Raw genomic sequence first — 72,089 nt, forward strand, 5'->3', positions numbered from 1 at the left:
TAAAGAGGCCATTTGACCCATCCCTTCTGCACCAACTCTCCAGCAGAGCATTCCACTGACCCTATCCCTGTAACACTGTGCATTTACCATGGCTAATCCACCCAAACTACATGTGATTGGACACTAAGGTGATTTGGCATGGCCAATCCTCCTAACCTGCACAGCTTTGGAGTGTGGGAAGGAACCGGAGCACCTGGATAAAATCCATGCAGATATGGGGAGAACGCACACAGCGTCCCAAGACCAGTATCCTGATTGTACTTTGAACTAAATGTCTTGCTCAGTCATTTCAGATGACAGGTCAGAGCCAACCATGTTCCTATTAGGCCTGAAGCCGTCTGTCCGCTAGACCAGGTGCAGACAGCAGATTTACTTCCCTAAAATGGTTTAGTTACTTTCATGATCAGCATTATTGCAACATTAATTTCTCTTAGGAGACTGATTGATGTCCCGATACTTATTATTCAGTTTGTTGTCATTTTCCCCTTTCTCACTCCAGAATATTTTAGTTGCCAGCTCCTCAAGCCTGACCCAGAACGTTCTTTCTCTTTGCTCTGCGTTGATTCTCTCAATAATCCCTCCTGTCTGTGCTGAATCTTGTCAATGATGAAGATGAACAACATCGACAGAACCTGGAGCTCTTACTGTGGAGAATGTCCCCAGTCCACATTACTGGAGACAGTGCGCGTGCGCTGGTGTTTGGAATCAGTGCAGCCCAGCCCAGCCCAGCCCAGTGATTGGCACATGCGCAGTGCGGGTGATGGAGATGCTGTCGGATTGTTTCGCTCTGGGGCCAGTAAGTTTATTGTGTGTTGGAGAGGAAGCGATGGAGGCGGTGGGGGGTAGTGGGAGGGTGGTGGGTGGGGGTGGGGGGGTGGGGGTGGTGTTTGGTGGAGCTGCTTCATAAACACCTAATGCAGCCTGTGCATGAACTTAAGCTGGGGTCACAATCAGAGATCCAGGTTAACGGCCGCTATCTTTGTAGGACTCTGATGATGTCACCCAGTCTCCATCTGATGATTTCATGCAGACTGTCCAATCATAGTGCAACCTTAGTGAAGAAAACAGTTTTGTTTGAGAAGGCAGCAAGTCCATTACTGAGAGATCAGCAAATGGATTTAATGGGAAAGACAGCGAGGCTGTACGTGGACATGAGGAGTACCTTTAAGTCAATGAAAATGCACAATAGTTACATCATCTGGTGGCTATTATGCAACACATCTCCAAGGATATTGGCGAAGTAATGAACAAAGTCAGGGGAATATTGGAGACAGAGTCACTGCCACATTACATTCTTTCTCCAGGTGACTGGGAATTTAACTTTTCAGATGTCCATATGATCAACAGCCTGCCTTGGTCTGCCCGTACCAAAACTATAGTTAAGAAAGCCCACCAGCACCTCTACTTTTCTTGAAGTGGAAATTTTCCTGCTTCTTGACTAGTAGAAAGACTAACAAAGTCCAATCCAACAAGATAACTTGTCTTCATTTCCGAAAGACTGTGTGCAGTATTGGCAGAAACTTGAGTTCAGAGAGCCGTCATTATGACTTGCTAATGCTTCCTCAAGTCCGCGCTTACATAAAGAGTCAGTTCAGTATTTATACATAATCATTATCAGTTTGTGTGACCAGAGCTTATTCAAAAATTCGATCAATAATAGCGTCATAAGCAATGTCATAAACAATGGTACAACTTGCTGATCTCTTTGTCTCATCAGCCATTCCTTTATCTTGTCCTTTGATAGAACAGAATAAGGCCAGTGAATCCTTCATCCCTGACCTTATCTTGTCTTACTCATACAGCCCTAGGTTATGCGGAGTCAGCCTTATCAGGTTTTGACTTTTTCCGGTCTTATTCATGTCTTAGGTTATGCAAAGTCAGTTTACCTTATTTTGTACCAAATACTTGACCAATTTTCCCATTACTACTTCATTTGTACAACTTCACACTTTCTCAGAAGACAAAGGAAATATGGCATGTCAGCTACGATTCTCACCAACTTTTACAGTTGCACCATATAAAACATTTTTCTGTTTTTTTGTTTTGGATTGCAGGTTCCGTAATATTTTCCTTGTATCTTAAGAAGGGAAGAAACCCTAGGAGATTTGAGGAAATACCTTACTATCTTTACTTCACTAAATCTCCACACAGTAGATTTTTGAAACAAGTTGAATGTCTGTTATACTGTGTGGTCGCTTAGGGTGTTTCAGATTAATGTTTTGTCACGAGTAATGGCTGAAGTTTAAGATAAAATATATTGTGAGCAGTAGTCGCACTGTTTTGTGAAAAAAAACAACAAAAACAGTCCAGAACTTTATTTTAAATTGAATACAGGTAGGAGGGAGCGTGCGTGGGACGGGGATTTACACATTTAGGAGAAAAAGCAGGGGGAAAAAGATTCCATTGTTTGTTCTGAATTTATATCCTATACTGACAGTGATGACATTTCTAAATTTGCTTTACAGAGCAGAAAGCGAGGATTTCCAGATGGGAATCTCAAACCAAACATCACATTGAGATCAGAGAGTCTCCCAGTTCATCACAATGTGAATATCATGAGTTTCAGAATCTGAATAAATGTTTGCTGAGTGTGTGAGAAAATATTTCAAAGATCAGTGTGACTGGAAAAACACTGACACGCACAAACCTGGGTGGGAGTGTTCTGAGTGTGGAAATAGTTTTACCAGTTACAGAGCCTGAAATAAAATTACTTCATTCACATGGGGAGAAACTGTACACGTGTTCTCTGTAGGGGCAAAGATTCAACTGATCATCAAATCTGGAGAGACACAAAGACAGGGACAACACGAAGAAACCAGACAAATATAAAGAACAACTAAAATTACAGCACAGGAATAGGCTCTGTGGACCTCCAAGACATCACCGACCATGCTGCCCATCCAAACTAAAAAAAATCCTACTGTTCCAGGGATCATTTCTCTCTATTCCCATCTTATTCATGTGTTTGTCCAGACACCCCCTTAAAAGTCACCATCGAATCCCCTTCCACTACCTCCCCGGCAGCAAGTTCCAGGCACCCACCACTCTCTGTGTATAAAACTTGCCTTGTACCCCTCTTTAAACTTTATCTGTCACATCTTAAACCTACGCCTCCGAGCAATTGTCTCTTCCATCCTTGGTAAAATCTTCTGATTATCCAATCTGTCCCTGCACGTCATAATCTTGAAGACTTCTATCAGGTCGTTCCCCAACCTCCGTCGTCCCAGTGAGAATAAAGCATGTTTCTTCAACGTCTCCTTGTAGCAAATGCCCTCCATACCAGGGAACACCCTGACAAATCTTTTGTACACCCTCTCCAAAGGCTCCATATCCTTTCAGTAGTGTGTTGACCAGAATTGAACACTATATTCCAAGTGTGACCTAACTAATGCTCCATAAATGTGCAACATGACTAACCAATTTTTAAACTCAATGCCACGGTCGATGAAGGCAAGCACGCTGCATGCCTTCTTGACTATCTCCTCTATTTGTCTTGCCACTTTCAGTGACCCGTAAGCCTCAACACCAGACGTCTCTGTTATCAATACTGTTAAGGTTTCTGCCATTTACTCTACATTTCTCACTTGTATGACCTACTAGAGACTAAGCGATTGATGTATGTTTTGAGGGACGGTATACTATTTGGAACTTCGTTGACAGCGTTCTCTCCAGTGAGATGTTGTTTCGTGCCACAGTTACCTATTCTTTGTGAAAGGTCATTTGATGTGACTATTGTGAGATGCTTGTCTCTGCTACATTAGCTACAGACGAACACAGTGGCTTTGGGAAGGTTCAGGAATCAACGCCATCGCTTATCTCTGGACCTATCTCTCAGCGAGCTCAGGTTTACTTTTCTGCTTGCTTCTTCTAAAACCCATCCAGAATGTCAGAGCCCAGAAATCACTGCAGCCAGCGACGATCCCCAGTTAAACGTATCGGCCATCTTCCTATTTCACTTGTAAAGTCATTGTATAGCAGATGTGTTCACGCTGACGGGGCTGTGACCCTCAGGCTAGTGTAGGACATGCAAGATTTTTGGGTATACGGCGGTTATTAATCTACTGAAACAAAAAAAACGAAAATGCTAAAAGAAAAATAAGTCCCACGAGATCTAATAACAACGGTGGAGAGAGGAAAAAGCCAATGTTTCGACTTTGGATGACCATTTGTCAGATATTTAGACGAAGAAAATACAAAATAAAACACTATCAGGTTGCTGTTGGGGCTGTAACTGGACAAAGGGAATGTAAAGGATGATGATAAAGACTGATAAAGGTGCAGAATACGTCCATGAACGGGTTCAAATATGTGAATGGCGGAAAAAAGATGCAGATTATGAGAGGATAACCTGAGGAATGCAGCAATTTGCACTCGGGGTAGAAGGGTGTGGATGCCGGGGGGCGGGGGTGGGGCGTGGACTTTGATTTGAGAACTAGATGGAGAGCGCGATTTCAGAAGTGGAAAATTCAAACAAGAATATGAATTAGTAATAAAAAAATCACATTAAAGGAAGAAATAACATAGAATGAATGGATATGGGGTGATGATGATGTAGAGAGTTCAAGCTCTGGAATTGTTAATCTAACTTAATCCAATAAAAGTAGCCGAAACACCATTTTAATGAGGATTGCATAGATATGGCATTAGCATGCGCTGGGATGTCAGAATTGATGGTCTTGTTCTGTCAATAGCTGCCCAGGATATGTCCGAGGCATGAACTGTTCAGCCGATTCTGCTGCTCAACAAATTTTCTCTACGTCTCACCGATGTAGGGGACTGCGTTGAGGAGATGTGTCCTGCTCGCATGAATAGTAAAGCAACACCAGCACGGATAAATATCCCTATTATCATATTCGGCAGAGAGGTGCTTCTATTGTTGTTGTAAGCACTGAATTCTCCGTTGTTTTCGCATGGTCATCATCTCTGAATCACATGCGTTCTGTGGCATTGTTTCCTGGCTGCAGCCGAGACAGAGGACTGAACGCAGCTGCTGCAGTCAGGTCGCTTTCCCATATTCCATGAGAGCATCAGCCCCCGGAAAATTGGTCCGGCCTAGTGAATAAATAGGTCCAGTCTGTGTTCAATATGCTCCTTTGTCATTTAGACAGATTCGCTTAAGTCCATGGAACTTCCTCATTAATAGTGCTCTCCATAGAGTAGAACTTATGTCCATGTTTCCATCATGTGTTGTACGAGTTTTTCACAGACTTATGTATTACACTGGCTTTCAGGTGAGAGATTGTTCATTCTTAATTACAGCTGAACAAATACATAAAAACTCATGGAGACAGGAATTCTGGTTGAAGACGTACTTTCTTGCCCAAGCCTGCTCCACATCTGTGGGAGAATGGTCTTGGAGCAGCCAAAATCTATTCTAAATTGCATTGTTATCAGCAGTACAATTATAAATTGTGAGATGTTGCTTGGCTCTGAGGTGCGGTAAAAGTTTAGGGTCTTAGTGCATGAATTACAAACGACTAGTGTGCAGGTACAGCTAGCAACTAGGAAAGCTACTAGAATTGCATAATTTATTGAAAGGAGATTGAATAAAAATGGAGAGAATATATATTGAATTGCATAGAGCAAGATCAACTCTGGAGTGTTGTGTGGAGGAGGTCGGAGGTTGTGAAGGAGTGTTTCACCATCCTGACCCCCGTCCCTTAACATTCACCACAAACCGAACACACCACCCCCATCTATAATTTGGAAGTAGACACGTCTTCGCAGGAAGATGAATATCAATGCAAACATTAAATTCACGTTCCTAGGACCAGGTTTTCCTCTGAGTACTTCTGACAGATATCGGAATGACACTACTTACATCGCTGTCCCCTGTCTGGCGAAGACATCAATGAAATTTACCCTAAAAATCTTGCTAAATTTGTTTCAATGTCTTATGAATGAAGGGATACAATGCTACCACCTGCTGCCTGCTCACAGCTACTGCAGTCGCTGGCCCTTGTGAGTTTCAGAGAAATGCTGCAACGCGATTACTTATCTGTTAGAGATTGACGTTTTCAACAGGAGATCAGCTAGTGAGTACCAATGTTTCGTCACAGCTCATTTTGATGTGAATAAGATCCGGAGGAGCTGCCGAATATCCTCCCTTAACCATATCAATGTATTCACTACCAGGCTCCAGCGCTTCCCATTCAATTATCAAAAACAAAATTCACAACTTCTTCTACTTCTTAGCTGCAACACTTCCCGAACAACGTGAAACATTTTACGCAGAGTGGCTTGCATTATTTAGTATTTACCTGCCGTGTGGTCATATCTAGAAATCAGATTCATTTCAGTATCCAACTCTTCGGCATGATTCTTTTTTAGAAGATGAGAAATTTGCAAAAATCAATTCATGTTTTGGATAACTGTGTGGAGTTTGCACATTCTCTCCGAGTCTGCGGGAGTTCCGTGCGTTTGTTCCCACAGTCCCACAGTACACAAGTAAGATGGACTGTCCACATGAAATTTCCCTTAACGTAGCGGGCTAACTAAGTGGGGTTACGGAGATAGGGTTTGGGTGGTATTGTTGGAGGCGCTGGGTGAATGGTCCGAATATATATTCGGACCATTCTGGTTCTGCATTGTAGTGATACTGTGATATGGCAGACATTGATAATTTTAAATACTGGCATATGTCAAATTTTGCTGCTTTCTAGTCACATCTCAGACATTTCCACATCAATCAAACATTTCCCACCAAAACATTCACCCTGATGCCCGCTCCACTGCTTATAGCAGAGTAACTGTGAATTTGGGGTATGCGGTTGGCTTCATAGCTCAGGGGGCCAATTATCGTGTCCGAGCGGTTAACGTGATGGAGTTCAAATCCATTGGGATTTCCCGCTTTTCATTCTTCCTGTTGCTTAACTGTGCGCCTACAAAGTGAATTAAATCAAATCCATCCAAACACTTGGTAGGTTTCACACTTCTTTTAATTCACAGAAACATTCACCGAATTTGTAAATGGAACAGAAATGAAACAAGTTTGGTGCCAGGCTTGATTTCAGTGTGTTGTCTCTCCTGAGGCCTTTGGTACTCTGGGTGTGTCAATGTAATTCATTTCCCGGTCAGAATGAACAAGTTTTTTACCGTCAGAAAATCGTTCACGTTAATTAAAACTTTAATCTTGAAATGGTACAGGGAAAATTCGAGTGAAAGATGGAAGGCGAGCTTGTAATGTTTGGAAGGTGAATGATGTCATTGATTGAGAGGAATGCATTGTAACGTCGCGGTTCCCTTTGGTCGTTTAATTGTGAAGTTAGGAATCAGAACACCAGATGGAGACATTCGGCTTCTTCTATGTTAAAAAACGGAGTGAGCGGTGCTTCTATCTCAGGGGACCAGCTGGCTCAGTGGCTCGGGCGTAAGACTCTTAATTTCAAGATCGTGGGTTCGAACCACGCATTGAGCGCATTGTCTTGTAAAATTTGCTGCTTTCCTGGGTGAACTACAGCTCTCCATGCGCTTGTCAGTGACAGCTCTCAAACTAAGTCTCACTCCATCCCGCTTTGTTAATCTCACAGTTGCGAGTTTGTGAGTAAAAACTGGTGTTCACTTCAATGGAAGTCGGCCCCGTTTAATGCTTAATTTCAGAGATAGGTTTTCTTGCCATTTGGCAAGTATTTGGATTCAGGTCTTGGAGATATCTGGATCAGTGGAAAGCATAAATCCACCTCATTAACACAGATTTTCCATTGTATCACCATCTTTATCATTAGTGTTTTGCAGCCTATCACTGTACCTCTCTTTCTGTACTTGTTCATGACCTGTTGCCCATGTGCCATTTCCAATTGAACGTGAAACTACAAATCTCACTCATTTGATTCTGACAGAGCCGTTCTCGGCTTGGAATAAAGCTTCTCGTATTGACCATATCGCATCCGGGCTGCGGCCCTGAAAGCACCGAATCTTAAAAGCTTATACAACGAGGATCTCGTGTTCCTGATTCTCCCAGATACTGGTTACAGGAATGTGCACCGGGCCATTTATCCACAGTCACACACTCCTTCCAGTCTTATGCACGTTGTTAAGTTTTGACATTGTCATTTTTTCATTCTGATTTTCATTTTGTTGGATGCAGAGCTTTGATGAACTGATTTTTTTTCATCATATTTACCACAATAAGGTTTATAAGAGTTCGATGCTAACATTGCTCTTTGAATGTGGGGAGCTATTGTGAAATGCAATGCAATAAACAGACATGTTTATTTTTTGTCCTTGTTTTTCCCTGTGCTAAACCATGCGCCATCTACATCGGTAATGAATGCGCTAAAACTAGAAGATTATGCGTTATTTCCTTTAATATTTTAATGGAAGTATTTGCAATGTTTAATAAGAAACTATCTGTGTGATGACATTACTGACTGAGTGAGTTCACCCTCTTAGACAGGAAGACTGTTCAGGGTGATAACATGTTACTCACGGCTGCTCTTTCGTTGTCAGTTTAGGTGACTTCCTGTTTGTTTTCAGCTGCATGCAAACTGCACATCTCACTTCTGAGTAGAAAATAAATCCAGGGGCCAAAATCTGGTGGAGACATCTGTCAAGCTGGTTTATATCTTGCCACAGTGTCAACGCAGGAGCACACAGATCACGCAACGGTGGTATTCTTAAAGGCGGAAAATATGGTTTGTTAAGAATTTACATTCCCACAAATAATTAGATGTGTTTGTCGATCAGTCACTGATCTCAGCCTGTTGTCTGAAACAGCGAAGTGAAAGCACGCTGCATTACATATTGCACAATTTTCTCTGTTACTTGTTTCTTTCACTTTAACGATTTTCTCTTCCATCACCGCATCCCTCCTATTTTCCACCGATCAGCTCCATGCCCTGTCTATTAGTCCTCTCTGTCCTTCATCCGTAAAAACATCTACATTTTTTTATTTTGCCTATCTATCTATCTATCCATCTATCTGTCTATTTATCTCAATTTCATGCTATGCTCCAATGGATTGTAGGGATAATTCACAGCGTACATTGAGGTGGCATGTTAGCATGGTAATTCGCACTGCTACCTCCCAGCGGCAGTGACTCGGGATAAATGCCAATATCCAGTGGCTGCCTTTGTGGTATTTGCATATTCTCCCTGTATCTGCATGGGTTTTCGGGTATTCCGGTGTCCTCTTAGAGTGCAGAGATGTACAGGTATCTGGCTTTGCCACGCAAATTGATTCTTTCTGCATTGTAGTGCAGAAGTGTCTTTCTGGACTGTAGTGATTCTATCATATTAGACGCAGGGGTAACCTTTCCTGAGTGGTCGAAATATGATTCCATATTTGAACAGAATGAAACATTCATGCAATAATAATATAATCAAAATTATTATTGCTGAATGCATTTGTGTCTGAAAATTTCTCCTTTCCAATTCTCAAGTTTTTTAATTTGAATTTGATTTTAAGATGATCGGACAGTGTTGAAGGAACTGATCTCGAACTTGCTGCACAAAAGCCTCAGACGCTTTCTCTAAATGACACAGTGTGTGTTTGTCACGTAAATACGATACTGGTTAACTGCCAAATACGTCCCGGGGCAGATTAGCGAAAGTATAAATTCCCATGTGGTTATTTTGAACCTACGAACATTAGACACCTAGTTTTGTAAGTAATGTGCATTTTAAATTAAATTAAAATAAGTGATTATCTTCGCTATCTTCCATGTTCAGAATACAATATATTACGATAGGGTATTTGAAATGAACAAAGATCATTCTATTTGTTCTAAGATGATTAATTAGCAATCCAAGAAGATTAAGAAGAACCTTCTATATCCAATATGTCACAAAATGAGAAGGACTTGTCGACATTGTTTTTAAGATGAATTAATTGAAAACTTCTGCTCTCAACTAGAGTAATTTGTCTGTGTTTCTGATTTGCAGCCTCATACTTTCCAATTAAAGCTATTCTACTTTGGGTTTTGCTATCACATCCAGTTGCAATGAATAAATAATTGATAAATTTCCGTTTCGCTTCGATTGCTGATTTTGGCATTTTCCCCGCTGATATTGTGTATCTTGAAATCAATATATACGGTATTCCAAGAATAGTTCGAGTTACATAGCGTGTTGCTGTAGAATTGTATGATGGGGACAGTTTTGCTGAATGCATTTTTGTTCCTGATTCATCACGTTCCCTTCATTGAAAGCTGATCTGAAATGCCAGTACAACGCCCTCTTACCCGCAGTTCTCAGGGTACTGGCGACGTGTGGCATCAAGGGGGACTGGTAAAAAGTTGCACAAACATGAATCAAGGGGAAAACTTTACTGAAAAACATACCTGCCTCAGAGAGAATGGTTGTGTTGATGAACGCCCATTAGTTGTCGTTGCACATTGCAGCAAGCGTTCCTTGCTGTTGTGCGTGAGGCTCAACTATATTCAACGGATCTATTAATGAGAACAGTTTCATCATAAGTCCGGAAGATGATTGCTGATGATTGCAAAATGTTAGAGGTCATTTTTAAATGAAACATTCCATGCCAATCTACAGAAAGAGGTGAACAATATTTCAGTATTGGTCGACGTGTGACAAATAAAAGTTGCCCGAAACAATTCACAAGTAATGGCGATTCCAAACATAGAACATTTCACCTCACTCCTTACTATTCAATGGTGTTACTAATTGCTGAACCACGAATTTGCGATTCACACTTGACAATATGATGGATCTGGATCAGTTATACACCCACTGTATAACCATTATATAACCAGGTATCTCACCATTGAGCTTCGGCAAGGGGTCACCTTACAAAGTCTGCTAGACCTGCTGAGATTCTCCAGAATTTTCTCTTTTGGTATAACCATTATGGCTTATAATGCTGTTAATTCAGAAACCAGTACGTCACGTTTTGACTCCGCAAAGAATGAAAAAATATGGTTATAGCATCCGAGATGAATATGGTGTATTACATTGTATAAATGAATGTGGCTCCAACAAAAATTAGAGAGGTTAATAACCTCCAGGACAAACCTGCGCACTTGATCGGCAATCATTTCACAACTTCTAATATTACTCCTTGCACCACTGACACACAATGGCAACATACCTAACTACATACATGATGCACTGTTACAAATCACAAGAGCTCATTCGACCGGAGTTTCCAGACTCCAGACGTGTTTCTCCCTGAAGGACAGAGTCAGCAGACCTAATGGAAATCCAAGGTCTGCAAGTTGAACTCCAGGCCACACATGTTCCAGATTTGGAACGCGATAGTCATCCTTTCACTGTGCATGGATTCAATATTAGAACTGTTTTCCTCACATCATTAAAATTGCATCGTTAGCAAATACGCAGCAGCTGATCTAAAGTGTTGTTTACGCCATTTCCTCAAGGGCAAACGGGTATGTGCAGCAGACGTCCGGGTAACATGAGAGAATTGGAGAAGAAACAATACCTTCAGTTAAAAGATTGTGCAAATTTTGCAGTATCGACCGCAGCTCAAAAAAAAAACGGAGGATCAGGCATAGGCCTCGATTTATCTCCAAATTGTGTAATAATTTGCATTGTAAAGATGATCACTGTTCACATTCCAAAAGTTAGTTGCATGATTGGGCATCACTTCACACTATTCTTGTTACTTCATTTATTGTAAGCAATCGGCAGCCCCCCCACCTCCCCCCCCCCAACCTTTAAATGTTACTTTATTTTCTAGTGATGTTTTAAAAGTTGCTCTCCTCTGAAATAATGAGGTTTTGTTTTAAGTTTCATTTCTGAGCAATAAATTTGCAATTGCATCATTCGTGCCAAGGAATGAACTTAAAGGAGAAGCTGCTGCTAATTAATTATCCCACGCTGATCTAAACGCCACTGTTAACGTAATACTCTTAACATAATGGAACATTATTGTCTGATGTGGAAGGCGGGACTTGTACTCGTCAATGCCTCGATGAGCGAATCAGCAGTTGGTTTCTATAATCTCGCCCTCTTCAGCCATGATATTTAAATGCCCGTAGTTGCGGCCTCAGTGGAAGAAACCAAATGCAGAGAGAATTTCTTGGCACCACTGCAAGAAAAATGAGGTCGGCGATTTGTCTCAGTTTGTTGCTGGACTTGTTTCTCCGTGAGTATATAGACATATTATTGTCCAAGACTCATAACGTTATTTCGTCAGTACATTTTAGCTGTTGTAGTGTGAAGTGTTATCCAACTATCACTGTTAGTCCATGTCTGGCATGTTACGGAGTCAGGGATCATTTCATTCGGATTAACACTGGGTTTTTATGAATGCTGTTTGCAGGTGTTAAAACGGCTGTTGTGCTGAGTCAGCCAGAAGCGGCGATCGGGGGACCAGGGTGCTCCCTCAGACTGACCTGCCAAACAAGCGGGTTTGATCTCGGAAGCCAATGGATGGCTTGGCTCCGGCAGCCTCCGGGAGGAGGGTTGGATTGGATGTTTTACTATCTCCACTCTGCGAGCAAGCATTCAGCACCAGGAGTTGAGAGCCGATTCACAGCGTCAAAGGACATGTCAAGTAACATCTTCGCTCTGGACATGAAGAACCCAGGACCAGAAGACAACGGGATCTATTACTGTGCAATGTTACAGCAGGGGAGGGGAGCGAACGTACTCTGTCTCGACAACTGGGGACAAGGGACCATGGTGACGGTGGCAGCAGGTAAGCACAAAATGATATTCAGATATTGTAATGTTTTCACTTTCATGTTATATTGATGTTCACTTTAATGTATGGAAGACTGCAATCGGTAAAATCTCCCTTAAGTTTGTTTCTCCCCCTCAATGGTTCATGCGACTCGTATGAAGATAATTTTAAAAATACAAAGAACAAAGATGTACACATAGGAGCAGACCCTTCGGCCCTGTAAAGCTGTGCCGATCAGGATGCCCTAACTATACTAACAAAAAGACCTTTTGCAGTTACTCGTTCCATATCCCTCTTCCCTCTATATTCATGTCTCCATCCAGATGCTTCTTTTTGTGAATGTGCCTGCTTCGAGGCATCCACTATTCTCTCCATTACAAACGTACCCTGCGCAAGTCCCTTAAACTTTCCCCCTCTCAGCTTGAACCTGTGCCCACTTGCATTGGATCCTTTCAACATGGCGGGGGGGGGGGAAAAAAGCCTCTGACCATCCACCCTGTCTACGCCTCTCGTTGTTTTGTTGAAATCTATCAGGTTCCCCCTCAGCCTCTGCCTTTCCAGCGAAGACAATCCCAGTCTATTCAACCTCTCCTCATAGTTAACATCCTTGTGACCAGACAACATCCTGGTGAAGTTTCTTTGCACTCTCTCCAAAGCTATTGTGATCAGAACTGCAATGCAATACTACACATCGGGCCTCAACAAGGTTTTAAGTATCGACAACATTATTTCCCGACATTTGCACACGATGCCCTGTCCAAGTAAGGCAAACATGCCATATGTCCTCTTAAACCAGATTATTTAAACACACCACTTCTCCACATTCATTAAATACTTCTATGGATTATGTTCATATTTAATAAGCTTTAGCATCTCTTTTTTTTGCACAGAAGGCACCTTGCTTTTTACTTGAGCAATTCACAGGCTTAAGCATGTGTTGTCGTTTCTGCAGCTTTTGAATCTCCAGGACATCTAATGGTCTGGGCCTTTGTGATGAAATTGTTTAACATTGATGGAATACGATTGCAGGAAGAACCATTTTCCGTGAAGCTATGTTAAAAACAACCTTAAAACGCAGTATCTTCTAATTGTCAGTTATTACTCTAAGGCTCGCAAATGCTCATGTGTAGTGCACTATTCTTCAAAGTCATGTATATTTATCACAGATCTACCGTTTGTTTCATTTCATGATTTAAATGAGTTGTCATAATGCAGTAGCATAATATGTTGATAAACTATCTGAGAGTCCCCATATTAACTGACTGAACATATTGCTTCTGCACACAACCAGTTGCTAGCACTCGCTATCCAAGCTTGTTCTAATAATTAATAAACTTAGAGAGCTGTAGAGTTGTTGTGTTTCGTGTTCAGGTATTCTGGCAGTGTTATTCTCCTGAAACTTTGCCGAATGGATGTGCTTAACCACAAAATGTACCAAAGGATAGTTTCAGATTTGGTGCTTAGCTGCTGTGGCATGTTCTGGTCATTTTACAAGGAACAAACAACAAAGAACAATACAGCGCAGGAAACAGGCCGTTCGGCCATCCAAGCCTGCGCCAAACAGGCTTCCAACTAGGCTATTCGTTTGTATCCCTCCATTCCCAGTATGTTCATGTGGCTATCCAGATAAGTCTTAAACGATCCCAGCGTGTCCGCCTCTACCACCTTGCTTGGCAGTGCATTCCAGGCCGCCACCATCCTCTGTGTAAAATACCTCCCTCTGATATCTGTATTGAACCTTGCCCCCCTCACCTTGAACCTGTGACCCCTTGTGTTCGTCACCTCCAACCTGGGAAAAAGCTTTCCACTGTTCACCCTATCTATGCTCTTTAAGTCAAAATCATCTTAGAAGCTGGTGACATCGAGAATGTTAACTTCTTTTGATTGCTGATTTCACCAATGTCTTCGGCACAGCAAGTTTGGTCTGTTTAAAAGTTTTGAGGATTGGTGAGATTACCCAGGGATCTGTGACTTCACCAGTTAGACCATTTACTAGATAGCAAACGTCAGCATCTACAATCAGTCAGGAAGCGTGCCATCAAGGTTCGACTTGATTAGCTATGGACTATCGGATAGCTATGTTGAAGTTGTTTTTTTTTTGCTGCTGTTTGGGTTAACTAATTTACTGTCAGCTTACCGTATTCTTTGAGAACGATGATTTGCCTGAAGACATGTAGAAGCACAAGTGTGCTATTATGTAAGAACAACTGGGAGAAGGAGTGGGCCACCTGGCCCCTCGAGCATGCACCACCATCCAATAAGGTCATGGCTGATCTCATTGTGGACTCAGCCCCACTCACCCGCCCGCTTACCAAAACCCTTACTTCCTTTACTGTTCAAAAATTTATCTATCCTTGCCTTAAAATCATTCAATGAGGGAGCCTCAACTGCTTCACTGGGCAGGGGTTTCCACAGATTCACAACCCTTTCTGTGAAGAAGTCCCTCCTCAACTCAGTCCTAAATCTGCTCCCCCTTGTTCTGAGACCATGCCCCCAAGTAGTATCACCCGTAAGTGGAAACAACTTCCCTGCACTATCTTATCTGTTCCCTTCATAATCTTATATGTTTCTATACGACTTCGTCTCAGTCTTCTGACCTCCAATGAGTATGGCCTCAGTCTACTCAGTCTCTCCTCATAAGTCTCAACTCTGGAATCAACCTAGTGAATCTCCTCTGCACTCCCTCCAGTGCCAGTATATCCCTTCTCAAGAAAGGAGACCGCAAATGTGCACAGTACTCCAGGTGTGGCCTCACCAGCACCTTATAAACTGCAACATATGAACTCACTCGAGTCTTAATCCATGTAGATGTAAAAGAGTTTGCACTTAAGGTCAAATGTAAGTTAAGAATCGAACTGAAAGATATAAGTAAGAATCTAATTGTCGCTGTCAGAGAATCAGGGAACCTGAGGACTGACAATCAACGTTTTTGTTCATGTTCCTGTGTTTCAGGTTTACAGTTCAGTTTTGTTTTGTTTCCACTGTTTGATATACCTGAGCATGATTAGTTTGATTGTCACTTCTAACTTAAAGATATAACTTAAAATTCAAGCTGGGGACACTTTTAGAATGCATTCCACAATTAACGTTACAGAGCTTCAGAGGGTTCTGTGTAGTGAGATTTAGAATAATCATTCTGTTCTGCTCTGACGTGACATGGACTCCACTGGCAATTTTGTTTACCTAATTTGTATCTTCGTCCAAAAAATAAGATGAAGGTGATGTCACTCAATAACAAATCAATACTAAGTTATGATTGAATCAGATTGATTTGAGCCTTAGCTGTCAAACATGCTAATTTAAGGGAGTGAGTATAAAACTACATGTGCTAATATGATCACTGATTTTCTTTTTCACTTCAAATACGGAATATGCCTCTTTGATGTGCAGCTAATGCAAAACATTCATGAAATATTTGATAGCGAATAAATAAAACGCAGCCTTCATCAATCGCTAACCGACATCTTAACAGTCCCACGATTATTTGCTGAACTGATATAGAGGCAGATATAATCTCTGAATTAGTCTGTCTGTCTAACTATCTATATATTGATCTACCTACCCACCAACCTATTTGTCTATCTGTCCGACAGAATATCTGTTTTTTGTCTGTCCATCTGCTAGATAACGAACGAAGGATCCTGACCATCGCTTTTTTTTTAAACATTTCACACAGGCAATGTATCGTATCAAAACTGAAACATTTTGCGTGAATGTTAATGGTCCATTCAAAATTCAATCTTCAGTTGTCCAATTTTGGAATGTCTATCTAATTAACATCGAAGAGATGGTAAATTACAGCATAGATTCAGTCAGGTGAATGAGATATGGAAAACAGTTAAAATGTGGGAAAAATTGTCTACAATTCAAGCTGATATTCATTCCCGTTTTTTATCAGAAGTGTGAATTCTCTACATTGGATCATACAACGCCTTTCCATTGACTCCTGTGCACTGTAATAATCAGACCATATTTTAAAGAAAAAACCCAAAGTATCTTAGTAAATGTCGTTCATTGATACGGAAGCAAATACTTTTACGATGCAGTCTGATCAAAGGACTGTTGATTAAGCATCTTACTCAGGATTTCGGGAAGATTATTTTCCCATTTAGTTGAGTTGAAAGGCAGAACGATATATTCAAAAAGAAAAGAAAAAAAATTGAAAGGCGAGAATTTGAATACATGTTCCACCGCATTTGGATAAAAAAATGTAAACATCGAACAGAAAGTAAAAATGCTGTGACTAAATTAGTTCTACTGGCTGAATGTACTTGATGAGCTGAACAGATTATGCCATACAAATATCTCATGCATAGAACGATGCTTTTCAGGCTTATGCATTCGCTTGTGTAAAAGTGCTCTTTCTGACGGTATGTTCTGTTAACATTTCAGCTCATAAATGCAACTTATGATCAGAGTAGGCATAGAAAGATAAAAACCCTACAGTACAGAAGGAGGCCAATCGGCCCATCGAGTCTGCACCGAACTCAATCCCACCCAGGCCCTACCCCCATGTCCCTACATATTTACCTACTAATCCCCCGAACCTAGGCACTTCAGGATGCTAAGGGCAATTTTTTTAGCATGGCCAATCAACCTAACCCGCACATCTTTGGACTGCGGGAGGAAACCGGAGCACCTGGAGGAAGCCCACTCAAACACGAGGAGAATATGCAAGCTCCACACAGACAGTGACCCGAGCCGGGAATTGGACTCAGGTCCATGGAGCTGTGAAGCAGCAGTGTTAACCACTGTGCTACCGCGCCGATATTTGGAACTTAATTAGAACTGTTACCAAACTTCGACCTTTTTGATGATTTCACAGCACGAGTGAAAATGCTAACTTGTTTAGTTGAATGTCCTTTCCCAGCAACACCGTCTCCGCCCTCCCTCTACGCTCTGCTGTCCTCCTGTGAAGGCACAGACGCTACTGGCTCTGTGACCTACGGCTGCTTAGCGATGGATTACTCCCCCGAGCTCGATAGCGTTTCCTGGAAGAAAGGCCAAGCAGTGATCACCACTGGATTGAGGACTTACCCCTCCGTGCTGAACAGGAAGGGAACCCACACTCTGAGCAGCCAGTTAACCATCACTGAAGCAGAGGTGGGAAGCAGCACTGTCTACTGCGTGGTTGAACGCGGCGGATCGGTCTGGAAGAAGGAAATGCCAGGTTAGTGTTGTGGGATGTATGGGCCAGTGTGGGTGAATAGAGAGTGTGGTCAGCAGATACATTGCATTCAAATTCGGGATGTCCTGAGTTAAGCTAGAGTTAGAATATTGTATAGAGTTCAGTTTGTCATATCATGCTCACTCTCTTGTCGGACTTTTAATCCACACTGCATGCTTAATGCACTGTCTAAAGTTTTTAGCTCCATGTCACATTGTGTACGGTTCTAATTTGTATATTGCACTTAGCGTATTGTGGGCTTTCCTATTATTCACATCACAATTGTTTTAGAGCTTAGCATTATGCTTAGATTATTCTGTGCAGTTCTGGTCTTCACTTCACACATTGATGTACATTGCAGGTCTCGTCCCAGTTTCACACTTATTGTGACCTGCGCATTTCTGGTCTCCATGTAACACTCAGTGATCTGCGTCTTGCTCTGGTGTACACATCACATTTAATACACTTTACGCAGTTTTGGTCTGCACATCACCATGTGGTCTATAGCTCTGGTCTCCACATCAAATTTAGTGTACATTTGTAGTCTCCAACATGAGATCTGGTGAAATATGTGCAGTTCTGCCATACACACTACCGTAACTGCACTGTTTAAAATTTTGGTTTGAACGTCTCAATGTAGTGCGTTGACCATAGTTCTGGTCTCCGCATCACATTTAATGGACGTGAACAGTTCTAATTCCACATCACACTTAGTATACGGTGATTTTCTTTTCGTTTATCACACCTATAACATATGGCACAATTGTGATTGAAAGTCACAGGAATTACATGAGAGTATTTGACTAACAGTAAACATACATGCAAGGGAAATGGTAAAGCTGACAGTTCATCACAGCCAAGGAAGTAAATAGGATGGTGTTGTTTTCAGTGCAGGATGAAAGTCTGAGGCGTGACTGCATAAAGCTGCGCAGATTGGCAAACTAGATTGATAGATTAAACCAAATAAGCATTTATATATTTTTGCAGAGTGACTAATAACTGTGCATTCCTCAATTTAAAATATTCTTTAGACAAATAGTGGGCTGAATGTGTAAATGATGCAGGGGAGACGTTACATAGCTCATAATCAGTGGAATAATGGTTGATCCATCAGGAAAATTAAAATGAGGCGGTTTTGATACAGAGAGATGAAGTAAGGCGGGGACATGATCATCTGCAAATTAATCTCCGGCATTGAACTACGCAGTCAACTGGCCTGCTTTTGAAGTAAATCGTTTTACAGTTTTGAATGGCTTGTAACAAAATTAATTTCAAAAAAACGTGTATTTTCTCGAAGACCGTGTGGTCCGTCATCCAACTATTTTCCTCACGCTGGCATCCAATGAAGAAATCTCAAGCCGCAGATTTGCAACCATCGTCTGTTCAATCGTTGATTTCCGCCCAGATTCAATCAAAGTGAAGTGGTTGAAGAATGGTCAAGCCTTTAACTCGGGCATCGTCACATCTCCCGCCTTCGAAGCGAACGGGAACTTCTCGGCCACCAGTCGGCTGACTGTCCCCGCTGGAGAGTGGTTCAGTAACACAGTCTATACCTGCCAGGTCACTCACAAAGGCGCAAGACAAAGCCAAAACATCACCAGACCCACGGGTAAGAGATCCAAATCACGGAAATGTAAATCCATTCGGTTCTGTCTCTTTGCCAGTTATGTGTGTGTTTCCTCCGGCGCTCCGTTTTCTTCCCACAGTCGAAAGGTTTACAGGCTATGTGGATTGACTGCTCTAAATTACCCGTTTGCATTCAGAGATGGAATCACATGATTCAGTTTTATCTTATGTTGAAAAACCACATCGGGAGTGGTTGGCATTTCCAACTACACAAATTCTAACAATTATTTCTGCTTCTGCATGCCGTTTGAGCAGGGCGATGGAAGAGTGATTAGTTTTCTTTGGGTTAAAGATTTTTGAAAAACTCTGTCTAGTGGCTTAATACGGCAGGGAGATGTCAAATGTTGTGGGAATGGAAGCTCAGTGCCAGTGTTTCGATTATGAAGATGTTTGTCTAGTTAACGAGGCGACCTGATTGAGGTTTACAAAATGTTGAGAGGAATAGATAGGGTGGACTCTCAGAGGCTATTTCCCCGGGTTGAAATGGTTGCTACGAGAGGACACAGATTTAAGGTGCAAGGAGGGAAGCTCAGAAGTGATGTTAGGGGTAAGTTTTTCACTCAGAGGGTGGTGAGTGAATGGAATCGGCTGCCGTCAGTGGTGGTGGAGGCGAACTCGCTGGGGTCTTTTAAAAGACTTCTGGATGAGTATATGGGGTTTAATGAGATTGAGGGTTATAGATAGGTCTGTAGGTTGGTAGGTGTTGATGTGATCGGCGCAACTCGTGGGCCGAAGGGCCTGTTTGTGCTGTAGTGTTCTATGTTCTATGTTCTAACGTTCATTTCCGCTTCCCAGGTGGTCCCGGATGCACCGATCCTGTAATTAAGCTACTGCCCCCGCCAATGGAACAGGTCTTACTGGAGGCCACAGTGACCTTAACCTGCAGCGTGACTAAAGCCCCTCATGGAATCAGTTTGAACTGGACACAAGGACGGAAGACATTGAAATCAGAGATCGCCCTCCAAACTGGTGAGGGACCCGACAGCGTGGTCAGCAAGTTAAACATCTCGACACAGGCCTGGCTGAGTGGTGCTGAGTTCCACTGCGTAGTGAGCCATCAGGATCTGCCGACTCCCCTAAGAAATTCAATCCACAAGAAACAGGGTGAGCAGCGAACGTGAATCAATTAAGAGTCATTAAGTCTATTCCCAGTGTAAGTGAAGAGGTCAATTATTAGTAGTTAGTGCAGCAGTGGCTCAGTCTGATTGCCAATTCCACAAAAAAGAAACAGATGGACAGTAAATGATTTGATGAAAAATGCCCCAAGTAGATGATTAGACAAGGAAATGGAAACTATATTAATAATGTTTGTTGAAGTGAAATAGGATGAGGTTAATATGGAGCTTAAACACCAGCACAGAGCAACTGGGCGGTAAACCCTTCTCGTATGTTGCAAACATGTTGAAACTTTTTGGTCCAACATGTATATTCTTCCAGAAAATGATTGTATACAACGTGCTTCAAGCAGCATTACTGATCAGATTGCAAAGTGGAATGCAGAAAGCTTTAAAATTTAACACAAACCACATTCCTCTCATACGTGACCACCAATTTCCTTGTCTCTGTAATCCTCTAGATTTTTAACATTCCCTTTACATTTTCTGCAGCCGCAAATCCCCGGGAACCGTCCATGTCTGTCCTGCTGCCCTCGCCAGAAGAAGTCTCCACTCAGAGATTCGTCTCCCTCAGCTGTTTGGTTAGAGGTTTCTCCCCCCGAGAGATCTTCGTCAAATGGACCGTCAACGACAAGCTGGTGAATCCCGGGAACTACAGGAACACCGAGGCGGTGGCAGAGAACGGCAATAGCTCCTTCTTCATGTACAGCCTCTTATCCATTGCAGCAGAGGAATGGTCCAGCGGCGCTTCTTACTCCTGTGTAGTGGGACATGAAGCCATCCCCTTGAAGATCATCAACAGAACAGTTGACAAATCCAGCGGTAAACCCAGTTTTGTGAATATTTCTCTGGCACTGATGGACACTGTTAATTCATGTCAATGAAAAGGAACTGGGTAGATGTCTGACTTAAGTAGCATAATAAAGATTTCCCTCGAATTGTGAATTAGTTTCACGAACGCTGAATTAATTGTGCTTTACTAATGTTCTAGCTGATTGATTAACATTAGTTATTTTCAGCTCTCAGTCCATTGACTTTTACAACCACTGCCCCAACCTGAGATTGGTTAGAGACCGAATAAAGTTCGGCCATTACAAAATTCCAAATACTAACTTACCCAACATTTTTCTCGTTGAGCTGAAACCTAACAATTTCTCATTCCAACAAGTAAAAACATTAGTACTTAGATCTCAATTTTCTAGATTCTCGGATTCTCCATCCTCTGAACACTCTGTTAGCTTCATGTGGCAACATCTCGCTCACTGCAAGCTGAAGTGAAGGTCGAACTATATGTCCACTGGCCCAACAAATAAAGGCAGAAGGATATGAGAAAACCCACGAACATCCACACTGAATAAAGGGAAGGGGAATGCATCAAGGAATACAGCACTTCCAGTTACCAAACAGAAAGTGGAGGAAGGGGAGTAGTGAATGTAGTGTATCTCCACTTCACTGACAGATAGACAGGGGAAGGCATTAGTTAACCAAATGCTCCTTTAGCACCCCAACAAATAAAACAGAAGGAGAATTATAAAACAGACCATAGGGAGCGATGGGCATCATTATTTCCCCACACTCCGGCTCATTGCGCAAAGAATTTTGAAGTGAATCGCTCCCCATTGTATGGACTGCATCAAAGCTTGTTTGGGGCTTCCTGCACTTAAATTTTAAACTCCCCTCGTGATTATGCTACTTTCAACGATATAGAACATAGACCATAAAACACTACAGCACAAACAGGCCCTTCGGCCCACAAGTTGCGCCGATCACATCTATACCTACCAAGCCATAGAACTATCTGTAACTTCCAATCCCATTAGATCCCGTATACTCATCCAGAAATCTTTTAAAAGACCCCAGCGAGTTCGCCTCTACCACCACCGACGGCAGCCGATTCCACTCACTCACCACACTCTGAGTGAAAAAACTTACCCCTAACATCTCCTCTGTACCTCCTTCCCAGCACCTTAAACCTGTGTCCTCTCGTAGCGACCATTTCAGCCCTGGAAGTAGCCTCCGAGAATCCACCGTATCTATTCCTCTCAACATTTTATAAACCTCTATCAGGTCCATATATTTCAACGATATATGGGCGGCACGGTCGCACAGTGGTTCGCACTGCTACTTCACAGCTCCAGGGACCTGGGTTCGATTCCCGGCTCGGGTCACTGTCTGTGTGGAGTTTGCACATTCTCCTTGTGGCTGCGTGGGTTTCCTCCGGGTGCTCCAGTTTCCTCCCACAGTCCAAAGATGTGCGGGTAGGTTGATTGGTCATGCTAAAATTGCCCCTTAGTGTACTAGGATGCTTAGGTTAGAGGGATTAGCTGATAAAATAAGTAGGGATGTGGGGCTACGGCCTGGGTGGGATTGTGGTCGGTGCAGACTCGATGGGCCGAATGGCCTCTTTCTGCACTATAGGGATTCTATTATTAGTTCAACATCATATTTTTGAAATTATATTAACACTTCTGGTTCCTTCCAGTTGTACGCTACCAACTTTTTCTCATCAGTGAAAACAAAACCAGTGAACGACCTTTTTTTCTATTTTTCTGGTTTTCTCTTGATGGCAGCATGGTCGGTGGTCCCACGGGCCTGTTCCTGTGCTATACTTTCCTTTGTCCTTTGTTTTTTTTTGTCTCTGAGTTGACTGATTTACCTTTAAATCTGACAGAAAAGATCTTGAAATGGAAAACGGTGACCACTATTTTCCACTGTTAAAAAAGTCAGGATTAGAACAGTTATTGACACTCGATGAATCTCGGTACAAAAATTATCATTTTAAAACACCGACACGAGGTCACAAAACGGAATAAAAAGATATGCAAAAACTCAAACACGTCCATACAAGGTGTCTCTCACACACAGAAACACTTATGAAAGCTCACATAAACAGACTCGCACACACATGCACACGGTCTACACATACAAGTTCACAAACACATGTTATCACAATATTTCACTCACACACACACACACACATACACACTCATACTCGAACACTTACATTGATGTGCATACTGATACAAGGTAAAACAAGAGCCACACGCTGACAAGAAGACCACACACACTGATGTACATACGCTAGAATACGTTCACAAACACAAACTTACAGATGTAAAACTCACACAGGCACACACAGCCAAAGGTAGTAAATACACTTCCAGGCACAGACACAAGGTCATATTCAAACGTAAACATTCACACATTTGTACAAGAGCACACACATAAAATAATAACCACGCATACACTGGAATATGGCCATATAACACTTTCTTCCACACAAACGTGCACAGACACAAACAACTACATACATACCAACACAAGTTCATACAGTTACGTAAAGAAAAAACACAGATTTAAGCATGGGCACACAGACATCACAACAGTCTTTCTCACACACACTGGTACAGGGTCACAATCACATATGAACATACATATTTCACACACATAAACACGTCTGTATAGACACTGATGCAAAATCATACAGTCAAACGGACATACAAATTAAAGCCATATGTGTTGTCATAGACGCAGATGGAAGATCACACAGACCCACTCCCTGGCAAAAACACACATCAAAACGCACACTCACACGCACAACATTAACACATTGACACGTGGTTACACACCCATATAATCATGCACAAACATATATATCATATACATACTCTCACACACACACACACACACACACACACACACACACACACACACACACACACACACACACACACACACACACACAAACCTGACAGAAGTTCTCACAAATACACTCATACACAAAGACACAAAGAATATATAGGCACTCATTATAATAACATGTAACAAGCACAAACTTATTCACAGAGATACGCGCGCAATTGCACACGTTGTCACAAGGTCACACATACACACACTCACCAAAACTTCACAAACACACAGCGACATATGTCATGTACACACAATGATGCATGTTTACAACACATACTTACAGAGAGACGCACTCTAAAAAGAAAAGCTGCAAACTGTAACAAGGGAATACATAAAGACGTGGATGCACAGACGAAAAGACATGATCAACAATACGCACACATCCACATGCAAAAACTGACCGAAGACACCAAGTGGTAGGCACACAAACAGGCACGCTCAATCACAGGGATTTCACAGGAAAAACAGTTAATCATAAGCACGCACGCAAAACTGAATACACACGCACACTAACACATGAGGCTCAAACGTAGAAAAAGGCACATACAACTGCAGACACACTGTCACAATTTCACAACCATGCCCACAAACAAACATGAACACACCGTCACAAACACAAACACATGTAAATATAAATGTAGAAATCAAAATGGGAAGAATGCAAACGCACGATGACACCAAGCGAAACACACACATGCACGCACACACACACACACGCACACACACACACACACACACACACACACACACAGTCTCACACTCTCCCACAGGCAGAAGTTCACATATTCTCACACAAGATCGTGCACATAGACAATGTCATAAACACCTTCACTCTCAACAGCATCGTGAGAAGGGCATGCGAGTCGCAGACTTACAGAAAACATTTATATCACATATATGGATAGGTAAACTGAAATCCAAAATCCATTGTTACAAATAGTGTATAACATTACCACATAGACTTTCATGAAAGTACCATGGTTAATTTTCTCAATCAAACGGATAAAATAATAAAGACACACGTAGGCACAATAATGCATCACCCCCGAAAATAAGCACATCAACAATAATGTCACATCAACACACATTAATAATACTGCACACCTTGTTGTAATAACACATTTAAATACAGAGCAAGGGATAAACACACACCTCCATACGCACGTACACTCACACACACACACTTAGATGGAAGTGAGATTACAAACAGACGTAGAATTCAAATATATTTTCGACGGAGGTATCCTCCAATAAGCATACAGGCTGAAGAAATGAGAAGTGAGGCAATGTTCTTCCTTGGAAACTGATTCATAATAACAAGTTGCCAAACATTCTGATCACAAATAGCAAACAAGATGTGAATTCGCATCAGGTATCTCCCAAACACGCATTCAGAATTAATAGTTTTCAGTAGCTATCATTAAAATATTTGTTGTCAGTTGGTGAACATCACACAATCTCCATCATAATATTCTACAGATGCAGATCGAGTGAAATTCAAACAAAAGAAATGTCTACTTGAAGAAATCGTTTTTGCATGACAGGGACAGAATGAGGAATGGAAAGGGTGAACACCTTTGGAGTTAGTAACAGTCAGAAATTGCCGAGAGTGAATAACTTACCGAAGTATATGCATTGAAAATTAACTTGGAGTGCAAACACGTATCTTGAGGAAGTTACAGTAAAATATAAAGAAGAAAACAAAATGACATTTTGGATTGATAAACAATCTAATTATATCTCCTCAATTATATCCCTGTAGATTCCACGGAACACCTCTGGATTGAAGACTATGTTGATAACGGCAACATCTGGACAACCTCTTCCACATTCATCATTCTGTTCCTCTTCAGTATTTTCTACAGCACAGTGCTCACTCTGGTGAAAGTGGGGAGATTTAATCCAACCACAGTTCAAACTGAAAGAAGTGGTCCGTAAATCTCTACCTGTTTCAGTTATTACACTTTTTAACATAAGTGTCTTAGTTCATAAACATCTCCTTCAAAATATTCTCCATATTTTGCAGGACAAGTGATTAGTTGAATTTCGGACGCCGCATATTTTCCTCAGCTCGTTGTTAAGATCTGTGTATTCAGAACTTAAAATATGCTATCTCGGTGACTCTGAAAATGAAATGCATTCCGTTTTTTGATTCTGAATCTGTAATTGAGGCAATGATGAACAACATTGTTGTCTTTCTGTTTGCGTTGCGCGAGATAATCATGTTTCTAATGTAATTGAAGTTTATAGTGCCCTGGTAGTTTCTACTCCATTTGTAAATACGTAACTGTTCTCATTCCTTATTCATTGTTCTTCCATTATCTTTGTGTTGAACTGTTTTTTTTTTCGATCTGGTGCCTGTTACGGTGGTGCACAAAGTTGGAATTTCTGAACGCAAAGTGGCGCTAAATCGTTGTTGTTACTATTATTAACTTTGAAATATACTTTTCTGCAAAATGTTCTCTGAAAATTTAAATAATTTTGAAATAAAAATGAAATGTCTGTGATTTTGTTGAAGCCTTTTCTCCAAGGCCCACCGACAACGCTCTCAGTCCCCCATTAATAATTTCCACACCTTGACCGCGCTCGCGCCCCCCCCCCAAACCCTCAAACAACACCCCCACCCCCACCCCAGCCCCTCCCTTCTCAGACAAGTAATATTCATCAGTCCTGGTTGAAATGTGCTTGACTCCATGGCCCAAATGTGAAATAGACATTGCATCACCGTGTAAACCGATCTTCTGCCTTTTCGTGAAATTTGCCAGTGGCAGTTTTCCAATGCGACGGAATCCTCGGTAAATTATCTGAACTATTACATTGGCATCTCAGTTGCTTTCAATTGTCAGGACCTCTGATCCACCAGAGGCAGAAACGGGACAGTACGCCGAAAATGAAAACTTCCTGAACCATGCGCTCCGCAAGAAATAAAAGCGTGGGTAGATCATAGGCTCCATACAGAGTAAAGTCCCTTCTACTTTGTCAAGCTAAATCATTTCAAAGCCGGCAAAACACAGGCTAGACAGAGAATAGATAGAGAACAAGGGCCACGCATTGCGGATTATTTAATGAAAGGGGGAACAGAATGAAATGAAGCACAAATCATGTCAACTATTCCGGGAATTAAAGGTGTAATGTACATTTCATTGAGAATAGGGCGATATCATGCCCAGTCACGGGGACTTTCCTCGGACAACCATCCAACATAAACGATGGAATTCTCCAGAGACTGACAATCATTATATATGGAGATCCTGTCTCTATGTTTTCTGTTAGAAATACAAACAGATACTCTGCATGACCTGTGAGATATATGGGTAATAGCCAGTCTCTCTGATATAATCCGCCTGAACTCACTGAATATCATCCCGGCCAACCTGCCTCCTGCTCCATTTAATCTTATACCATTCCCAGAACTTGCTGAAGATCACCCGAGGGATCCTTTTTCTCTTCTCCATTTCATTTTTAGCAACCCTCTGATCTGAATAAGCAGGAACACTTAGTTCTAAAGTTTATTTATTTTTTACTCACAGGTAAGGCTTACATTACTCCTCCAATGAAGTTACTGTGAAATTCCTCCGGTCGCCACAATCTGGCACCTGTTCGCCTGTTCTAAATTATCCATCAAGAGGAAGCATCCCCTCAACTGTCAGTGTCTCTCAGTTTTCTGAATGCTACAATAACCTCTCTTCTTACTCTTCCCGACCTCAATAGCGTTTCCACAATTTCCTCATGAAATTGCTCTTCCATTCCTGGCATTAAACTAATCAACAGTTGCGTGCAGTGTGCTTATATCTTCCTTTAAATTTGGAAACTAATACAAAATGCATTAGAAGTGGCTCCACTAATGCGTAACCTCCCTAAAGTTGTAATTATTTCCCTCACAGAAAACAAATGCACTACATTAGATTAAGTAATCACGTGTTCTGCTTGTTTACAGTGCATCATCGAATTAGCCATCTTTCATCTTGCCGCCCTCAAAATTGTGTTCCACAACTTCCAGGCATGATCTCTTGCTCTCCATTTTGATTTAGTTTTCACAAAGAGTGACACGGTGGCACAGTGATTAGTACCGCTGCTGCACAGCACCAGGCACCCCTGTTCAATTCCCAGCGTGGGCCACTGTCTGTGTGGAGTTTGCACATTCTCCCTGTCTCTCCTTCGGGTGCTCCGGTTTCCTCCCACAGTCCAAAGATGTGGGGGTTAGGTGTATTGGCCATACTAAACAGTTCACTGGTGTCAAGGGAATTAACAGCATAAATAGGTTAGGCCTGGGTGGGATCGTTGTCAGTGCAGGCTCTGTGGTCCAAATGGCCTCCTTCTGCGCTGCAGGGATTCTATTCTATAAAAGAGCTAGTTTTTTTTTAAGCGTACGCATAGCGCTTTCATATGCCAGGCAATGCTGAACTGTATTCCACTGTTAAATGTAATTCAGGGTCGATACTGTTTTCAACTATAATAAAATAACCTTTTTTTTTACTATTTGGCATTTAATACGCACACGCGCAAACTCTCCTTGACCTTTCCTATGTTTTTATTTTCAAACGGCCCCCTCCGCACTGCCCCTTTCATCAGCTTAAAACCCGTCGCTATATGAGGTCAAGCAACACTCAAGGAACATGATTTTACCCTTAACCAGCAGCCTGCTTGATTGGCTCCCCATCCACAATTTGAAAATTCACTCACACCATCATGGAAACACTGTGGCAGCTGCGGGCACTATCCATAAGGTTCACTGTACGAACTCACCAAAGCTCCATCAATAGCAAGTGCAACATCCGCACACTTTAACGCTCAGAAGAAGAAAAGCAGCAGACGCAAGGGTAAAAATGCACTTCGATTTTCCCATCCATACTACGCCCCATTAAAACTTAAAAATATACCGGTTGTGTCTTCACTCTTAGTCAAAATCCTGGAACTCACATCTGAACAGCACTGCAAGTCTACCGCCACCACAGGGACTGCAGCGGTTCAAGAAGACAGCTCATCATCAGCATTTTAAGGACACTAAAATGTGGCCAATTAACGTTGGTCTAGTCAGCGACTGCCAAATTAATTACAAGGTGAAATTAAAATTAAAGGAAAAAACTCTAAACAAGGCCAGTGATATACCTGGATTGGTATTTATGTTAAAAGTGTGAAGTTACTCTGTTTTTTTAGTTACAATTGGAGTCAGTGACATATCAAACTGGATAGCTCATAATAGGAGGAGGCTATTCATCTGCTGACTCGCGATGTGTGTGTGTGGTGTGTGTGTGTGTGTGTACATATTCAAAGCTCCCAGGTGTCGACTGAAAAAGGTAAGGACATTCCTCATTGGCTACCATCGTTTTTACATCCCTCATCACTTTCAACGAAGCATTCAATTGGCTCCTCTCCTTCTCTGTTCTGAAGAACTCTACCTCTCAAACTTTACCTCGTCACTAAAATTGTCTGTCTATTAAAGTCAACTTCAATCCTCCTCGGTATATACACTCGTCTGTCCACAAACGTTGCAATATATGTTGGCCAGCACTGTACTCGCCTCTCTGTGTGACCTCGATCCATCTATGTGACTTTGCTCCATGTCTCTGATATCGCACCCTTCATGTGACCTTGCTGCCTATCAGTGACCTTGCTCCCGCTCTGTGATTGCTGTACCCCCCCAATATCGTATTGGCTCTAGGGTTTATCCAGCCAATCAATGCAGAGAGAAATCATTATTATTTGCCACATTGGAGGGTGGTGGTGCAGGTGCGTGGATTTTTGTGAATCAGTGTGCTGGAGCAAGTTTGTGGACGGCGGAGGAACGGCTACAACTGTGATTTAACAACAATAATGTCAATAATGAGATTTAAAATGGCTTTTCTGGCTGAGAGTTCAGCATGCTGGGAACTTTGGTCAATTTATAGATTAAAACCAGGTGCTATGGACTGGGAGCTGTGATCTGAATCTTCCCAAATAAGGAAAGTTGTTTACATTAACTAAGACAGCGTGTCTTCGATTTACAACGCTGATATTAATGGGAAATGTCGAATGACTTAAGCATAATTGTGACTTTCAGAAGTAATTTCACTAGATGTTCAAGTCATGTGATCGATTTCTTGTTCAACAGTTGGCTGAATGACAGAGAATCTTCCAGAAGCGAGTGGAGAATTGTGGACACAAAAATATATTAGTTTTTGTTTCCCAGTGATAATTCGAAGAGACCAAAAATTGCAAGAAAACCTGCACCTTGATGGATGCTTCAGAGAAGGAAATAAATTCTGCATCGAGGATATTTCTTGGCCAAGACGTTCCTAAACTTAAAAAAAACTAAACTACGATAGATAGTATCGATATTCAGCCAAAAAATTAAAGTTGATGCTTAGTTAAAGTTGATGTTCACTTAATGTTGAAATGCAGATTAAGAGCTAAAGTTCAGTTGAAAGTTGCTGTTCAGTTAGTTAAAGTTCAGCAAAGAGTAAATGACCTGCAACTGTTTATGTTTCGATCAGTATTAGAAGTGTTAAATAAAGAAATAATTGATTTACTGTCGTCCCTTGTTTCTCCTTTTTAACTGGAACGGTTAGACGGTGAATAAATTAAAAGCTTTGTAACAAGTTGATACACCTTGGAAGTTTAGAAGTGGACAGCGATAACACTAGGTGGATTTTTGTCCAATTGGTATGAAGAAAGTGAGATTGATTCTGTCTCACGCCCAGTCCCCATCCCTTGTCTACAGTGAAAAGCAATCCCACAATAAAGTGCCAACTGAAATGAGTATATTATAGATACCCCCAGTGTTTCGGTTCCCCATAGAGACAGATGTGTCCCTGGCTGGAAATGTGCATTAAAACGATAAATCTTCGGAAATTGTCAGCCTACAGGTTTGCACCTTCCTCAATGGCAAATGGAAAATAAAATAAGAATCACCTCGAACATCTCTTTCGTTTCGTTCTACTCATTTTCGGGAAGTTGGAGTAAACGGAGATTTGAGCGCATTCTTTAACTCGTCTCTGAAATTAGTCTGAGTCACAGTGTAAATCGCACTGTCTTTGCAACAGCTCTACAGCTGTAATACGAAACCCAGTTCCATATCACAATAGAATTGCATGAATTTAATCTCCACAAGCATCATCCATCTTCATATGCCTAAATCATTAACATGGACCATAACAAGATGAAATTGGCTTAAGTAACAAAGAGTAAAATGAAGGATTTATTTTGACACTCCATCGCTTGGTCTTTGAGATCTTCTTCCCTGTTGCATGTCCGGAGCATCTAGCGATTTCTGCTGGTCACTAATATGTGTCTCTAACAGTCAAATATTGAACTGGGGAATCAAGACAAACGGGACACACGGGTTAAGAATGTTGTGGAGGAACTGAATTCCTACCCAGATCGGAGATGTCTGAAAAGCCCATATGTAATGAGAGAACTATGGTTCATTGTATAGCGAATACGGATCCTTCAACAGACAACACAAAACATGTTTTTTCAGAAGCTCAGTGCAGCGACTGATCCCAGAACACCAGCCAGCGTTTCCTCATTGCAATGTTTAATTTACAGCTTTGGGCAACAAATCACCACAAATCGATCGAAGGTGAAAGTTACGGTGAACCAGACCCAACAATCAGTTGCGGCAAAAGCCTGGACTGCGTGGATATCGCAGGCGGGAACTGACTTCAGGAAAATAAACTGCTCCTCAAAAACAATGGGAAGGTGCGTCAACACCCGATGACTAGTAGATTCACCACTGCCTTGACAATCAGCTAGCAAGTGACACATTTGGAGAGACCACAGTTTTTGACTGAAAGAGTCATAAGAACTATCATCATCATTGATAGACGATTACTCAGAAAAATATTTGAATTGAAGGCAGGCGAATGCCCAAAGACTGTTGGCCAAGATCCCAGATCCTTAAAGAAAGTGGCCTTGGAGGTAATGGACCCATTATCCAAAAATTCCTTGGATGCGGGAATGGTTCTGGCGGATTAGAGAAATTCTAATATCCTTATTCAAAAAGGAAGGGATATAAAATATAACCTGGTTCTAGTTTACGTCTGGGAACGCAAGTACGACTGGAATAGTTGTTGTTCTTGTTCAGTTAGGACTTGTGCAGCAGTGTTTTGAACATCTTCAAGTTGATGGAGAATGGAATATGCCAGTCTACAAAGCAATGTTTTGGACTAGTTATGTCCAGTTGAAACAAAGGTGGTGAGGTGTGTTGGAGAATTTGACGTGCTGAGATAGGATGGTGCTTCGTGAATGACACTTAACATTGTGTAATCACCAGATGACATCTCCACTCAGGCCATCTGATGGCAGGAAGTTCATCGGTGAAAGAAATTCTGCTGTTTGGGCCTTGCACACTAACCTGAGTAATTATTTGTGGAACGATTTGTGTGGGGGTTGTACTTTCTCTCTGTGTCCACGTGGTTTTCCTCCAGGTGCTCTGGTTTCCACCTACAGTCCAAAGGTGTGCAGGTTATGTTGATTGAATATGCTAAATTGCCATTAGTTTCCTTAGATCTATAGATTAGTGGGTATATACGTGGGGTTAAAGGGCGTGGTTAAGAGTTGGTGCAGAGTTGATTCGCCGAATCACCTCCTTCTGCTCTGTAGTAATTGTCCAGTTCGATTCTATGATACTATGATAAAGGGGAACCGGAGGATATACTGTGCTCAGATTTACAGGAGTTATGTGTTATAGTGCTGCATCAAATGTTGTTGCACAAAAATATGGGAATAGTATAGGTGTGAAGCAGTAGCAGAGATAGGTGTTTGAATGGCTAACAAGAAGCAGGGAGAACTCATCAATGTCGATTTTTGTAGTCGGCATAATGTACTGCGTGCAAGAGGGAATAGAACGGAGACCTCAACTCTTCAGAATTTGGATGAAGTGATGGATAGGTTTTTGTAAAATTTGCTGAGGATGCAAAGGTAGTTTGTGAATTTCGGTAAGATGTGGATTGAAGGACACGGCAAACTACATACGTAATTTTACTCAGAGGGCAGAAGACTGCCAAATACATTATGATGTGGAGAAATATCAAGTTGTCCATTTTGACAGCAATAATAAACGAGAAGCGTACTATTTAAATTGTGAGATGTTGCAGAGCTCTGAGATGCAGAAGATTTTTGGGGTCTTAGTGCATAAATTACAAAAGGCTAGTGTGCAGCTGCAGCTAGTACTTTGGAAAGCTATTAAGTTGTACAATTTGTTGAGGGAGGTTGAATAGAAGTAGAAGGAATTTATACTACAGTTGCACAGAACAGGAATAAAATAAAGTCTGTAGTATTGTATACAGTACATGTCACTTGTTTAAGGAAGCATATAGGTGTGTCGAAATAGTTCGGAGAAGGTTTATAATAGATAGACAGGGCGCATTGCCTTATGCAGAAAGTAATGCTTGTATCCTGTAGATTTTTGAAGAGGACAAGATTACTATATTGAAACCTACAGGATCCACAGGATTATTGTGGGGCAGTTGTTTCCTCCAATAATCTAAAACTAGCTTTCACCGTTATCATCAAAAGTAAGTGGTGAAAAAATTACACTGTGACGAGTTAATTGTGTAATATTTTCTCGCTGGGAGGATCGGGAAGTTTGGAACGTTGTTTCTGATTGAGTGGGAGAAACAGTGCAATTCAATATTTTGAAGGCAGACAGAAATGCTCCTTCAATTGGAATTGTTGCTAATATCTAAAGAAGACGACCGTCGGATAGTGAAATTTGGGAGGCAGCCAGAATAGCCAGCTTCCTACAACATAGATTATAGAATCCAAAAGGTTTCGAATTAGATATTAACCAAGATAAAAAAAAAAGTGCCTTCTTCAAATAATAAGGAATGAAGCTTGTTTCCGAAGGGAGACGACAATTTTTCTTTAGAAATACTGACATTGGAAAATGCAATCCTTGAGCTATTTTTCAAGCATACAGTTGTTCGAGTCCCTTCCCAGGTTTGTCCTTGGCAAAGACAGAAACACTGAAATTCAAGGTTACCGTCTTATCCACAACATCCTTCCAGTGCAGAAAGAGAACATTGAATCCATCGAGTACACAGTGACTCTCCAAAAGAATGCTGCACTTGCAGATTGGGTTTTTGCGACTCATGCACAAGGACCCCTCCCTCTGCACCGTAGCATGCTGCAGCTTTTCGCCCTTTAAATAGTAATCCCTCCTACTATTATTTCTGCCAAAGTGGATAACCTCACACTTGCCAACATTATACTCCATCTGCTAGGTCCTCGCCCACTCGCTCAGCCTATCCAGATCCCTCTGCAGACTTTCCACACCCTCCACGCAATTTGCTTTTCCACTCATCTTCGTGTCATTAGCAAACTTCGTCACCCTACACTCAGCCCCCTCCTCTAGATCATCTATATAAATGGCAAATAGCTTAGGCCCCAGCACCTATCCCTGCGGCACTCCACTTCAGAGAAAGGATGTTCTATTTGCTGACCCAGTCTAAGAACTTTTCCCTTCATACAATTGCACAGTGTTTAGCACTGCTGCCTCACAGCACCAGCGTCTCGGGTTCAATCCCAGCTTGGGTATTTTTCTTTGTCTGCGTGGAATTTGCACGTTTTCCCCGTGCCTGCGAGGGTTTCCTCCGAATGCGCCGGTTTCCTTGCATAGCTTGAAAGGCATGCTGGTTGGTTGCATCAATCTGAACAGACTCTCTTGCTATGACCTTTGCTTGCTCGGTTCCCCACATCATGAATATCCACTCTCTCTCTCCATACTATCAAAACCTTTCGAATTTTACAAAACTCCCTTTGGAAACTCCTCAGTTGCTTTCGCAAACAAAAAGAAACAACCTTCAAATTATTTCCAGATATTTATTCCAACGTTTCACTGCTATCCACCTCGTGCGTCTTCCTTGAATGTTCTTCAGTGTACCTCGATGTTCAATGATACGATGGAAGGAACTGTGTTCAATGATGTATCCATGTGGTCTACTATGGTTCGATGGAATTAAGGAGAAATTCCATTATTTTTAGTCTTTTAGCTTCCAATAATACACAAAACAACCTTAATAACATTATTATTCTTCATATTATTATATGTTTACTTGTTAGAAACATAGGAACAGCAATAGGCAACTCAGATTTTGGGGCCTGTTCCACTGTTTAATACGATCACGGCTGAAGTGGCATCTCAATTACTTTTACATCCCATTTATGTCACCGTTAACAAAAAGCTGTCAATATGTTTAAAAGGTACAAAACAACTGAGCATCGACAACACACTGATCTGAAGAATTCCAAAGATTCACAATCCTTTCTGCAAAGTATACTCTCCTCACCTCTGTGCCAAGTGGCATCATCGTAATTTTGAACTGGTTCTGGACTCCACAACAAATAACTTCTCATCAGCATATGTCCTGTCTATCGCTTTAATCAGATTTTAGGTTTCAACAAGATGGCTTCTTTGAAACTCGAGAGAATCCACGACCAGATTGCGCAATTTCTCTTTATAAGGCAGTGCCGTCTGCATGGAACAAGCGCGGTGAACGCCTGTTGCATTCCCTCTTTGGCAGCAAAATGCTTCCCGAGGCAAGTGGACCAGAATGCACAAAGTGAGGTCTAAACAAACGCCTATACAATTGAAATACGATCTCACTGCTTCTCTATTCAAACCTTCTTACAATAATGTTTAAAATGCAATTAACCTTCATAACAGCTTTCTGCACCTGCATGTTAGACTTGAGGGATTACAGACAAAGATACCCCAGTCCCCTTTCACAGAATACCTTCTAACTGCCTACCATTTAGGACATATTCTGCAGACTTGTTTCTTCTACCAAATTTGATTAACACATGTTTTATATTTTCCACATATGATTTAAATCGTCATGTTTTGCTTATTCACTCAGTCTGTGCAAATCCTCCTGTAGTCACTATCCAGCTTCCTCACAACGTATATTCCCAGCTGACATTGTAACATCCGTGAACTTGAAACTTTTACATTTGTTCCGCACATTCAATTTATTGATATGCTACAAGTAGCTAGTGCCCAAGTACTGATCTTTGCAGTGCACCAGTAATGAAAGGCTGCCAACGCGAACTTGGCCCGTTTATTCATGTCTCTTCGGCTGCTTAAAATGGCCTGAGAATACTGGATGTGGATTCAGGATTGGACAACACTTGCTTAACAATCCCAGTTGTGTTAATATGTTGGCAAATGAGCAAGTGAAGCTTCTATGAAACACCATGCATTCCTTACTGATCTGAACATACAAGCATATTCCAATTATTGCGTCCTTCCAATAAAGCAAAGCAGGACTGATGCCATGTTGTTGGTGCATTTTCCATGGCTCAGACTCGAATAAGAGTCCACATGCCCGGTAATCAGTAACATTTTCACAAGCAGTGTGTCTGCTCTTCTGGTGTTCGTAGAAGATACAAACCTTCGAAAATTTATGATTTATGTGCCCATAGTCAATTACTTTCTTTTAATTCACCAACGTGATATTCATAAAACACCAATTCTATTTTTCTCGGAATGAAATAGAGGTATGAAACCTTAGAGCCCTTGTGAACCTTGAGGTTCATTTGGCTTTCAGACGATAGACTTATGAGTGTAAGATACATATGCCATTGAAAAGATCCAGAGTTTTGAAATATGCCGCAATGTTACCAGATGGGAAGAAGTTCAGGGATGCGTCTATACATTATACACATTAGGTTGCCCGTCAGTTTCTTTATTTGATTTCACTGAAAGTACAGACTGGTATAAATACGAACAGTAAATAGTAGCATAGAAATACATAAACTAGAAGCAGGAGTCGGCCATTCGGCCCTTCGAGCCTGTTCTGCCATTTATTCTGATGCTGGCTGGTCCTCAAATTTAAAATCCTGATTCCTCCTTTGCCCGCAAAACTCTTTCGCCCGAAGAGCCACTTCTAACTTCTTCTTAAAAATACTCGATAAGTGCAACGGGTATGGCAGCATCATCTTTGGAGAGAAAACAGAATAAAAGTTTCAGATCTAAATGATCCTTATACCGAATTAAAGCAAGGTAGAAAATTACCGAATTGTCCTTTTGGAGAAGGTGGGGCACATTATTACAAGCTTTTTATTACAAGCTTTTTATTACATTATTACAAGCACATTATTACAAGAATGGCTTTGGTCAGGGCATAAGAAGTAAGGACAAATTTGTGGCGTAAGTAAGATAAAATGGAGCACAGAATGCCAAGGGTGGACTTGAGGGAATGACAGCTACCTGAAGTGTGTCTGAATTACAATTTGAAATACAGGCAAATTACGGTTTCTCCTGGAATGATTTCTATCATTTCTATGAATGCGAGTCTGGATCACATTAAGTGAAAGTGTAGAGAAGGAAGTTTTGCCCCCTTTCAAGGCAACACGTCCTTACCAAGGAAGTTGTAATCAGAGACAATGATGGGTACAACTGCTGCATGGAGTGTAACAAAAATGTTAATTCTGAGTGTTGAAAGTGAAGGGGAGCATTCGAGTGTTTCTGCAGGAGGTACTGTAGCGCATCACGAAAGCAGGACGCTATCATTTTTCAAGGGCTATGCAGGCTGGGTAAAAATTGTGGACATAACCAGCGAAACCGCTATTTTTTAAGCGAATGAATACTGCCGGGTGCCTTCAACATCATTTGATATTTATAATTATAAGAAAGGCTACTAAAGTTTTTGAATGCCTTCAAAATATTAAAATGGTTTAAGATTTTTAATTGCGTCGACGTATTTTTCTTGCTATCAAAAAGACCTCTTGACTTTAACCTGAGAACTGAAGGAAGGACACGTGATTTCGGTTGATGGCATCAAGAGCCATGAGCATTTCCCGAGAAAGTGGCCTTCCCGCTGTGTTCCATCCCACCGCCCCCACCCCACTCCCTCGCCGTGATGAAGACATAAACATTCAAGCTCAAGTCAACAAACCACGTCGATTGGGATTTCACAATCCAAAACCGAGGCTGCCATCTTCTGATAAAGAAATGTAACTGGACTTGATCTCTTTTCTCTGGAAAATGTGTATTAGAATAGGAAAGGACCATGAAAAATAATAATTCCATAAAAATCATAACAAGCAAGCGTGGAGCGCCTGTATTGATCTGTTTTTCTTTAAAACAATGAACGTAATCAATGCAAATAGAAAACAACTATCCAATTATTTCCCTGGAGCCTCACATCATGTATAAATGTTATCGTTGTCAATGTAATGCAGAAGGCGCTCAGATCGTCTAGTCAGAATGCATGCACCAACGAAAGGTCTGCTGTTTGCCATTTACTATCCAGTCCTTGCAGTTATCGGGATTCCAGGTACAGTAACTGTAGATGATAATTACTGTTTGCCTATTTTATCCAGCCGTGTTCCTTCTCTCCTGTTGCCAGCAAAGAATCTCCACAATGCACTTCATTCTTTAGTCGCATTTTCACATCAGCTATATTAACTCCAAGTTCGATTGGCACGCTTTTTTTTCATTTCATGGACAATCAATAGTGAGTATTTTTTCTTTTAACAAGATTTTTGTTTCCATTTTCATCAGTGGTGCTTATTCACCTCATAATGTTTTTCCTTTAACTGTGTGCAATCTATGGATTAGATAGCATTGATTTATATTATATATATTTATATATTAGCATTGATTTACCGCTACCATATCACAACACAAAGGTCGTTTAGTTGTATTACTGACAAACCTGCAAACTAATTTCTTAATTATGGTGTAAATGTAATCATGTTACCGAGTCAGCGCAGAATTGCGGCAGAAAACCGGGAGCTGAGCTCTGCCTTTCCATCAAGCATTGCGACTGCAGTCCAGATTTCGGAGTGCAGGCGGCGACTGGACTCATTTGGCTCATCCTCGAGGGTGCAAGATACTTGGATAGTAGTTTAAAATAGGCCGTCACAATGCAACTTAATTGGGCTGGCGGCCGAAAGTGAATGAGTGACCATTGGATAGTCCAAACGAGAGAAACAATTAGAACAAGACTCCCTTGCGGTCCCGCTCAGAAATTATTTTTCTTGTTTGGAAGCTGGTGAGCGCTTTGGCTTCTTAACGGAGTGCGTTCAGAGCCAGCGACTCTGTCTCTGTCAAGTCAAGCGACTCGTCTGCACAGGACGGGAGTTATAAGAAGAAAAGCGAAAGAGTACAGGGGATCAATTATTTTGGGAAATGAACAGATGTTTGTTCGGCCGTAGACGTGACTGCAGGGTGGTATGTTGCCATCCTGGTGTTCAGGGTCAAGGATGCCACAGAGGAGGCTGCAGTACATTCTGCTGTGGGAAGGTGAACAGCCAGATATCGTAGCCGACAACGGTTCCATTAATTAGATAGAAAGTCAGGTACACACATTGTCTATTCACTCTTCTCTTCTTTAAGATTTTTTTGATCATTTCGGCGGCAGGTATTTTCAACGGTGGGCAATTCACCATAAATCATTAGATGTGGCCATTTTCCAACTGAACGAAATATGCAGATTTGTATTTTTCGACAGATTCCACATGCAAAAGTATTACTTTTATGTTGTTGTTTTACGACGTTTTAATTAACAAGCTTTAAATTTTTTCTATATGCTCTGCATTTCTTTGCTGGATTATTTTTCCACTCCATTCCTTTGGTGGAATGTTGGTCTGATGTTTTCGCCACTGTTGCATTTCCCGATATTATTTTGCAACCCCAATGCTGCCGACCTAGTACCTATAATCAGAACCTTACTTGAATCTGTAGATAAAACTTTGCCTCCAGCATAACATAGAACATAGAACATAGAACATTACAGCGCAGAACAGGCCCTTCGGCCCACGATGTTGCGCCGACCAGTTACAAAAACAATGACCCACTAGCCTATACCAATCCCTTTTCGTCCATAAACCTATCCAGAGATCTCTTAAACGCCCCCAAACTAGACGCATTTACAACTGCAGCAGGCAGGGCATTCCAATCCCTCACCACCCGCTGGGTAAAGAACCTACCCCTGACATCCGTCCTGTAGCTACCCCCCCTTAATTTAAAGCCATGCCCCCTCGTGCTAGCTTTCTCCATCCGAGGAAAAAGGCTATCACTATCCACCCTATCTAAACCTCTAATCATCTTATATGTTTCAATAAGATCCCCTCTTAGCCGCCTTCTTTCCAACGAAAACAACCCTAGATCCCTCAGTCTCTCCTCATAGGACCTCCCCACCATACCAGGCAACATCCTAGTAAACCTCCTCTGCACCCTCTCCAACGCCTCCACATCCTTCTTGTAATGCGGGGACCAGAACTGCACACAGTACTCCAAGTGCGGCCGCACTAGAGTAGTGTACAGTTGCAACATTACACTGCGACTCCTAAATTCAATCCCCCTACCAATAAACGCCAAGACACCGTACGCCTTCTTGACAACCTTATCTACTTGATTCCCAACTTTCAGGGATCTATGTACACACACACCTAGATCCCTCTGTTCATCCACACTATTCAAAGTCCTCCCGTTAGCCCTATACTCGACACATCTGTTGCTCCTACCAAAGTGAATTACCTCACACTTCTCCGCATTAAATTCCATCCGCCACCTCTCGGCCCAGCTCTGCAACCTATCTAAGTCTCCCTGCAGACTATGACACCCTTCCTCACAATCTACCACACCTCCAACGGAGATTTCCCCAGGCAGAGTCATTTAATTTATATATATATAATATTATACAACGAAATATGGTTTTAGTGGTGCACTAATAACGTAACTGCTCACATGGTTACTCATAAAAGTATCCTCTCTATTGTTCAATCTCTTTTTACTTTCATTTCAGCGAACTTGGCAGTCATTGTGGTTCTTTCCCGAGGAAGCTGTGGTGTCTCCAGATGTATCAACCACTACGTGGTTTCCATGGCAGCGACCGACCTCCTGGTCATTATCACCACTGTTATATTAAACAGGATCGCCGGTGTTTATTTTCCAAATAGTTTCCTGTCCATCACACCTATATGCAGCCTCCGTATTGTCCTGATCTATACAGCCATAGACAGTTCCGCCTGGTTGACAGTCGCATTCACCTTTGATCGATTTGTGGCTATTTGTTGCCAGAAATTGAAATTAAAATATTGCAGAACCAACACAGCATCATGGGTGATAGGAACAGTGTGCATACTGTGTTGCTTCAAAAATAGCTTCTTGTACTTTGTGTTCGAGCCTTTGCACGTCATTAATAATGTACCCTGGTTCTGTATCCCGAAACGAATAACTTACATATCACCAGTATGGCAAGCATATGATTTGATTCGATCTATTTTAATGCCTTGTCTTCCGTTCATTCTGATTTTATTGCTCAATGCTCTGACTGCCGGACACATTCTTGTGGCCAATAGAGTTCGCAGGAGACTCCATTCCAGCAACATCGGAGAGAATGACCCTGAGATGGAGAAGCGGAAAAAGTCCATCATTTTACTCTTCGCAATCTCGGGCAGTTTCATCTTGTTGTATTCTTTATTTTTTGTAACCATCCTATATATGCGAATTGCAAAAGTTGAATTTTTTTCGGCCTCTGACACCAGTCAATCATCATTGCTCCTGGAAGAGAGCGGATATATGCTTCAATTTTTTAGTTCTTGCGTCAACCCTTTTATTTATGCTGGGGTCCAGAGTAAATTTAGAGCCGAGTTGAAGAAGGGGGTGAACTATCCGCTGAGCTTGCTTGTTAAATTATTTAAATTTTGAAATTCTAAAACATGAGCACGAGTTCTACATTTATGTTCAAGTTTCACTCACATTGTCTACACCTCACATAGCCTCCATTCCAAGGCATATTTGTTTCAGATCCTTACCAAGTGATTGAATATAAGAATATAAAAGGAACACGGTGTCAATGCGTAGATCACTATTAATGATTGGGCCAACAGGTTTCCAGTGTTCTGCCCCATGCAAACTCGAATCTAGTGAGTTACCATCTGCCCGGATTTTATTTATGTTTGGAATCAGCACGTGATGAGTCGCATAATTTTACAGGTACACCTTAGAAAGCATTATTTCTGGTTATATTACAGCCTAGTTTGGCTCCTGTTCTGTCGAAGACGGCAAGAACCAGAAAGTGTCGTGAATGAAGCCGGATCGATCACTCAAACCAGCCTCCCACCCAGTGACACTGTCAAAACTTCCCGCTGCCTTGGGAAAAAGAAACAGCCAGCATAATTAAGGACCACACAAACCCCGGGAAAACCACATTCCACGTCCTTCCATTGAAAAGAAGATACAAAAGTCTGAGGACACCTACCAACCGATAAAAGAACAGCTTCATCCGTGCTGCCATCAGACTGTGGAATGAACCTACCTTGCATTAAGTTGATCTTTCTCTACACGCCCGTTATGATTGTAACACTACATTCTGGATTCTCTCCTTTTATTCCCCACAATCTGTATGCTTTAGCGTACAAGAAACAATAATTTTCATTGTATTCTAATACATGTGAGAATAGTACTTCGAATAAAACATAGGTACTGTGCCTCTGAAGACCAGTCACGCGATAATAGAAACATGGTCACAATCTGATGAACAAAACATAGACTTGTCGAAGATGATGATAAATGATGCTTGAGATCAATGATACTCGAAAGACCTTGGGGCGGAGCAGCGATTCTCAATTTTCTACAAGATGCATAGCTCTGGAGTCATTGCAAAGAAGCCAGATGCTGAGGCCTGCAGGTGTGAGAATATATGGCTCATCTCCCATGGGTTAATCCAGGTCATACCTGGATCTTCACTTCGACTTAATGGAACGTTAGCATAATTGGCCCGAGATCCATAATTATTGTTGGTAATTGGGAAAATGCTGGTGTCTGTTATAAAAAAAACTATAGCAGAGAAATTGTAAAACAGTGGCAGCATTGGATAGAAGCAGATGGATTTAGCAAAATGAAAATTGACAAATCCAGTAGAAATATTCCATGAGGTAATTAATAGAATTCATGACCAGGTGTCAAAGCATGTAGATTATTTGGACTTTCTGAAGGCTTTCAGCAAGACCAGGCAAGTCATGAGGATTACAGATAGTGCGACATGAACCCAAGATCCCGGTTGAGGATGTGCTCCTGTGTGTGGAACTTGGCTCTCAGTCTTGCCTGGGCTTGTAAAATCTCACTAACTATCCTGCCTCGAGACAAAACGCATCTCTTTAACCTATGCTAATGCTATCCCCACTCACATTGTCTGCATCTTTAAGACTTGAATAGCAGGTTAGTTGTAAAGACTTGAATTCTAATCAGTATTCTGTAAACTGGGTGTGACTTTATATGCCCTTCTCTGATCAGAACCTTCCACACACCTGACGAAGGAACACCGTTTCCAAAAGCTTGTGAGATTACTATCAAATAAACTGGTTGGACTCTAACCTGGTGTTGTAAGACTTCATACTATGTTTACCCCAGTCCAACGCCGGCATCGCTACATCGGGCCTGATAAGTAGCAAGAAGCAGAATCATAGAAACCCAATAATGCAGAAGGAGACCTTTGGGCGGCAACGAGTCTGTGCCGAATACAATCCCACCCTAGGACCTATCCCCAAAACCCACACGTTAACCCGTTAATCTCTCTAACTGACACATCCCGGGACATTATGGACAATTTAACATGACCAATCAACTTAACCTGCATGTCTTTGCATTGTAAGACGAAACCACAGCACCCAGACGAAACCCACGCAGGCACACTCTTGATGGCAGGATACTCTTTTCATGCCTCAATTTAATCACTGAGTCATTCAGGACAAATTATTTTCTCATACATTACTCTCAGTTTACATTTTACATATGGGGAATATCAAATTCCATGGGCTTAAATGTACAGAGGGAGAAAACATAAGAACATAAGAAGTAGGAGCAGGAGTAGGCCATCTAGCCCTTCGAGCCTGTCCCGCCATTCAATAAGATCATGGCTGATCTGAAGTGGCTCAGTTCCACTTTCCCGCTTCCCATAACCCTTAATTCCCTTGCCTACCAAAAACCTATCTACCCCTGTCTTAAATATATTTAGCGAGGTAGCCTCCACCACTTCAACAGGTAGAGAATTCCAGAGATTCACCACCCTTTGAGTGAAGAAGTTCCTCCTCAACTCCGTTCTAAACTGAACCCCCCCCCCCCCCCGCCCCCCTTATCTTGAGGCTGTGCCCTCTAGTCCTGCTGTCCTTTCTGAGCGGGAAGAATCTCTCTACCTCCATCCTATCCATCCCCTTCATTATCTTATACGTCTCTGTAAGATCCCCCCTATCCTTCTAAACTCCAACAAGTACAGACTTAGTCTATTCAATCTCTCCTCATAGTCCAACCCCCTCATCTCCGGTATCAACCTGGTGAACCTTCTCTGCACCTCCAAGGCCAATATATCCTTCTGCAAATGTGGCGACCAAAACTGCACACAGTACTCCAGCTGCGGCCTCACCAGTGCCCTATACAGTTGTAGCAAGACCTCCCTACTTTTATATTCTATCCCCCTCACGATAAAGGCCAATTAACTGGTTGGTCGTTGTTATTATTGGCCAATTCACTAACTGGTTGGCCATTGTTGCTCGCACTGAAGCAGCAGCCACTTTTGGTGCTGTTGCTGAGATCTGCTCCAATCAAGGAACATTCAACCCAATGAATGCATCAATTCATACAGCGCTTGGCCTCAGTAACAACGGCACTATCATTATTCCTGATCGGTGACTGTTACCTCGCAACTCCTGCCTTTTTGATGGATGACGCAATGGAAGGAGTAGTGAGGTACATCAGCCATGAACTTGCCGAATGGGGAAGCAGAGGGCCAAATGACTTCCCCCAATTTCTGATTTCTAATATCCCTACAACCTTGTAATTTTCTGGCTCCCAGTCAGAGAAACGCAGCATGAAACTGGGTAGCATTCTCTTTTTTGTTTAGAAATTGCTTTGAGTCTGTAATTACTCAGTCTGTCTCAGTAATTACTCATTACTTGAGTCTGTAATTAATTGAGTCTGTTGAAATGGGGCACTGAGAGGGCAGTGGACATATACTAGGCACAGCTATTTTGCTGTTATTTTTATGGTTATATCAAATTTATTGTTAAGTTTGAAGGTTGGGCTTTTAATGATTTGAAAAGTGTGAAATTCCGTCCGACTGGAAAGTTCTGTAAATTGATTTCTTACAACGACAATTAAATGTTTATTGCACATTAATTATGTATTTCCTCACATTTGTGAGGCAGTTTATTGTCAAGGCAAAATATAATACATTATTGATGAATTATTGTACTTATTTATTCCCTATAATAGTTTTGCATGTTTAATTTAGGCAGCAAAGCATTAAATTAAACATTAAACAAATAGAATGTTGCACAGCTTGGTTCTTGGTTTGTTTGATTTGGGGATGCAACGGCTCTTGTGCAATTGCAGTTTAAGGCGTTGCAGTTTGATAGCCATTTTATAGAGAAATATTACTGGCAAATAACACCTTCATTGGTTAAGTGACCAAATGGGTTTAATATATGGTCTGACCCAGAGAATCATAGACTCCCCACAGTGCAGAAGGGGCCCATTCAGCCCGTCGAGTCTATACAAGCCACAATCCCACCTAATCCCTTGACCCCACATATTGACCCGACAAACCCCCTGATACTAGGGTCAATCTAACATGGCCAATCCACCTAACCTGCACATCTGTGGCCTGTGGGAGGAAACCGGAGGAAACACACACACAGACACGGGGAAAACATGAGAACTCCACTCAGACAGTTACCCAAGGCCAAAATTGAACCCAGGTCTCCGGTTTTGTGAGGCAGCAGTGCTAATCACTGTGCCACCGTGCTGCCGAATATTGGTTCTATTCTCTCTCCACAGATGATGTCAGATCTGCTGAGATTTTCCAGCATTTTCTGATTTATTTTTAGATTCCAGCATCTGCGGCATCTTGCCTTTACCTTAATGTATTGCGTCTTTCTGAGTTCAGACCGGGTTCCATTCACCCTAAGCAAGTTTTTTAATGACTATTGAATAGCCTCAATGGTCCTGAAAAAACTGGTCTTATATTGCGAGGTCAGGTTTATTGATTATTATAAATAGTCTATGGCTAGAATTCTCTGGCTCTTCACACCCCATTGTCACTGCCAGCAAGGGCAGACAATATGATGCTCAGCAAATCTCTGTTCACTTCACGGACTTGAGAATCCCACCATATATTTCACAAGTAATGGTTTTCAAAGTTTGTTGATGATATTTTAGCTTCTACCTTAGTTGTTTTTTAATTCACTTGATATCAAATTGAATTAAAAGTGAAGGATAATCATTAGTTCATGTTGTTTCCTGGTTTGCCCCTCTGCTTGTTGGTTTAATATAAGAACATAAGAAATAGGAGCAGGAGTAAGCCATCCAGCCCTTCGAGCCTGCCCCGCTATTCAATAAGATCATGACTGATCTGTCGCTGCTCAGTTCCACTTTCCCGCCCTCTCCCCATAACCCTTAATACTAAGAAATATTGTTTCTTGCATGCTCTACAGACAAACCATACCGTTCATAGAGTACATAGAGGAAGGACGAAAGGATAGGGTGTAGAATATAGTTTTGCATTTACAAATTGGTTAAAGAGAAAGGCCAGCTTGGTATGTGTTAGGAGTATTCAAAAGTCCCATAGCAGCAGGGAAGAAGCTGTTCTCGAGTCCAATGGCTTGTACACATCAATTAAGGAGGACATCACCTTTCGCTTCCTCAGAATATCCCAATACATTTTAGAGGCAATCACGCTATTTTGATGGAGAAAATTAACCACTATAAATTCTTAGATTGTATCCTAGTCACAAACAAAATATGTTTCAGAGAAGGAAGGGACAGCATAGGGGAACTGAACAGTAAGTTAAACAACATAAAGGCAGCAGCGAATCAAAGTGGGAAATTACTTTCTCTATTAATAGGAAGTGTTTCAGGGCGTTTTGCAAAGTCTGACTGTGTTGCTCCAGTACACACACGGTCGTCGAATCTAAGACCAAGTCCAAAATGCTCTGCATAATTCCGCTTGAGCTTCGTATTTTCTGGCTAATTTACAATATCCAAAAGATTTACTATCCTCTCCTCGTAGCAGTTGGTGTCACTGGTGAGCCTTACTTTTCTGCAATTATTTTAGAAGCGCATACGATCAATTGTCACTGCTTGAGAAGAGGAAGCTGACTGTTGTCAGGTAGACTCTGCTGGCTGGAAGCATATAACTTGATAAAAAAAACAACAGCTGAGACTTGAGATATCCCATGGAAACCCCATCTATACGGGCCTAAATAACGTCTCTGAAAGCAAACTGACGGAAATGAGTTTCTAACTTCAATAAGTTCAATGGATGTCAATTCTGATATTAGTTGCACTCATAGATCGTCGTGATATAGTGATGTGGGGAAAATGTCTATGACTGCCTTCAACAATACATTTGTGAATAGAATCGCAACGCTGATCGAAGACGAGGCCACTGAATTGTGGGTGATATTCAACTCCTACATCACATTCGCAATACATAAGGAATCCTTCCGTGCGTACATGATTGCATGTGATTCTGCACATAACTAGTTGGTCAATACACTTTTTAATCAGTGACTTTGGTGCAGTCCCTTTTGCTTGTTTGTAGTTATGAAAGTCTGTGTTGTGCTTGAGACTTCTGTATACCTAAATATCTGCTTCGCGCTATGTCGAATCTGTAAGTGTGAAGTTGTCCACTTTGGTAGGAATAATGGTAGGAAGGACTATTACTTACATGGCGAAAAACTGCAGCATGCTACGGTGCAGAGGGACCTCGGGGTCCTTGTGCATGAGTCGCAAAAACCCAGCCTGCAGGTGCAGCAGGTGGTCAGGAAGGCGAATGGGATGCTGGCCTTCATAGCGAGGGGGATTGAATATAAAAGTAGGGAGGTCTTGCTGCAACTGTACAGGGCACTGGTGAGGCCGCAGCTGGAGTAGTGTGTGCAGTTTTGGTCGCCGCACTTGCGCAAGGACATTTTGGCCTTGTAGGGAGTGCAGAGGAGGTTTACTAGGCTGATACCAGAGTTGAGGGGGTTGAGCTATGAGGAGAGGCTGAATAAACTAGGCTTGTACTCGTTAGAGTTTAGAAGAATGAGGGAAGATCTCATTGAGACGTATAAGATGATGAATGGGATGGATAGGATAGAGGTGGAGAGGCTCCTCCCACTCAGAAAAGACAGTAGGACTAGTGGGCACAGCCTCAAGATAAGGGGGAGGGGGCAGTTTAGTACGGAGTTGAGGGGGAACTTCTTCACTCAAAGGGTGGTGAATCACGGGAATTCTCTGCCGGTTGAAGTGGTGGAGGCTGTCTCGCTAAATATATTTAAGACGCGGGTAGATACGTTTTTGATAGGCAAGAGCTGGGCCGCGAGGTGGCGGATGGAGTTTAATGCGGAGAAGTGTGAGGTAATCCATTTCGGTAGGAATAACAGATGTGTTGAGTATAGGGCTAACGGGAGGACTTTGAATAGAGTGGAGGAGCAGAGGGATCTAGGTGTATGTGTACATAGATCCCTGAAAGTTGGGAATCAAGTAGATAAGGTTGTTAAGAAGGCATACGGTGTCTTGGCGTTTATTGGTAGGGGGATTGAATTTAGGAGTCGCAGCGTCATGTTACAACTGTACACAACTCTGGTGCGGCAGCACTTGGAGTACTGTGTGCAGTTCTGGTCCCCACATTACAGGAAGGATGTGGAGGCTTTGGAGAGGGTGCAGAGGAGGTTTACCAGGATGTTGCCTGGTATGCAGGGGAGGTCCTATGAGGAGAGACTGAGGGATTTGGGGTTGTTTTCACTGGAAAGAAGGCGGCTAAGAGGGGATCTTATAGAAACATATAAGATGATTAGAGGTTTAGATAGGGTGGATGGTGATAGCCTGTTTCCTCGGATGGAGAAATCTAGCACGAGGGGGCATGGCTTTAAATTAAGGGGGGGTAGTTATAGGACGGATTTCAGGGGTAGGTTCTTTACCCAGAGGGTGGTGAGGGACTGGAATGCCCTGCCTGCTGCAGTTGTAAATGCGCCTAGTTTGGGGGCGTTTAAGAGATTGGTGGATAGGTTTATGGACGAAAAAGGAGTGGTTTAGATTAGTGGGTCAATGTTTTTTTTTAAAAATAAGACTGGTCGGCGCAACATTGTGGGCCGAAGGGCCTGTTCCGCGCTGTAATGTTCTATGTTCTATGTTCTATGTTCTAAGGGGATTAAGGGTTATGGGGAGAAGGCGGGAAAGTGGAACTGAGCCACTTCAGATCAGCCATGATCTTATTGAATGGCGGGGCAGGCTCGAAGGGCTAGATGGCCTACTCCTGCTCCTATTTCTTATGTTCTTATGTTCTTGTGTAAGGCAAAACAGCTATCTAATCAACATTGTGAAACACGTCTATGGCAAATGTGAGGAATCTGTGAACTGGGGTAGCGCATCCATTCACCTCGTGATGTTCTTCAAAGTTTTGATCTGTTCATTGTCTTAATAGTAATAAAGACTTTGGAAGAAATTAGATGAATAGCATCAGCATGACAAGGGTGAGAATTGAAGAGATTGAGATTTGCCTAATGTTTTCTTCCCGTTGTATATTGAGATGTAAACGATGTCATTTTTGCAATGCCACTTATTCTAATACCACTTATTGTGATGTGATCGTTGCTGTTATATTTTCATGTCACATATTCTAAAGGTATATTTGGGATGTGACCAAAATTGTAATTCCAATGTCACATATTGAGATGTTGTCGTTGTTGATATTATAATGCCACATATTCTGATGTTGAGGTGTGATCAGTGTTGTAATTGTAATGTCACACATTGAGATGTGGTTGAAGCTGTTATTCTAATTTCACACATTGAGATTTGATTGACGCTGCCATTCTAAAGCGGTATAGAGATGTTATCAAAGCCGTTACTCTAATACCACATATTGAGATAAGATCGTTACTGGTATTTAAATGTCATACATTGAGATGGAAATTATGATGTTATCCCGCTACCTTATATTCTAATATCCAAATAACATGTTAATGATGTTGCTATTCTGATGTCAGACATCGAAATGACATCAATGTTGTTATATTTAGATCATATGTGTGGGTTTTGAGATGTCTGGTGATCCAACATTAAGTATGGGTAAAATTATATCATTAAAATCACATATGGTCTAAAACCTGTAAACAAACTACTTGTTTGTCAAACTCATCCAATACTGACAGATATGATCTATCTGAGGATTCAAAGAGAATCAGAAGTTCAAAAATATCCTGCACTTGGATGTGGCATGTATGAATTGATTCAATGGATCTTCCACTTGATGTCGGTGAACATTGAAGATCAGGCTAATGGAACAAGGAAGTAGATCCAACAACGACCTCGCGACATTTTGCTGCATATATGTTTTTTCCCCTTGCCAGGTCGCCTTTCCTTCTCTACCTCACTAATATTGTAAATTCCCTACCATCATTGGTCCCATTTACTCTGCTTATAAAATTACCCAATCCAGTGCGAAGAAGTGTTTCAATAAAACATTCCTGACATCTCCACTCGTAGTTAGTGAATTTATGCTTCATATCTCTGAGTGGTCCCTTTCCCATATCGACTTTATTTTTTTAAATTATATCTGAGGTAGTCGTTTTTTTTCCTTTGGATTTTCTGTTCCTTCTGAATTCCATTTCATTGTTCCATTTGAAGACCCAACTGTATTATTGCATTCTGTACATATTAAATACATGCGGCGCCGAATACAAGCAGGATTGGGCTGTGTTTGTGAAGGGACTGAGAAATAAATCGTAGCTGAAAAGGGAGGATTCAGAGAAAAGAGTCAAGTGTTCAACGAGATGATGTTTAATAAATTCTGGGTGAAAAACATACACAAATGTTTGAAACAATAAACGAGAATGTAATGGAATAATTAGCTGTAAGCAGACATACGAGTTAGCTGGAATAACAATGCAAGTATTATGTTCACAATCCTTGCACTGTTAAACTTACTGCAAACAATATAAACGCTTTTTAAAAAAAAGAACAGTTTCCTGTCCGGGAAACCAGAAATCAAATTTACTTGAAAGAAATCTCCGAAAGCCTGTTTTAGTATAATATGACTAAAGTGATACTTTTTTACCATCTGCTGGCGACTCCCAACTACTGCAGGCGACGGTTTCTCGAGTCTGAGTTCAGTTACTCACTTCGGAACCCGTTGCTGAAGTGTGCGTATTGGACAAAATTGTCTGGGATTGAAGTTTGCAACAAGATCTCGCCGAGCGTTTTTGCCCATTTGTCAGCAGATACGGCTCTGTTACTCTTTCCTGTAGGAGATAGTATCTGGAAATTGCAGATGGAATTATTTCAGGCTGAAATTTATACATTTGGTGGAGATGTCAGACACAGATCCAATCCTGAATGGGAGTCTCTGAAATTGGCTGAACTCTGTAATTTACTGGCCAGACATTGTCGATTTTTAATTTTACACAATGGACCTTTCGAAAGGTTTTCTATGTTTCCAAGAGAGTGTTTGAAAGTACGCGGATGGGACATGACACGAATCTATAAACCCAGAAACTCGGCTAATGTTCTATAGTATTGGTTTCAAACCCCATCATGGCATGTGATAGAATTTGAGTTCAATGAAAAATATCTGGAATTAAAACTTACTAATGACCATGATACGATGTGTAATCTCACAATGCTCCACTTCTCCAGCTTCCACCCTAAACATGTTAAAGAAGCCATCCCCTATGGACAAGGCCTCCGTATACACAGGATTTGCTCAGATGAGGAGGATCGTGACAGACACCTCCAGACGCTGAAACATGCCCTCATAAGAACAGGATATGGTGCTCGAGTCATTGATCGGCAGTTCCGATGCACCACAGCGAAAACCGCACCGATCTCCTCAGAAGACAAACACGGGACAAGGTGGACAGAGTACCCTTCGTCGTCCAGTACTTCCCCGGAGCGGAGAAGCTACGACATCTTCTCCGGAGTCTTCAACATATCACTGATGAAGACGAACATCTCGCCAGGGCCATCCCCACACCCCGATGAACGAACATCGCTCGACAATCACCAGACAAGGCTGTTCCCTTCCTGTTGGCGAATACTTCAGTGGTCACGGGCATTCAGCCTCTGACCTTCAGGTAAGCATTCTCCAAGGCGGCCTTCACGACGCACGACAGCGCAGAGTCACTGAGCAGAAACTGATAGCCAAGTTCCGCACACATGAGGACGGTCTCAACAGGGATCTTGGGTTCATGTCACAGTATCTGTAACCCCCGTGACTTGCCTGGGTTTGCAAAACCTCACTTACTGTACTGTCTGGAGACAATACACATCTCTTTAACCTGTGATCAGTGCTCCTTCCACTCACATTGTTGGCCACTTTAAGACTTGAACAGCAGGTTAGGTGTAAAGATTCGCATTCTAATCAATAATCTGTAAACTGTCTGTGCTTGAAATGCTCTGTCTGAGGTCAGAATTCTCCATTCACCAGAAGAAGAGGGAAATCTCGAAAGCTAGTGAGTTTACTATCAAATAAATCGGTTGGACTTAAACCTGGTATTGTCAGACTTTTTATCATGATACGATTGCCAGAGATACTAACCTAGTTCATTAACGTCCTTTAGGGAAGAAAATTTGCCATCATTTCTTGGTTTGGCATTTTTGTGACTCTAGAGCCACTGAACTGTGTTGACTCTCCATTGTCCTCAGGCATCTAGGGAACAACAAAAAATGCTGGCCAGCCAGGGACTCTTATGTCCCACAAATGAAATTAAAAGAAAAACACCGGTTATTTGAACATTGAAATTAAAAACATTTTATGCCACCTGCGCAAGGATATTTTGGCCTTGGAGGGAGTGCAGAGGAGGTTTACTAGGCTGATACCGGAGTTGAGGGGGTTGAGCTATGAGGAGAGGCTGAATAAACTAGGCTTGTACTCGTTAGAGTTTAGAAGAATGAGGGGAGATCTCATTGAGACGTATAAGATGATGAATGGGATGGATAGGATAGAGGTGGAGAGACTCTTCCTGCTCAAAAAGGACAGTAGGACTGGGGGGCACAGCCTCAAGATAAAGGGGAGGCGGTTTAGAACTGAGTTGAGGAGGAACTTCTTCACTCAAAGGGTGGTGAATCTCTGGAATTCTCTGCCCGTTGAAGTGGTGGAGGCTGCCTCGCTAAATATTTTTAAGAAGCGGGTTGATGGGTTCTTGATAAGAGAGGGGATTAAGGGTTATGGGGAGAGGGCGGGAAAGTGGAACTGAGCCACGACAGATCAGCCATGATCTTATTGAATGGCGGGGCAGGCTCGAAGGGCTAGATGGCCTACTCCTGCTCCTATTTCTTATGTTCTTATGTTCTTATTTCATTCCTTTGCATCATTGCAACATTTATTAACATTGTGCCCGTTCCCAATCACAAAACGAGATTTGTACCAACTTCCTATTTTACAGCTTTTGATCTAAACTTTTACATGTTACAATAGAACAGAGAAAACAGAGTTGGACGTCAAATCTTCCACCTCTACTCTTCCTACCTTGGTGAAACTGGTGTTTTCCTCCACACAAACAGCAGCAAATCAAGAGGTTTGTTTGAGTTGTTTAAATTCCTGAAGGTCAATCAAGTCATTTACTCCCGAGCAAGAGGAAATCTTTGCTCTTTGTCATCACTTCTCATTTCCATTACAGAATTATATGAGTCGATTGATCAAACCGTCTCTTCACCAAAACTCCAGGGCTTCAGTGCAAAGCTGGATCTGATCTGTGAATTGAAAACCACAAACCTAGATTGAAGTGGATCTATTTACTGAATAAAATGTCTGCATCTCTATCTCGTTATTCTTTTAAATGTTTCACAGGGGTAACAGGTAACGTCTGTTGTAGGTAAAATGTTAGAATCCGTCATCAAGGAGGAAATAGCGAGGCATCTTGAGGGGAACTGCTTGATAGAGCAGACGCAGGTCCAATGACATTACTGTTACTAGAGAGGTGGTGCTCGACAGACTGGAGGGGCTGATTGTGGACAAGTCCCCAGGACCGGATGGAATGCATCCGAGGGTCCTGGAAGAAATGGCGGAGGTGATAGTGGATGCCTTGGTGGTTATTTTCCAGACATCGCTGGATTCCGGGGAAGTGCCGGAAGATTGGAAAACGGCTAATGTTACGCCGTTGTTTAAGAAGGGTGCCAGGCAAAAGGCAGGGAATTATAGGCCTGTTAGTTTAACGTCTATTGTAGGTAAAATGTTAGAATCCGTCATCAAGGAGGAAATAGCGAGGCATCTTGAGGGGAACTGCTTGATAGAGCAGACGCAGCACGCTTTCGTTAAAGGGAAGTCGTGTCTGACAAATTTACTGGAGTTCTATGTGTCTAGGGCGGTGGATAGAGGAGAGCCGGTGGATGTGGTCTTTCTGGATTTTCAGAAGGCGTTTGACAAGGTACCTCACAAGAGGTTATTGCAGAAGGTCAGGGGGCATGGAGTTGGGGGTACGGTGTTAGCGTGGATAGAGGACTGGTTGTCAAATAGGAGGCAGAGAGTGGGGGTCAATGGGTGCTATTCGGATTGGCGGATGGTGACTAGTGGAGTGCCCCAGGGGTCGGTGCTGGGGTCTCAGCTATTTACCATTTATATAGATGATCTGGAGGAGGGAACCCAGTGTAGGGTGTCGAAATTTGCTGATGACACCAAAATTGGTGGAAAGGCAAATTGTGAGGAGGGTGGTGAGAGTCTACAGAAGGATCTAGATAGGCTGGGCGAATGGGCCAGGAAATGGCAAATGGAATTTAATGTTGGCAAGTGCGAGGTGGTCCACTTTGGTCGGAATAATAGTAGGAAGGATTATTACTTACGTGGAGAAAAACTGCAGCAGGCGACGGTGCAGAGGGACCTCGGGGTCTTTGTGCATGAGTCACAAAAACCCAGCTTGTAGGTGCAGCATGTGGTCAGGAAGGCGAATGGGATGCTGGCCTTCATCGCGAGGGGGATTGAATATAAAAGTAGGGAGGTCTTGCTGCGGCTGTATAGGGCAGCTGGAGTACTGTGTGCAGTTTTGGGCGCCGTACTTACGCAAGGATATTTTGGCCTTGGATGGAGTGCAGAGAAGGTTTACTAGGCTGATGCCGGAGTTGAGGGGGTTGAGCTATGAGGAGAGGCTGAATAAATTAGGCTTGTACTCGTTAGAGTTTAGAAGAATGAGGGGAGATCTCATTGAGACGTATAAGATGATGAATGGGATGGATAGGATAGAGGTGGAGAGACTCTTCCCACTCAGAAAGGATAGTAGGACTAGGGGGCACAGCCTCAAGATAAAGGGGGGGCGGTTTAGAACGGAGTTGAGGAGGAACTTCTTCACTCAAAGGGTGGTGAATCTCTGGAATTCTCTGCCCGTTGAAGTGGTAGAGGCTACCTCGCTAAATATTTTTAAGACGCGGGTTGATGGGTTTTTGATAAGAGAGGGGATTAAGGGTTATGGGGAGAGGGCGGGAATGTGGAACTGAGCCACGACAGATCGGCCATGATCTTGTTGAATGGCGGGGCAGGCTCGAGGGGCTAGTTGGCCTACTCCTGCTCCTATTTCTTATGTTCTTATGTTCTTATGTTCACGACTTCACAGTGTGGGGTTTAGACTCTAATAATTAATCTCTCACTCCCTATCGGCATAACAAAACATGTGGTAAAGATTAACCTTCCTGTACTGTTGTCTCCCTCCATCCCACTGTTCCCTTCTTGTGTTTTCCTAACTGTCTGAGCAATTCGCATTTATTCTGACATTCATTCTCTGAACGTTGGAACTGTGAACATTCACTGTGAGTTTGCAGTCAAATCCAATTTAAAAAAAGAATTCTGCCCCTTTATTCATCAATCGCATCCCGTTATCTGTGAGACTATTATCCACATTTGCACAATGCAGGATTACCAGGAGCTGAAGAACCAGTTTTAGGTCCCATTACCAATCAACTTCCCAACGCCAGACTGCAGAAACATTCGCTCCGCAGACAAATGTGGCTGGTCATTTTAAAGTGTCAGGCTCAGCTATTTGATTTATTTTTTAACTATCCCTCGTTTCCCTTCAAAAGGCAGTGGTGAGCTGTCTTTTGAACCGTTGCAGTCCATGTGGTGTTAGGACAGCCACAGACTTGTTCGGGAGTGAGTTTCGGAATTTTGATCCAGCAACATTGCAGTAATGGTGATATTCTTCTCAGGATGGTGAGTAACGGGGAGGGAAAACTCCAACTTGTTGCATTTCCAGATATTTGCTGCCCTTGTGGATCAAGACGGCGGTGGCCATGGATATGGAAGGTGCTGCCTAAAGAGTACTGGTAACTTCCTGTACTGTGTCTCATAGATTGTATATACGGCTGCCACTGTTTATCTGTGGTGGGGAGAGAAAATGAGCGTGGAAGGTAGAGCAGTCAAATTGCTGCTTTCCCAACATATTATCTAATATCAAAAGACACTGTGACCCAGCATTATTCCAGGTGAGGAACTGAATTATTTCTTGACACTGTGTAAACTGTCTCAAAGAGAGGAAACGATTTAGAATTCCTGATCCAGGAACAAATGGAGGTCGAGTCCTTGAAATTTTCAAGGCTGAGAACGATGGTTATTAACCAAGAGGATTCAGGGATACGGTGAGGTGTCAAGAAGAGTGACTCAGTGTTTTTTTCTGTCAGAAACAATGTTAGTAAATGGCAGAGCAGGTTCGAACGGCTGAATGAAACAATCCTGTTCCGATTGCCTCTGGATTAATAAGCCTGACAACACCAGGTTTTAGTCCAACCTATTTATTTGATAATATACTCACAAGCTTTCGGGGTTAGCCCCTTCGTCAGGTCAATGGAGAGTTCTGGCCTCAGACAGAGCATATAAAGCACAGACAGTTTAGAGATTACTGATTAGAATGCGAATCCTTACACCTAACCTGCTGTTCAAGACCTGAAGTGGCTGATAATGTGAGTGGAAGGAGCACTAATCACAGTTTAAAGAGATGTGTATTGTCTCCAGACAGTACAGTGAGTGAGGTTTTGCAAGCCCAGGCAAGTCACGGGGGTTACAGATAGTGCGACATGAACCCAAGATCCCTGTTGAGACCGTCCTCATGTGTGCGGTACTTGGCTATCAGTCTCTGTTCAGCGACTCTGCGCTGCGTGTGTCGTGAAGGCCGCCTTGGAGAATGCTTACCCGAAGGTCAGAGGCTGAATGCCCGTGACCACTGAAGTGTTCGCCAACAGGAAGGGAACAGTCCTGCCCGGTGACTGTCGAGCGATGCTCATCCATCCGTCGTCGCAGCGTCTGCATGGTCTCCCCAATGTACCATGCCTCGGGACATCCCCTCCCGCAACGCATCAGGTAGACAACGTTGGCCGAGCTGCAAGTGTATTTACCATGTACCTGGTGGATGGTATTCTCACGTGTGATGATGGTATCCATGTCGATGACCCGGCATGTCTTGCAGAGGTTGCTGTGGCAGGGTTGTGTGGTATTGTGGTCACTGTTCTCCTGAAGGCTGGGTAGTTTGCTGCGAACAATGGTCTGTTTGAGGTTGTGTGGTTCTCTGAAAGCAAGAAGTGGGGGTGTGGGGATAGCCCTGGCGAGATGTTCGTCTTCATCAATGATATGTTGAAGACTCCGGAGAAGATGTCGTAGCTTCTCCGCTCCGGGGAAGTACTGGACGACGAAGGGTACTCTGTCCACCGTGTCCCGTGTTTGCCCTCTGAGGAGATCGGTGCGGCTCTTCGCTGTGGCGCATCGGAACATCGGTTAGGTGTAAGGATTCGCATTCTAATCAGTAATCTCTAAACTGTCTGTGCTTTATATGCTCTGTCTGAGGCCAGAACTCTCCATTCACCCGACGAAGGGGCAAACCCCGAAAGCTTGTGAGTATATTATCAAATCAATAGGTTGGACTAAAACCTGGTGTTGTCAGACTTTTTACTGTGTTTACGCCAGTCCAACGCCGGCATATCCACATCATGATTAATAAGTCCTCAGGATTTGGAACTCTCTTCCTGAAAGGGAATTTTAGCAATGTTTTTGAATATTTTTGAAGAAGATGACGATACTTTCTTGGTAAGCAAGTGGTGTTTGCCTATCATGTGTGGGTGGAATGCAGATTTGATATTCGTATCAAAATAGCACGAACAGATGAAATTGAGAAGTAAGCTCCAGGAGCTGAATGGAATACAGATGTTCCTCATTCGCTTGCTCACACAATAGTAAGAGAGATAAAACTTTCCTTTCCATTGGGTTCAATGAGAGACCACTTATTTTAAAAGTTGCCATCCGCTTTTTGATTCTAACCGAAACGGAAGCACATTGTGCACATGCACAATGTCAAAACCCCACAATCTCTTCAACTTGCCTTTCAGATCGCCTCTTACTATTCTAATTTGTAGTCTGTATATGCCTATCCTATCCAACTATATCCATTATACTGTCCACACACATGAGTATGCACAACATTTCTCAGATGGACTCACCAATTAAAGTGCTGCAACTTGCAAGGCCTCGGGCCTGTGTTGGAGTGTGACATTAAAAGGAGTGACTAATTCCATTTTACTCTGATGTGGTCCAGCTCAGAGACCATGTGTGAGATGTCACTTTCTGATCTATCACTTTTGAATTGTTACAAGTTTTATCAGAGTTCTGAACAGCTGAAAGGGTGTGCATAAATTATGTTGGAGATAATTCTGATTTAATAATGTTTCTCTTTTCGCCAGCGTCATAAACATGCTGGACAGATTTCTTTTCAGAACAATAAAATAACAGAAGATATTAAGTATTACGAGGTTGAGTGGATTAATAATACAACCATTTTGAAGGAATTAATCCTCCAGATTGAAGAAATTTCGACCACACAGGCGGTTGAAATAAAGCATGAAGAAAGGCACATGAGGTTGAGTGAAGGATGCAGGCCATAAAGTCACTTATGACTGCAAATATGGGATATTTTACACGTGTTTCTGAAAACAATTTTCTCACGTCACTTCGCTCTCTCTCATGTTAATCTCCCTGAAATAAAATCTGTGAACAATGTGAGGGTAAACCCTTTCTTAGCGGATTTGGACATGCTTGTTGCTGAATAACAGAAGTGTAATATTTCCATTCATCCTGCTTCTGGCACCTCTCTTGTATCAAGACAAGGATTATTATTACTCCCGGAACATCCATAAAGTCACCCGTACAAAAGGTTTGAAATACTGACATGACAGTCTGACAACGTGTGACAGCAATATTCATAACTGTTTCAATTCTCTTCAGTCCAATTGTACACTGTCAATCAATATTCATACGTTTTAGCAAAATGCATGGACCAAAAGGTTTGTCTTCAGTCAGATCCTTAAGCATGAGATCCAAGGAGAGCCAATAAACATTTGTTTTGCAATGACACATGAAGTCAACTTGTTTGTTCAGTGACTGTGAATCATGTCATGAGCGCACAGTTTAATTTTTTCGCTGGGGACATTACAGCATTTATAAGTAAGGAATCATCTGTGTGCTGTAATGTTCAACTGAGAGTGATCTCCAGTACAGCCAGCGCTCACTGAATCTCAGATCCAGTAAAACGATGTTTTGGGTTATTCCACTTGAACTTCGTATTCTTTGGGTATTTTATGATATTGAAAGGATTCCTCGCTGTTCCTCGCTGCAGTTGGTGTGACTGGTGAGTTATATTTCATTGTGTTCACGGCGCTTGTCCATATTACTAATATATTTCTATTCAAAGTCCATGGTTAGTAGCTGCATGCATTGGGAACATTTCTCCCTCCCACCCAAGAGATGCTCTACTAACCACCCCACGCCCCCTCCCCTTTCAACACCCCACTGTGCCCGCTACCACCACCTCCCCCCCACCAATCCCTAGCAGCAAATTTGAAACATTCCACATTATTTGCTGCAGGGTCGTCCTGCTGTTATGTGATTTCCAGGATTATGACTCACAGCCAACTCCAAGAAAGATGATTCAACATCGAAATACACACAGTCTACAGCACAGTCACAGCAATGTGACCGGGTCAGAAACATTTGGTCCCAACCCATTGGCAGCATCATTTCTCCGAAAGACAAATCAGGAGACGGCAGGAAATTTGGTGAATTTTATTTCTTGCCACATCAAAGCGGGGCCTTCCTTCTGTAAATCTTGTCTCGAGCAGAACAAGAGAACCCTTCTTATTCTCAGATGCATTCAGTTAACATGCTGCAGTTGTTCCCAAGGATTCTGACCAGACTGTTTCTCCTGTTCTCAGTCTGAAATACAAGTAACTTTTGCCTCTCTTCGTTTCAGTGAACGTATTGACGATTCTTGTCCTGTCTCGAGGAAGGTGTGGTCTTTCCAAAAGTGTGATACTTTACCTAATTTCCATGTCAGTGGCAGATCTACTCGTCGTTATCATTGATCTCATATTGAGACAAATTCCTATTAAGTTTCCTATCCAATTTTTATTCATGTCTCACATTAAAGTTTGTAATATCCATGCTGTCTTTCTTTATGCCGTCACTGATTGCTCTGTCTGGTTCACTGTCACTTTCACCTTTGATAGATTCGTAGCTATTACTTGTCAGAAGCTGAAAATAAAATACTGCACCAAGAAAATGGCAGCTGTGGTTCTCGGAACAGTGACTGTGCTGTTCAGTGTAAAAAATATTTTCTGGTACTTCATGTACGATGATCGATATATGTTTGATAATATTCCTTATTTTTGTTTTGTCGATTTCAGTGTCCACTCTTCATCAACATGGGCAGCAGTTGAAAGTCTGCATTATATTTTAACACCATTTGTTCCTTTTTTGTTAATTTTGTTGCTGAATGTTTTAACCATTAAACACATTCTAGTGTCGACCAAATTCCGCAGGGCATTTCGGAGCCACAAGTGTACAGACAGTTCAAAGGACCCAGAGATAACGAAGAGAAGAAAATCCATGATCTTACTGTTTGCTCTATCAGGAAATTTCATACTGTTATGGTCAGGGATAATGTTCCAATCCTTATGCGGACGATTGTATTATTTAGATTTCGTTGATTTCTATGTTCCCACATTTGTGCAGGAGCTGGGATTTATGCTCCAACTCCTGAGTTGCTGCACCAACACATGTATTTACGCAGTGACACAGACACAATTCAGAGAGGATCTGAAAAATGTGGTGAGATTTCCATTTACTAGAACTCTGAAATTAATTAAAGAGTGAGCAGACAATGCATCAGCACATGGTGTTTGTCTGATGTGCTGCACAAAAAGCATCCCAGTGCAACATGAAGAGTGAGGACACATTTTGCATTACCCATCAAGTTATGAGGTGATGTGAAACTGTAAGACTCGATAAAGAAGAACAAAGAACAAAAACAGCCCGGGAAACAGGCCCTTCAGCCCAACGAGCCCGCGCTGCCATTTTAAAATTACAAGTCCACCCCTTCACCCATGACCCCTATCTATTGTTTTTATAGCAATCCACATTGAGGGAAACTAATTTAGGGACAATTTATTACTTCCAATCAGCCTAATAGCACATCTTTAGGGTGTGGGAGGAAACCGGAGCACCTGGAGAAAACCCACGCAAGCACGGGGGGAATGTGCAAACTCCCACAGACACTGGCCCAAATCCATGTGTCTGCACAGCAAACAGTGATAGTCACTGAGCTGTCATGTTGCCCAGCATCTGGTTCACTTTAAGCACACACTAACGACATGAAGCACTAGGCCAATCTCGAACATTCAAGAGCAGCCCAAGTACGACCCATCGCGTGTGTGCCCCTCGTTGGACAACAAGGCTGACCAACTTAAAACCTGTTAATTAAAAGAGAAAAAACATTATTATCATCCCATATCCTTTTACATCACCAGGGTCCTCCCACTGCTTATGAACTTTATTTAAAACAATCTCACATATCTTCCCATCTCCAACCCACTAATATGCCTGTCTAAGTTACTCTTAAACAGCTCTAATTTAGTCCAGAAAGAAGCTGGATTTGAATATTCTAAAACATATGATTCGCTCTGGACATCATGTTGATCACCATTGCAGAATATTGCCCTGTGTATTCCGGTGGGTGGTCCGTGTCTGTTGCATTTCGCTTCAGCTCAAACAAACCTCCATCAAAGAAAAGAGTCTCAAATCTCAGCCCTCACAAACTCTCTTCTCACTTCCCCCAACCAAAAAAAAAGAAACAGCCAGATCGACACTCAGCCCGATTCCAACGTCCAAACACTCCTGCTCTCATTGCTGAATAATCAATATTGAATCTAGTGATGATGAATTGACCAGAATGGAGAAGAGATTCATCAATGTGGAATTATGAGACAATAGCAGTTATGCAATGTTTGCACTAAACTTCCACGGATTTACAGGAAGAGTCAGATGGCATCTTGGGACAGAGTTTTGGAATGGCTGTGACTCCAATGAGCAAAACTCCATGCCAGCATTTGACAATTTGAATGCTTATCTTACTCACGGTTTCCTCGCTGCAAAACCAGGAATTTAATTTACCCGAAATATCTCTGAAGACCTGTAATTTGATTAAAGTGATACATTTCCACCATCACTGGCGACTCACAGCTACTGAAGGCACTGGTCTTTGCGAATCTGAGTTCAGAAACTCGATGTCTGTACTTGGGAATCGGTTGACGATGACTGCATATTGGACAAAATTATCTGGGATTGAAGGATGCAACAGGATCTCGATTGGTGTGTTCGCCCTTTTATCAACAGATACTGTGGTTTCTCCTTCTTTTCCATGGGAGACACTGTCTGGAGATTGTAGGTGGAATTATTTCAGACTGAAATTTATATATTTGGTGGAGTTATCAGAAACAACTCTAATTTTGAATGGAGTACCTGAATTTTTCAATTCACCTGCCAAACATTGTTGTTTTATAATCTGACACAATGGACCTTTTCACAAAACGTTGTTTCAGGGCACGTGATGGCCCTTGTCGTCAAACTATTTATGCAAAAACTCGGATAATATGCTGGGGAAATGGAGTAGAATCACATCATGGCAGGTGGTTAACTTTGTTTCCACAGTGTTTATCCGTCAGGTTTGCAATTCTATCTTCGTTGGATATTGAAGTGAATCATATTTAAAAATCAGGAGAACACCAGAAGAAGACTAAATTTTGGAACACATCCTGCGGAAAGTTGTTTACAATACTTGGAAGGAGGTTTAGCTGTGAATGATGTTCTTGATGATTGAATGGAAAATATTGGAAATTTGGGCTTCTGGTGTTCATTTCCATTCCCTCCCATTGAATTCATTTTTTTGTGATAGGAATCATGGATTAATTCCACCTGCACGTCCGAAGGGCAAAGGGAATAACGGTAATATTGTTGGATCAAAATAATTGTAAAGACTGTGGCCATGCTGTAGTTGTGCATCAGGTTTTGCAGAAATGGAATTGTGGCTGTTGACACGCTTGTTTAGAATAAATTTAGCAACTGTTGTCTCATTCCCTGTAGCGCAATTGCTCAGTGTGTTCGGCTGTTAGTTAAAAGGCTGGTGGTTCGAGACCACCAGAGGTGGAGCTTTTATTGTTTCCTCCCCATCAGCATTCATTGGCAAACATTTGCTCGTTGGCAATGGGTCCATGGGCGTCAATATGCACATCTCACACATGATCCTGTTATACTGTTATCCAGTGTTACCAACATTATTTAATGAATACTGATTTCAAACACATTTCACATTATACTGTGCATATGCTTCTGTTATACCAATGAACATCGATGAGAATTGAAACATTACTTTGTGGCTGAACACTTGTTCCAATTCCATAATCCTGCTCCCATTCATTCTTGGATAGGTCAGAAATCTGTCTCATCTAGACTAAAACGTGTTCAGTGATGGAGCGTCTGCAATCCTCTTGGTATAGATTTCTGAATATTGTTCACATTGAGTGGAGCAATTTATCTTCATCTCCGGCCCAAACCATTGACTCCTGAGCCTGACGTTGTGCCCCTGTGAATTCCATTCCCGCAACAGGGAAAAAGTCTCTCAACATCTGGACTATCACTCGCATAGAATCATAGAAACCCTGCAGTAATGGGGGAGTCAGATGCTCGTCCGTCGGGTAAAAAATTCAGCTACCAGGGAACATATGTTCAAGCCTGCCAGAGCTCTGATCTATTCAGGAGTGAAGTCGGGCTGGTGAGACAACAGAAATGAAAGAAATTCTCAGCCACGAATTGATGTGTTCACTCTGATTATTCAACTCAAGAGCATGATGGAAGCCTTTATACTTCATTGCATGCAACATGTATGAAATCAACATACAGTCAATACATACCATTGGTAACACCTGAGAGATATTTACATTGATGCAACTGTTTGGGGAGGAAATATTAGAAGCTTTGTCCCTGGAAGGTTTCGAACGGCAAGCCTTTCCATTAATAGCCAAATATGCTGCCCAGTTGCACCACGGAAACAATCGCTACAACTGAAAAACCTACCGTAACCAGGGCAATAGTGAATTCATGACAGATCCGACCCAGTTCTAATTCAGCAAAATGTGATCCGAAACTCCAACATGGCCACACAGTTTATCATTCTACACAGGCCCCTTTGGTTATTTTGCTCCCACACTGTTGCTGTGGTATGATGGTTATTCCCTGTCTCCTTCCAGAACGCAGTTGAAATTAATCCACGTCTCTTTTAGCAGGGAGGAATTCAACGGGAGTGGAGGGAATTGAGAACAAGAAGCCCAAGTCTCAAATACTTTCCACCTCATCACAAATAACATCTTTCAGAGATGATCATCCTTCCAAACATCGTGATCCATTTCCCTCGGGTTTTGTTGCTGGTTTAATGTTTTTCTGCTTGTTCTTCTCCTTTTGCAATGACATTCACTTCAATATACAAACCGACGGCCAAACAATGGGAAACAAGCCACTGGGAAAGGCAACTCCGACGGCCCTTATTTTCATATTCGCAACACTCAGATTCTCAATCAAATGAAGGAATTTTACACTGAAAATTTTAAAAAGTTGGCGTGACATTTATTCTTGATTCTCTCACTCCAGTTTTGAGTAAATGCTGTTTGGTTCTCTGGTGTGTGAGATATCATTTACCTGCGTTTTTCTGAGCCTGCGCTCCGTGATTGGCATCTTAGAACCGGGGTTGGAATATCTTCTGTCCCAGGAATGGGCAGCAGCGAGTTGATTGAAGCTGCAATCGAGTGATTGGAGAGTGTGGGCTAAAGTCCTGCTGCTGGTCCCTGCCTCGTTCACTGTGGAGCCGAGCGAAGAGTGTCATTGATGGGTTATTTTCCCCGTCTGAAATGCGACTGGTATTGCCAGAGGTGGTATTGCAAGAGTATTTAATAATCTGACACAAATCAGCGGCAATCAGCCGAAACGTGCAGGTTGTGAAATCAGCTTTCTGAACCGTCAGAGATGGAAATGGGAGGAAGTGAAATATATTTTGCCGGGTTTGATTGTGTACTGAACTGCGGAGAGGGAGGGTAAATGTAACAGTGTAAGATATTGTATTCAGTGAATATTCGGCAATGTTTTGCATTGTAGGCATAATGATTCCATAACATTAAAGTGAATCATTTCTTCACTCTGAGATTAAAAGCATCCACAATTCTTTATGCTTCTTTGGGGATGCGTACATTTTGCGGGTTAAGGGATGTGATAACCACTACACTACAGAAGTGATGTCCAGAAAGTCAATCCATGCGTTCTGATTGCACTTCAGAAACATATTTTATTCGTTTCCGAGCTGAGGTGTCTACCGCATTTGTCTGATATGTGAAAGCTTCCCTGTTTGAAATGGGGCAACAACAGTATTCAAACTCACTGATCACTCCGGGTGAGGAAACGTTTCATCATTCTTGTTTGTTATTTTACATTTCGGGAATATAGTTATCTCACAACCATGTGACATTTACAGTTCCTAAATTTTGCAGGGTAGTCTTCAAGAAATGCGCAGTTATGGAGACAGAGACAAACATGAAGACGAGTGATATTCACTATGTAACTTTAGATCAATTTCTCTGCTGCATGCCTAAGGTTTTTAGCCGAATTTTCCTTCCACAAAGCAACGTTCTGAAGGACAATCAGTCTGTCCGGTCTGATATTCTAGACCACTTCAATTGATCATCATAAAATCAAAATACTGCGGATACTGGAATCTGAAGCAAAAGCAGAAAATGCTGCAAAATACCTGCCGGTCTGACATCTGTGGAGAGAGAATAACGCCAACGTTTCTAGTCTCGATGACTCTCCGTCAGAGCTCTGACCTCTTCTCAAAGATGCTCTCAGCCCTGCTGAGATTTTCCAGTATTTTGCGTTCTTGTCCCCTTGATATGCGCTGGGTTTATATAGTGGATGGAGTCGTCACGTCCAGTAGGTGTCTCAACAGGCTCCCGATTCCGAACGAGGCAGAAACGTTATTGAGCGACATCATCCATCACTGCTCTGATGTTCTCCAATTCAAATGTATTGTTCAGTGTAAACAGTATAGGATATTGACGAATATATTCAATCTTTGTTCCTCAGCGTTGTTTCGAACATTCTTTCAGCAAAATTGTCAGTTCTTTTTTCTTGCAGCGGGTGTTTGGGGAATGTGGGGCTGGACTGTTGTTGTTTTTTCCTGCTATTCCCTGTCTTATTCACTGTAGAGCTGAAGAAGAGAATATAGTTCATGGATTTGCATGAAACTTCTATTTTCATAGAAGTCTAATGGATTCGATGCAGGTACAAGTTAAGTCTAATCATCTAAGCCAATCCATTGCAGACACACCCACCACACTGGGAACCAGCTCATCATCTGCAACTGGTGCTGTCTCCCTTCGAGTCTTTTGTTATGCTTTAAATTTTGAATTTCTGATGTGCAGTCATGAAAACTCTTTTGATGTTTCAGATCATCAGTTTCACTGCTGAAATCAGAGTCAATATTCCAGCATCATAAAGAAGGGAAATGTGCCTTGACTGTCTCTGCTCAGTCAGAGAATACATCTTCATTTTCCTCTGAAACCCATTCCCAAAAACATTTTAAGGATTCACAAAGCTGAAAATTGTTTTTTTTTAATGTGGATCCTTCTTCCAAATCTGCGCAATATCTTCCAAAATCTGCGCTCAATCCTCAACCTTGCATCTTTTTCAGCAATGAGGAAATTAAATTTGGTTGGGCGATGATAATGTTCGCGAGTCTTCTCCATAGAGAAAATGAGCATAAACTGAGATTTCACGAAGCTGTTCAATATTTTTTGTGTCTGGCGCTGGTAAATTGATAGAGCAGATTACGAGGAATTCTTTCCACTGACGAGAGTCAGTAACCAGAAGATTGGGGTGAAGTTAATTACAGGAACACATAATTTCATTGATATATGGTCTTTCCGGAACAGCCCCGCTCACGTCACAGAGCAATTTTAAGCCAAGCTGGCGCTTGATGTCGTGCACTAGTTTTGAGAATGCGGAAACCACGAACAAAAATAGCCTTCAAAGGGGGAATTTGGATTTGAGCCGAGGACTTCTTGAACTGCAGTTAACTGTTCTACCACTGAGCTTTACCGTGTCCCACGCAGAACGTAGCTGTGTTCTTCCTTAGCATCGTTGCCTTTGTCATATAAACGCTCCAGCCATCCATCTTATTACAAGGCCGTTTGTTCTTTCCCTGTCCTCTGTCATTCTTTTCCCCGACTCTGTATTGGTAAGTAAACAACTAAATCTCTTAATTCTTCAGATAGAAAATCGCCGACTTCAATCTCTATTCCCTTCTCCATAGTCGCTTATTGAACTCTGGTTCTCAAACATTTTCTGTTATGAGATTTGATTTGCAGCAGCTTCAGTTTCTTGCTTTTGGCTTAAGGTGGATCAGTTTTCTCTGTCTGAACCACAGGTGCCTTAAGAGCGAAAAGACATGTATTCTAAATAAAAAGACACCAGGAATGATTCCCTGATCTACAGCAAATCAAGTAGATTTTTTATTCATTCGTTCGTGGGACCGGGGCATCGCTGGCCAGACCAACATCTCTAATTACCATTCAATTCAATGGCTTGTTTAGCCCTTATAGACAGGGCAGTTCAGAATCAAGTGCACTGCTGCGGATTTGGAGTCATGTGTGGACCAGGCCATGGAGGAAGGGCGAATCCCTGTCTATCCAATCTCACTTCAAAACTAAAATTCCGCAGCTTTGGTAGCTTCCCCGTTCATCTCCTCTACTGCTTTTCCAGTGCTTTCACATCCCTCCTAAACTGTGGATTACAGACTGCACGCTTTGCACAGTGATTGTCGAACCAATCGTGTACATGGATACAACTTCAGCTCCCTGCTCTCTTACACTCTAGCCCCCCGGTAATAAAGCCAAGTATACCATCCACCTCATCCACCAATACTGCAACATTAAAGGACAGCTGTCCACGCACACCAAGAACCCTCGAAACTTCCCAGGGTCATGCCGTTCAACATGTTTTCCCTTGTCTTGCTTTTTCTGCCTGAGCGCATCACGTCACATTGATCCGGACCAAATTTCATTTGCAACTGATTAACCCATCTGACCAGCCCGTCTATATCCTGCTGGAAACTAAGATCATCCTCCAACTGTCTACCACCTCACTCATGTTTATATCATCCGGGAATTTAATGATCAAGCCTCCTACATTCAAATCTAAATCATTTAAATCAACCACAAGTGCAAAGGCACCAACACCAATCCCTTCAACCGCCACCCCCGCCCCCCGCCACCTCCCACCCACCCAGTGGGCAGAGGTTTCCAGTCTGAAAAGCAGCCTTGGATCATTAGCCTCTGCTCCCTGCTGCTCAGACAATTCTGGATTCATTTTGCCAAATATCCTTGAACCCCATAAATGGTGGCGGATATTTAAATACATCGTAAATGTTCAGAGCTTTTTAGGTAGTGAGTTCAATATTCCCACGATTCTCTGAATGATAAAGTGTTTTCCTCACATCCCCTATAAATTAAGAACAAAGAACACTACAGCCCAGGAAACAGGCTCTTCGGCCCTCCAAGCCTGAGCCAAACATGCGTCCAACCAGACCATTCGTTTGTATCCCTCTATTCCCAGTCTGTTCATGTGACTATCCAGGCAAGTCTTAAATGACCCCAACGTGTTCGCCTCTACCACCTTGCTTCGCAGTGCATTCCAGGTCCCCACCACTCACTGTGTAAAATACGCCCCTCTGACATCTGTGTTAAACCTTGCCCCCTCACCTTGAACCTGTGACCCCCTCGTGTTCGTCACCTCCGACCTGGGAGAAATTTTCTCACTGTTCACCCTATCTATGCCCTTCATAATTTTATACACCTCTGTTAGTTCGCCCCTCATCCTCCGTCTTTCCAGGGAGAACAACCCCAGTTTACCCAATCTGCTGCTGCTTACTTTAAACCTTTAATCCTCGTCACTAATCCCTCCATCAAGTGGAAAAGTTTCTTCCTGTCCACTTTTGCGATGGCCCTGATAGTCGACACATCTTTATTACGGCTGCCCCCAACCCTCCCCCCGCCACTACTCCCACGCCGAGTGTCCTCTGTTCCAAGGAAAATAACCATCTCCATCTCATCTGCTTTCATAATTGAAACTCTCCAGCCAAGGCAACATTCTGGTCAATCTCATGTGCACCATTTCCAGTGCAATCACATACCGCTTATCACATGCATTCCAGAACTGCACACGATATAGTAGTAAAAACTGCACACGATATAGTAGCTGTGAGCTTACGACCATTTTATATTGTTACATATAAGAACATAAGAAATAGGAGCAGGAGTAGGCCATCTAGCCCTTCGAGCCTGCCCCGCCATTCAATAAGATCATGGCTGATCTGTCGTGGCTCAGTTCCACTTTCCCGCCCTCTCCCCATAACCCTTAATCCCTTCTCTTATCAAAAACCCATCAACCCGCTTCTTAAAAATATTTAGCGAGGCAGCCTCCACCACTTCAACGGGCAGAGAATTCCAGAGATTCACCACCCTTTGAGTGAAGAAGTTCCTCCTCAACTCCGTTCTAAACCGCCTCCCCTTTATCTTGAGGCTGTGCCCCCTAGTCCTACTGTCTTTTTTGAGCGGGAAGAGTCTCTCCACCTCTATCCTATCCATCCCATTCATCATCTTATACGTCTCAATGAGATCTCCCCTCATTCTTCTAAACTCTAACGAGTACAAGCCTAGTTTATTCAGCCTCTCCTCATAGCTCAATCCCCTCAACTCCGGTATCAGCCTAGTAAACCTCCTCTGCACTCCCTCCAGGGCCAAAATATCCTTGCGCAGGTGCGGCGCCCAAAACTGCACACAGTACTCCAGCTGCGGCCTCACCAATGCCCTATACAGCTGCAGCAAGACCTCCCTACTTTTATATTCAATCCCCCTCGCTATGAAGGCCAGCATCCCATTCGCCTTCCTGACCACCTGCTGCACCTGCAGGCTGGGTTTTTGCGATTCATGCACAAGGACCCCGAGGTCCCTCTGCACCGCCGCCTGCTGCAGTTTTTCGCCACGTAAGTAATAGTCCTTCCTACCATTCTTCCTACCAAAGTGGACCACCTCACACTTGCCAACATTAAATTCCATTTGCCATTTCCTGGCCCATTCGCCCAGCCTATCTAGATCCTTCTGCAGACTCTCCACACCCTCCGCACAATTTGCCGTTCCCCCAATCTTGGTGTCATCAGCAAATTTCGACACCCTGCACTCGGTTCCCTCCTCCAGATCATCTATATAAATGGTAAATAGCTGAGGCCCCAGCACCGACCCCTGGGGCACCCCACTAGTCACCATCCGCCAATCCGAATAGCACCCATTGACCCCCACTCTCTGCCTCCTATTTGACAACCAATCCTCTATCCACGCTAACACCCTACCCCCAACTCCATGTCCCCTGACCTTCTGCAATAACCTCTTGTGAGGTACCTTGTCAAACGCCTTCTGAAAATCCAGAAAGACCACATCCACCGGCTCTCCTCTATCCACTGCCCTAGACACATCCTCATAGAACTCCAGTAAATTTGTCAGACACGACTTCCCTTTAATGAAACCGTGTTGCGTCCGCCCTATCAAGCAATTCCCTTCAAGATGCCTCGCAATTTCCTGCTTAATGATGGATTCTAACATTTTACCTACCACAGACGTTAAACTAACCGGCCTATAATTCCCCGCCTTTTGCCTGGCACCCTTCTTAAACAACGGCGTAACATTAGCCGTTTTCCAATCTTCCGGCACTTCCCCGGAATCCAGCGACGTCTGGAAAATAACCACCAAGGCATCCACTATCACCTCCGCCATTTCTTTCAGAACCCTCGGATGCATTCCATCCGGTCCTGGGGACTTGTCCACAATCAGCCCCTCCAGTCTGTCGAGCACCACCTCTCTAGTAACAGTAATGTCATTAAGACCCTCCATTCCTACCACCTTTCCATCGCTAACACCCGGCAAATTATTCACGTCCTCCTCCGTGAAGACAGAAACAAAAAAGTTATTCAAGACCTTCGCCATATCCCCATCCCCTACCACTAGCTCCCCTTTCTCATCCTCTAAAGGACCAACGTTCCAGCATCATCTCCCTGATCTCTTGAACGCTCTGCTTCGACTAAAGAGCAACTATATTCTAAGGCTTATTGAACGCTTCATCAATCTACCCTGCTATATTCAGGGGCAGCTGTACACTCATCAAGATTCCTTGGAGCTTCTCAGGTTCCTGCCGGTCATCATGTATTCCCTTGCTCTTTTTTTGTCCTGCCCGAGTCATCACCTCACACTGATCTGGATTGAATTACATTGGCCATTGCTCAGCCAATCTGACCAGCGCCCTCTCTCCTCCTGTGACCCAATGCTAACCCAATGCGTTTGATAAGGTCCCCCATGCAAGACTTCTTGAGAAGGTGAGAGGGCATGGGATGCAAGGGCCTTTGGCCTTGTGGATCCAGAATTGGCTTGCCTGCAGAAGGCAGAGAGTGGTTGTGGATGGGGCTTTTTCTGAATGGAGGTCAGTCACCAGCGGAGTGCCTCAAGGATCTGTTCTGGGACCCTTGTTGTTTG

General features: G+C 42.4%; 1 gene segment (V, D, J or C); it reads left to right on the top strand.

The window, feature by feature from the left end:
• Positions 1 to 612: 612 nt before the first annotated feature.
• Positions 613 to 21,396, top strand: LOC145363515 (Ig heavy chain C region-like). The segment is given in 6 exon segments: positions 613 to 796; positions 12,242 to 12,619; positions 17,475 to 17,774; positions 19,069 to 19,380; positions 20,193 to 20,501; positions 21,005 to 21,396. Coding segments are annotated over 6 exon segments (1,875 nt in total).
• The last annotated feature ends 50,693 nt before the right edge of the window (positions 21,397 to 72,089 follow it).

Source organism: Carcharhinus amblyrhynchos, unplaced genomic scaffold, assembly GCF_965287045.1.
Source record: "Carcharhinus amblyrhynchos unplaced genomic scaffold, sCarAmb.v2.hapA scaffold_39, whole genome shotgun sequence".
In the NCBI taxonomy this organism is placed as follows: Eukaryota; Metazoa; Chordata; class Chondrichthyes; order Carcharhiniformes; family Carcharhinidae; genus Carcharhinus; species Carcharhinus amblyrhynchos.